The 72,089-nt window shown below is 29.8% G+C and overlaps 2 protein-coding genes across 2 annotated transcripts; both read right to left on the reverse strand.

Moving 5' to 3' along the window:
- Positions 1-796: 796 nt before the first annotated feature.
- On the reverse strand, positions 797-4,927 carry LOC130674365 (uncharacterized). Its single transcript, XM_057479673.1, has 2 exons — positions 4,324-4,927; positions 797-3,131 (listed from the first exon to the last, which is right to left on the reverse strand). The coding sequence occupies exons 1-2, from the start codon at positions 4,690-4,692 to the stop codon at positions 2,808-2,810; spliced, it is 693 nt and encodes a 230-aa protein (XP_057335656.1). The 5' UTR covers positions 4,693-4,927; the 3' UTR covers positions 797-2,807.
- Positions 4,928-9,413: 4,486 nt separating this feature from the next.
- Positions 9,414-56,650, reverse strand: LOC130674848 (putative uncharacterized protein DDB_G0292438). The gene is made up of 4 exons (XM_057480279.1): positions 56,273-56,650; positions 22,419-22,711; positions 18,602-18,862; positions 9,414-15,597 (listed from the first exon to the last, which is right to left on the reverse strand). The coding sequence occupies exons 1-4, from the start codon at positions 56,325-56,327 to the stop codon at positions 14,941-14,943; spliced, it is 1,266 nt and encodes a 421-aa protein (XP_057336262.1). The 5' UTR covers positions 56,328-56,650; the 3' UTR covers positions 9,414-14,940.
- Between the last annotated feature and the right edge of the window lie 15,439 nt (positions 56,651-72,089).

Below are 72,089 nucleotides of genomic sequence, written 5' to 3' on the forward strand. Positions count from 1 at the left end.
TGATAGCCTGATAATCAAGCTGACGGCAAGCTAATGACAACTTACCGCTGCAACTTGTCGCCGAGTTGATCGCAAAAATTTGCATTTCCATAAGTTGACGACAAGTGGGTGTCAACGTTTTGGGAAAGTTGCTAACAAAAGTTGACATTCCATTAGTTGATGGAAAGTTGACTTCCATGTTCCCAGCAAGTTGCCGACAGGTTACGCCAGTAGATTCCCTGATAGCCAGACTTTCTGATCAGAAAGTTGGTGTACATTAGTTACGAGCAACGTGACGACAACTTAACAACTCTCAGCTTATGTAACTGCACAAATTGTTATCAACTTTCCCAGAAAGTTGGCAACAATCTACTGCCGTAATCTGTCGTCGACTTTCTGGGAAAATTGAAGGCTACTTTGCGTCAACTGATGGGATGCCAATTTTTGCCAGCAACTTTCTCTGAAAGTTGCCATCAACTTATAGAAATGCCAATTTTTGCGGCCAACTTGGCAAAAGATTGCGGCAGTAGATTGTCACTAGTTTGCTGCCAACTTTGGTTATCAGAAATATCGCTTACTTTCCAAAAAAGCTGGTAACAACTTATAGTCAATAGTTACAAAGCCTGAAATCGTCGTCAACTTAATCGCAACTAATTGACATCAACTTTCTGACCAGAAAGTTTTGCTATCACGAAGAGTTCAGAAATGTAGGTATCTTCATACAATACTAAGATGACTAGGATTAAATTTCATGTTAACCAACTCATGGTGTATTAAAAACTTTTTTTATTTAATAATATTTTTTTTCTTATCTTTCATTATAAAAAGCAATAAATAATTATTTTCCACAGCAAATCAATACAATTAATAAATAAGTTATTTATAAATAATACTGTATAAATATTACATGAATTGGAATTGTCTTTAAATCATATTTACATTATTATAATATAAATTAATTAAGTTTTTTTTTCAACGCACTTAACAAAATTCACACTATTTGGTACTTAATGCTTGTCAATAAATATTAAAATTAATCTAACTAAATGACAATTTATAAAGATTCACTTGTCAAACCTACAATAAATAATACAATAAATTTTTTTTCATTATCACCCAAGGTATTAATTTGTTAGATAAAGAAATTCCGCTGAGCAAATACCACGAGCATATTCAAGTAAAAAGATTAGCCAAACAGTGTTCTCTCTCTCTCTCTTTTTTCTTTCTATATTTATAATACTACAGTGGAATTAGCTATCTTTAATAGTCAATGACTTCATATATTTTTACTTCTGTTTGCTATATAAATAAATAAATTAACGCAAATAATTAACATTGCACTTTTTTCACACCCACATCAATATAAATGTTTTTAAATATTCACTTTCATGCAAATTACCGAACGCACGTTCGAAAAATTTTTTTTTCATTTTCAAATTAAATCTATCCAGCAAAAATATAATTCAAATTTTGAAAAATTCGTTGCTCTTAATTTTAGGTTTTTTTTTTATAAAACTAAAAATGTTTTTTAAAATCATTGGCTTTAATTCTAACAGATTTATAATTTGCTTTTGTTCTGAGCTTCGATCCGTGTAGATCTTAAGAGATGTAAGTAATTAAAAAGCTTATGATTTAAATAATTTTTACTGGGTAGAATAATTTTTCATCCATTAAAATTAATGAGACAGTTCCTTAATCTTCGATTCGAAGTCATTATCTTAAAATCTAAATTATCTATTCGATATCTGATTGCTTTCTTTGTTTTAATATTAATTGTAATATATTGTCATTTTTTAAATTATTGTCATTACATGCATACTAGGGTAGCAATAATTTTTGATTTTCTTCTTTTTTTAATAAATGTGATTTGTAGAAACTAAAGACCTCTCCAAGTTTTAATTCATCAAAAATTTTTTAGAGATTGTTAAAGAATTTAAAAAATTATAAACATTAACAAACACCAATTTTTATTTTTCAAAATCTTTGGTTTTTTACCGGTTCAATCTTTTCTATGCAAGTTATAGAATAATATACTCAAATTTTAAATCAAAATATTAATATTCAAAGGTCATTAATATTTTTTAAATTTATTTTATTACATCGATTATCTATGGAATCACCTCAGAACAATTTTCTTTGGCGTTATCTATACAAGTAAATAAGTATCAACATGTATAGTCCGAAAATTTTTATATTATTCAACTGAAAAATTTGAAATTTCTAAGAATTTGATTTTAAAAATGCATAGCCGCCTTATCTAATAGTAAGTATTAATTTCTTTGAATTAAAATCATACTCCGTCAGAATTCCTTTTCAAAAATATTGAGTGACTCTTAAGAATTAATATTTTGACTTAAAATTTTAGTATTTTTCCATGCGATCTGCATCGAAAAGATTGAACTAGTAAGAAACCGAAGATATAAAAAAAAAGAAAAGGTTTTCGTTGATTTTCGAAAGCTTAAAAATTCTTGAGCGGCCTCTAGAAAATTGTTGATCGGTTTGAAACTTGGAGCAGACTCTTCAAACACTTTAAATTTACATTTTTTAAGTTAGCAACCCAGATAAAAATATTTGGCCAAGAATACGCCGAAAATTGTCCAATAAATCGAGTCAGAAATTTTTCTGGCTAATTAGTTTACAGCCTATGTACACTATCTGCGTCTTTTATCGGTTATTTTTCGGCCAAAAAAAAATTTTATTGTTATTTTGGCTTGAAATTTTTTTACCCGCAAAAAGAAGTCAAAAAAACATTACTAACCTTTCGCACACATTTTGCATTTAAAAAAAAACTAGTCATAAAAATAAATCATGAATATTTCCTAAGTATTCTAATCATTAAAAACATGTTTCCATGCATGTAAGTAATTTTTATATTTTAATAAAACTCCCCAATCTCGTACTAATCTTACTGTGTCATCAGTCGGATGTCTCTCTTCAACAGCTATAATATCGCTATTTATTCTTTCGGGTATCGATAAATCTTCAAAAATGACAATACCGCTTTCAACTTCACATAACATCAATCGTAGGTAAAATTTTGTTTTTGTTAATGCATCTCTAACTTTAAATGTCGGTTCATCTTCCAACATTTGATTTATTGCAATTGAAAATTTTTGTAGATCTTCGTGTAATTTTGGCAGGTGATTGATAATCTGAAACATAAACAAACAAATTACACTGATAAATATTTACTGAATGAAAATATTAAAAAAAAAAAAAAAGTATGTTGTGTTATCGGTCGACAATAAGTCTTGACAGGCAGCTGATTGCACAGTCATACGACCCGGCGAGTATGAGTTATTCAACTTAACCGTCTGGTCGTGTGTACGTTCAAAGTAAATCGTAGCTCTACTCGTATCGTACTGGCAAGAGCACGAGCGATGAAACTACGACCACCCAGTTCCTGCTTGCCTGGTACGTTATAATAATTACTGTCTCATTAAATTTTGTTATTTAACATTAATCAATTGTCAATTTGAGTTAACGATTTAAACGTTTATTATTATATTTTAATTTACATGTTATCTGACACTTTTTAATATACGATTAATAACATTGTTATTATTCTAGTTAATTTACTTATTCACTGTATAATATTACCACTTTATTATTATTATTATATAAATATTCATTACTATGATCAGGAGAGAGGAAGTTAATCCAATTTGAGTTATTACCATAAGGGGAGATTATTTACTTTACAGTTATACCATACAAATTAGATGATCATTATGATTTATTAATTGTGAAAAAAAAAATAATACGAAAATCAGTAAAATTTTTTTTTATTTAAAGAAAAAAAAAACTCAATTAGAAAAAATTTTTTTTTTCATGCATAAAATTGATTTTCAAAATTGAATGCTCAACTGTCAAAATTAGATAATAAATTAATAATTAGTCAGGTGTGATATTTCCAAAAAGCGGGACCGATTATGAGACAATTATGACATGATTAAATTATGATAACAATAAGTTACTAAAAATTCTCATAATTGTCAGTGATAACCAAATTTTGTTTTTCATATTTTTAGTATTTTAGTTCTGCGTTTATTTTTTTTTTTGAGCTCCGTTTAGTTTATTATAAAAAAAAAAAAAAAAAATTATCACGGCAGATAGACTTAAAGAAGCTAAATATTTATGGTAAACTAAATAAAAAATTTGGAAAAAGTATTCTAAACACTAGCTTTAGGGCTTTGATAGTTAATCAAATAATTGTTTGTTTTTGTCAATAGAGATTATCGATAAGAAGTGAATTTATACTTTTTTTACAAAGTATCCAAATAACTTTTCTTAAAATCCTTAACATTTATAAGGGTAGATTTTCATAATAAAAAATTTAATTACCGTTTGAGATGATTTCCCAGATAATTTTTTAACTATATGAACATCCTTTTTTCCTGGCAGCCAGTTCGGTAAATACTGATGCTCCGCAGGACCAAGTCTAACACGCTCATATAAAAATTCATAATCATGATGTAAATAATCCGCAAGTGCATTCTTATGTTGATTTATTATCCTTTCTAGACTCAATTCACCTTCTTCTTCATTTAAATTATTTATCTCACTATCCGGTGTCGGATCACCGCACGGTAGATGCCAAAACGGTCTTTGTGAATAAGAATGACGTTTGTGACGTTTGTGATGTACCGGAAGACCGGAAATGCCCAAGATCATCAGAGATAAGATGAAAATTTTATTGTATTCTTTAGACATTTTTTTTTTCTAGTTTTATTTTATATAATTAATTTTATTATAGAAAATTATCAGGTACACTGTCGGTGAACTTCGTAAATTATATGTACAAAAAAAAAGTGAATAAATAAATTAATAAACAAGCACTACGAGTTGATGGCGATCTTATACTGAGATTGTCGCACCCTTGTGCTTCCTCATTTATATATGCGATAGTGTAAACAATATCTTACGTACGTACGTAGACGTTCTTCGACGTCTCGTCATGAATGCCACCTCAACAGCGGAGGGAGGTGGATGTATTCTTAACATTAATAAAATGTGCCACGTCATACTCAAGTATCTATTTATTATAATATTAAGTAAATATAAGATTTATCTAGTTTAATCTTATTGCATTGGATTATTTTATTTATCATAATATTTAGTAAATAAAATGGCGAATGATACAAGTTCCTGCTTGAACGTGACTACTGTCATTCGTTTTTCTACGTCACCTTTTATCAGCCTTATCATGAAGTAACACTTGACGTCCACTTGAATGAAGTCAGTCATTACCTAAAATCTATCAACACACTTACATTTATAAAATTAACGATGACGTTATCATGAGTATTGTCTTGAGAATGTCCAGGTGATAACAATATACTAGACATCATCCCACAAATACCTGGGATTATCTATTAATCTTTGAGTATATTACTCAAATTTATGTAATAAGTTGATGAAATTAAACAATTCGTTATTTTTTTGTTGTTTAATTTAGAAAATTACGAATATATTTAAAGAGCATTAGTAATTTAATGACGCCTACTTGTGAATTTAAAAAAAAAAATTTTTTTCGCGGTGTTTGAAGAATAAATGATTTAATTTTTGCGATAGAGGGGATGTTTATTTTATGATTCAAATGGGAATACCATACCGTGATTTCCTATCTTTAGATCGATGAGCCAAATCAATCGAATTTCAAGTATTTTATTTTTATCAATTTGCTGCATTCAATTTCGAAGGTGGGATTTTTATGTATAAAATAGGTGATTTTTTATTTACTATCAGCAATAGATTACAAATGACAAATTATTGGGTTTTAATATATATTAACATGAGGAATGTCAATGCAACTGGTAAATTTTACATTTTTTTTTTTTACACTCATACGGTTTTTAATTTTGATGATTTACTTTAAAACCCTCAGTTATTTCAATTTTAAATTAATACAAATAATTAATTGATTGGAAATTTTTATTTGAAATTATTAAGGCGGGAAAAAATTTTTCTGATGAATGTAAGTCAGTTCATTTTAGTGAAAGGAAATGTTTATTTATTTTTTTTTACGTTGAAAATTTCTTAATTTTAAGTATTAGTCGGACTACTTTGCTTTACTAATGAGATTATAAATTCAAGTATATGTCGGCACTTATTTGGTGATATTTCGTGATTCTGAGTAATGATCATTTTGCCCAAATTGAAAACTATTAAATGCAAACATATACAAATATACAGAAAGAAAGAATTTCTTGAGCCGAGAAAAAATTTGCATTATGAAATGAAAAAAATAATTTTTCTTAAAACTAGAATAAATTTTCTAGCTCAAGAAATTTTCTCGAGCCTCAAAAATTTTCGTTTACAATTTTCAATGCGTAAAATTTCTTAGGGCAAGTACAAATTTCGTAGAAACTAGTAAAATCTTTTTGCGCCAAAAATCCTTTTTTTCTGTGTATAAAAATCACGTTCTTAGTGAACTTCATAGAAATTTAATTAGTGTATTTTTCATCATAGTATAATGTTGTCATAATATGTAATAAATAGTGAATTAAGTCTCACTAGGTTAAACCCAGGCCGGAAATGATTGACATTAAAGTGCCAGTTTAAAAATGGTGAGCATGTAAAATTTTTAAATTAATATACACTGAGAGAAAAAATGCATTTTAGAAATATTTAATTTTCTTATTAGAAGAAATGATGCTATTAGAAATTTACAATCTAATATATTTTTAGTGCAAAAGTATGAAGACGTCATTCAAAATCTTTTTCTTAATCGGAAAAATTTGTCTGATCTTTTTTTTTGGAGTAGTGTAAATAAGATTCAATTTTCTTCTGTCAAGAAAATCGTTCACCAACTTAGATAAGAAATTAAAAATGTCATAATTTTTATTGGCCTACTTAAGAGAACATTGTTTTTACAAATTTTTTTTTTTCTTTTCTCTTGAGTAAAAACCTACTTTTACTTGTCCCAAAAATTTTTTGCATTATGAATTGAAAACAAAAATTTTTCTTGCGCCACGAAATTATTTTCTTTTCTGTGTTCCTTGAAAATTACGAATTCCGATTCAATGTCGTGGTCAATAATCATTAATTAAAAATTTTAAACTGTTAATTGTGTCCTGATTTTTGAGCATACAAGTATAAAATTATTTCTTCTGATAGTAATCTCAATACGTGCCCGAATAAGGTAATCGTAATAATAAAATATCCGTATGAACGAATAACTAAAATTAGAAAAAATTTTTCCTCGTAAACCACACAAAATTTCCAGCTCTGTTCATAAACGTTATACACTTGTTTCCTTTTCTCAATATACGATATGATTTGCTCTCTACGTCATAGTCAAAGAATTAACAAACTCGTACGTAGTAAAAATTTATTTAAGCTCGATGATGCTGAGTCTGTAAGCATCACCAGCATTAGCATCAGCAGAATCATATATTTGCATTCCTTAAATACGCGTTTAAACGATAAACGTGAGTAGATATATCGATTGCACAGAGGGTGGTAACCACCTACTGACTACAGAGTAAACTATACATATAGAAGTGAGTAAACCTGCATTTCACCGTGTACTCCTGGTATACGAACGTGTCGTTTACGGGATTTTCAAGTCAATAGACATTGCAAATATATAAATAATATTTATTTTAATTTATCGAATAAAAATAATATTTAACTCAAAGTAAATACTTTTTTTTTATTTAAGTCCATCGGATCAGTTATATTGCTTTTTAAAAAATAATCTCTATGCTATTATTATGAATAAGAATATTTACATTTGGTTTATTTTTTTATTGATTGTTCATAAAAGAGAAGGTTTTATTATAGATGTTTAAATTAGTAGTTGGTATTACAAAACGATGCATAATTGGGAGTATGAGCTGTCACTTAATATTGTTATTATTTGTTGTTATTATTATTGTATGAATGATAACGGTCGTCATTAACGGCATTTCCGTAGGAGTTTATCATCTATCTACGTGACATATATCGCGCAGGTCTCTGACTCCAAACTCGTGTGGTATTGACAAAGTAAATAAACGTGTGTTGGAACTAATACTCGATATTTTATGGGTGCCTGGTACGTGCAATTTAATTTCGTTATTTGTTAACTCTAATCTCATATATGTATATATAATATATTTACATAATTTCGGTCTAATAGGAAAATGTCATGGTATGTAACACATGAAAAAATTGGGTACCAAATTCGACCCTTCAACTCAATTGTAAAATGTGCACTCGCTTAAATAAGATTTTCTATGTAAATAACAAGGGAAAATTTTTTTTAACTTTAAAGATATAAATCGTAAATAAATCAATAAATTGAAATGACTAAAGTATGTTGTTGTAGGAAATTAAATGGTTTACAAATAAGGTCTCATAATATTTTGGTAAGTCTACCTATACAATAGTATTAAAGCTTAAATTCTAATTTATGATAAGCTTCTCGTATTTCTTACTTTTCCAGAAAAACTATCAGTCTTATCACAAAATATCACAGGACCTTTCTTGTAGATCATTTTTTTTTTTTTTTGCAAGATGTTACCCGGGTCAAAAATAAAATTTGATTTAGACTTGGTTTACCAAGTCGAAATTTGGAGCTGTTTTTTATAAGACTAACTCGACTTTTTTTTTACGGAGATATGAAATACATTGAGTTTTCGCCTTGGTTTAGACTTAACTGGCTTACTTAGTCACGATATAAGATGAAAAAGTTGAAATCAAGTCGAAATTAACTTGGTTTAGACATTCGACTTAAATTATAAGGCGAAAAAGTCAAAACTACGGTGAAATAATTTTTATAAATTAAGGCAAAAGTAAGGTGAATAACTATCGTGCTCGAAGTAAAGACGAATAAGTTGAAACTAAGATCAAAAAATATGAATAAGTTGAAACTAAGATGAAAAAAGTTCAAAAAGTTTAAAAAAATTTAAGTCGAAAAAGTCGAGATGTTATCGAAAAATCGTTAGCAAATCGATAACTTCAAAAGAAAATAAGGTAAAGCGAGCCTGAATCAAGTTTTATTTTTGACCCGGGTATTCAATAATTTTTTAATTTCACAGTTCAAAGATTCAAAAATTCAAAAATTACAGATCTTACAAATTAATTATTTGGAACAAAAAACTGAAATATAAAAGTATCTTTTGAACGGTTAGATTTATCAATCCATCAAAAAATGCTATGAAAATCTATTCCATGGGATTTTCATCTGGATTCCTAAATGGATTTTTCTGATAGGGTAGTATAGTAATGGCTTGAAAATATAAATAAGATACAAAATAAATTTAATACAAAAAAACGTTTTTATTGTAAATGATTACACATATTTGAAAAAGTATAAATAAATAAAATACATGAAATGGTAACGGAATAAAATAAATAGCGCTTCAAAATTTAAAAGTAATTAATAATAGTAAATGATGTACAATTAAAATAATGATAATAATAATATGCCCAATGGAATACACACGTAATATTGTTGAGATTATTAAAATACATAATAAATAGTGATATTTAATTTACAATTGAGCACACTCATATATATATGGATTTTTTTTTATAAAATTAAACTTATCTAATAGTAGTTGAATATACTTATCAACTACATAATTATATTTTCCTTTTTAAATACTCCAATATGAGATTAAAAAGTAAGTAATTTTTGTTTTATTATCAAGCAATAAAAAATTTTTACTTACATAGTACAAAAATCTATGCAATACTAAAATAATTTTAAAAAATCATTATTATTATTTTTATAATTATTAGAGGAATTGTACACGGAGAGAAATTTATGGTAATCGTTCCTAGTACGTTTATGAAATATCATCCCATACCGTTATGGTAATGATTACTTGGAATTATGGGATATAGGCCCATACTTTCTGGAAAAAGTTCCCATAAGAATGGGAACAATTCCCATCATTATGGTAACAGTTCCCATATCGCATGTGAAAAAATTATGGTAATGATTACCATAATATGATAGTAACCATTACCATATATATAATAGTAACCCGTATGAAAATAACATATATGGTCAAAATATATGTAAAAATATATGATAAATATCAGAAAATATATGTGGTGAATTTAACTATATTTTCTGATATATATTTTTTTATATTAAAAAATATAATACTCATCATATACGAGTCCGTATATGTTTAGCATGTATAAAATATATATGTCAATCATGTACAAAAAATATATTTTTATCATATATGAAAATGTATATTTCTTTCATATATGGAAACTATATTTTTATCATACATAAAAATATATATATCTATCATTTACGAAAAATATATTCTGAACATATATAAAAACATATATTTATATTGTGTATGGAAAAGAAAACTTTCTTATTCATGTGACCAACTCCAATTAAATTAGATCTAAATTTTAATATACTCTATAAATTGCAGTTAAAATTTTCAAAATTAGTTAATTTGATGCGAACATGCATACCCATATACATATACAAACACCGAATAAAATATATGCTTAAATATAATAAAGAAAATATATGGTGCCATATATGATATAAATTATTTGCTACCATGTATTTCATTTCATATAAAAATTTTATATTTTTTAAATATAAAAGAAAATATATCAATACAATATATTATAAGGTGAATGTAAATGTATACATAGCTTAATATAAAAAACATATAAGTTACATATATGGAATACATCTATTTACTACTGTACATGGAAAGAACATTATGGGAAGTTTTGCTATGCATTATGGGAATGGTTCCCATAATAGTATGGGAATAGTACCTATACTACTATAGGGATGGTTCCCATATATTATGAGAACCATCCCCATAATAGTATGAGAATAGTTCCCATACCATTATGGGAATCATTCCCATAATAGTACGGGAATGGTTCCCATATTGCTATAGGAACTATTCCTATAATATTATGGGAACTATTCCCATGATGTTGTGGGAACCATCCCTATAATATCATAAAATTTTTTTTTTGCACAATAGTGTAGAAATTTCCCAAAATTTGAATTTTCTTGAATGTTTTGTGCTGACAAAAAATTCTTGTTAAAATTTTTAATGTTTTTTTGCCAAACACGATTTTTTTTTTCAATGTTTGAATTTTTGTTTTTATGTTTAATAATATTTCTGTGTATTGTAGAAATGATTACCACACTTCTTTAAATTAATTTTTTCATGATAATATGGGAACCATTCCCATAATATTATAGGAATGGTTCCTATAATAGTATGGGAACTATTCCCATAATATTATGGGAATGATTCCCATAATGGTATACGAACCATTCCAATTTCATTATGGGAATCATTCCCATAATATTATAGAAAGTATTCCTATAAATTATAGGAACCATTCCTATAATTATAGGAACCATTCCTATAAATTATAGGAACCATTCCTATAATTATAGGAACCATCCCTATAGTGTTATGGGTATCATTCCCATAATTATAGGAATAGTTCCTATAATTATGGTCGTAATTCCTATGATGGTATAGGAAAAAATTTCACAAAATTATGGGAACCGCTGCCATAATTTTCTTTCCGTGTATATAATTTTATATTAAATCGGCGAAAATCTCTATATGACTTTTTATAATATACAATATAATATATCATATATTTTTTTGTTGCAAACATATATGATTTTATATATTTTAACCATATATTGTTTTTTCATACGGGAACGGTTACCATAATATTATGGCAACGATTACTACAATATATATGGGTGCCGTTCCTACAATCAACATTTCAAAAAAACCGGTTACCATGCATTATGGGAACCATTACCATTATATATTATAATTGTTACCATAAATTTCATTCCGTGTAATCGAAAACGTAGAAATTCTGTAATTACGTATGCTAAAAATATCACAGTTAACAACTTTTAGCCCACGTGAATTATCCGTCGAGGAGCTATTAATAAATAATTTCTACGTTATATTTTCTTATTTATTTATTCAATAATATGAAAACTTGTTCAATAGAATAAAAACGGCGTCAAGACCTATGCAGACACTAATAACTAAAAATAATGATAATTTTATTTATTGCATCTTTATTTGCAAAACAATTTACAACTTCTATATCTACAAAATAAAGGAATGTGCACATTTTCGTATTTAATACTGCTTAAATAATTATCAAGTAGATTTTATAATACTGTTTTTTTTTTTTAAACAATAAATTCTTGATTTTAAAAAAATTGATTACGCGATCACAAAAGTTTAAAGAAGAATCCGTAGAAATTTTGAAAAAAATTCATTAAAATTCACTCGGAAATAAGTAAATAATAAATTGCAGTTACTAGTAAATATTACTCCGTTCAAATACAAATATTGTTGATATGTCAGAAATGACATCACTTCTTGACTTGAAGTAAATTATCATTTTGTATATAAAAACTTTTCCGGAACCCACACAGAAAAGAACATGTCGTAGTCCAATAATATTTTTTTACAATTCAAAAGTAAAGTCAAAATTTTGTTTGTTCAAGAAAAAAATTTCTTCGTCCAATAAAATTTTTTTTAACCGGACATTTTTTTTTCATGAACTAACATAATTTCGACTATTTTCTGAATTGCAAGAAATATTTTTAGGCCGATGTATTCTTTTCTTTTTGTGCTTGAGGATCTATTGAAATCCATGGGAATCCACAAGAACCTGTAGGAATTTATGCAAACTCATATCAAAATCCATAAGAGCATACAAATTCAAAGAAATTTATAAGAATCCAGAGGAATATAGAAGTAATGAATATAAAATTCATAAGAATCTATGGGAATCTATAGGAACATACGAATCCATAGAAATTCATGAAAATTCCTTGGAATTAAATACGAAATCCATATAGTATATAAGGAATTGAATACGAAATTCATAGAAATCCATAAGAATCCATGGAAACCATTAGCAATTTTGGGAATTCATCTCAAAATTGAGAATTTATCGGATCATATAAATTCGTGAAAATTTATAAGAATCTATAGGAAGCCATAGAAATATTCTCCATAAGACAATAAAAGTCTTCAGGAATTCCTACGAATGTTTTCCTTTCGATTTTCATCCAATTCAGCCATCATGAATTCCAATAAAAATCTATCTATTCTCATAAGAATCTAATTGAATTTAAATGTAGATTTCTATTAAAATTCCTATGGGAACCCGCCCGAAAGCACCACCCGGGTCAAAAAATTTGATCTGATTTTAGTCTAACTGGACTGTATTTGGACTACTTGGTCTGTTATTGAACTTCTATGAAAATTTTAATCTGTTTTTGATCTACCCGGACCGAAAAATTTAATCTGAACACTATTGAAATCTATTGAACGCAGACCAATGATTATAATAAAAAAGTCTGTTTTTTGTCTAAGCCCGATTTAAAACAGACTAAATATCATACGAAATTAAGTCTGATATTGGCCTGGATAATGACTAGTACGGATAAAAACAGATTAAATTCCTATATAAAATAAATACGATTTATAAACTTGAATTAAAGAAACAATATTTAATTTTATCATTTATTTTAAAACAGATCTGATTTTTTGACCCGGGCATCAAAACCGATTTAGAACTCTTTTCGCAAATCCATAAGAATTCTTATATAGGCTCTTTAGATAATATAATCATCCTCCCCTCTCCCCATGAAAATATACATATATACATAAATGCAAAAAATCTACTCAATGTGACATATATTGTTTTGCGCATACATATTTACACATATAGTAGGGTGCTTCGTTTCCGGCGAAAGTTTGTTTTTCGTTGCTCATTAAACAAAATATTATTCTTTATACTAAAACAAAAATTCTTGCCGAGTTTGAGCTCTTAATTTCAATCCTAAGTCCTTTCCATTTGACCAATTGTAATTTCTTTTTTTTTGATATTTTATTTTTCAAATTATTAAAATTATCACAACTCAGAAACTATGGACTGTAGCAACTTTACTCATAAGACTTTTTTTGAAGGGAATAAAATTTCCTATAAAATTCCCGTAAACATTTTTAGTGTACTTCCATTGGTTTACGTTCTGCAAGCCGATAAACGTCAATTTTATATGAAAAATTACTTCCGCAACGGACACAAGTAAAACAGCTTGAATATCAGCTAAGTTACTATAAGCACTCTTGAAAAACACTAAGTTGCCTACAAATTGCGACAAACGGTGCTTTGATATCATAAAATGCAACTGGGTATTAGAAACTTAAAAAAAAGTAATTTAATTTACGCGTATTTTAAGTGGGAAATCTTTGAAATCAAATGGAAAGTACTTAGGATTGAAATTAAGAGTTCAAACTTGGCAAGAATTTCTGATTCAGCATAAAGAATGATATTTTGCTTGATGAGCAACGAAAAACAAACTTTCGCGGGAAACGAAGCTCCCTAATATACCGCAATTTATGTTGACTTATACGTCGGCATAAACGATTACATAAATGTTGCCCCATTTAAGTAAAAATTTATGGGAAATTTGTTCCACACGTTTTTTTTTTTTTGGCGCCCAGCTATAAATATTTATGCACATGTGCCATCTACTTGTCACATTTCTACGTGCTGATGCCGGAAAGTGTCGAAAAATTTCATGCATTCCTATAATGTTTCTTACTGAATTTTCATAAATCCTATTAGAATTCCATGGGTAATTCAAAGTTATCAACACATATTTTTTTTTCATTTATTCCGACAGAGTCTAATAGATTTCCAACCAGATTCAGATCGACGCATAAAATTTTTCCTACGGATTCCTATAGATTCTCATACTTTTGCCCACTACGGTAGAAATTTATATTCCATCGATGCCCATAATGTTTTAGCCCAATATTATACATGGATTTTCATATGAATCTTTTTGATAGTGTAGTTAAAAAAAAAGGAAAAAAGACATTATTAAATAAATCAAAAAAAAAAAAAATTGATGACAATGAAATAAATAATTTATGAGTAATTTGCGATCCTATTTATAAAACGTTATTGTCTATTTTTTTTTCTTCTATTTTTAGCCATTCGTCGTCTGACGCCTCGTCTACGTGAATGAATAACTTCGCCATTACCACCTACGATAATTTCATTATTTCTAACTACAACACCTTCGTTATGATTAGATCTATTACTATTACTATTATTATTATGATTATGATTATGATTATTATTATTATTATGATTATGATTATGATTATCATGATTATTATTATTATTATGATTATTATCATTATTATTATTATTATTATAACTATTATCATAATTGTTAATATAAGTACTGTTATTATTACTATCAATATTATCATTATTAATATTTTCATTTTTTTTCTTCTTAACTTGAGCTAATCTTTTAGGCTTTAATCGTTTCGTTTTTTTCGGATTTTTTTGTTTTGCTCGATAAAGAAGCGGTTTCACGGCATCCGGATCACAAGTACCAGGACCAATAGCTGTCGCATTACGAAGCGCCCGTGTCCAATCATTGAGAAATGCTTGATAAAGTCGTAGAACACCCCAGTCTTGTATTAGCATAAGAGTGAGATCACCTTCTGTGGCCCAATCAGATTCTGATGTAACTATTTCTGTTTTATGAATTTCTGGTAATTGTAATCCTAAATTTAAAATTGCTGTTTCTACTTCACACAGCATCTGGAAATAACAGATTTTCAAAACTTAGTAATCTGGTAATATTGTAATGAAAGAAGATCGTTTTGAGTAAAACAGCAAAATACCAATGAAAGTAAAAAATTTTTGTAATTCTACATTATATAAATAATTTTAAAAAAGAAATTTTTTTTGATCCATGATTATTGACACCCGGGTCAAAAATAAAACTTGATTCAGGCTCGCTTCGCCTTATTTTCTTTTGAAGTTATCGATTTGCTGACGATTTTTTGATAAGATCTCGACTTTTTCGACATAAATTTAATTTTTTTCAACTTTTTGAACTTTTTTCATCTTAGTTTCAACTTATTCGTCTTTACTTTGAGCACGATAGTCATTCACATTACTTTTGACTTGTTAAACCAAGTCGAAAAAAAGTCATTTATTCGCCTTACTTTCGCCTTAATATATAAAAATTATTTCACCTTAGTTCTGACTTTTTCGACTTATAATTTAAGTCGAATAAGTCTACATCAAGTCAGTTTCGACTTGATTTAGACTTTTTCGCCTTACATTTTAAGTCGAATAAGTCTAAACCAAGTGAATTTCGACTTGATCTTGACTTTTTCGTCTTAAGATTTAAGTCGAATAAGTTTAAACCAAGTAAATTTCGACTTGATTTCAACTTTCTCGTCTTAAATCGTGACTAAGTAAGCCAGTTAAGTCTAAACCAAGGCGAAAACTTAATATATTTCATACCTCCGTAAAAAAGTCGAGTTTATCTTGTGAAAAACGGCTCCAAATTTCGACTTGGTAAACCAAGTCTAAATCAAGTTTTATTTTTGACCCGGGCAGCCTTTTAAAAAAGATAGTTAGTCATTCAAAACAGTACGATCGTTTTGAAATTTCGACCAGAAAAAAATTTTTTTCGTTTTTATTATCTGTTATTTTATTACAATACAGCCAAAATTTTACGAGGGTGAAATGAATTTAAAAAAATTAAAAACTGTTTATTTTATTTTATTATTTTTTAAATTTTTAAAATGAATTTTTTAAAACTATCAGCCATGGCTCGAATATTAAGGTTTAATATCTGTTAATTTTAACACAGAATTGAAAGTTTTTTTCTTTTTTTTTTTTAATACAAACACTTCTTTTATGTATTGAGGGAAAAAAAATTGAATTCAAGTAATTTTTTTTTCTTGTGTCCGTAAATACTCAAAACAAGTAACTATTTTCTTACATAAAAATTTTTAAAAAGGACTTTTAAGGTTCAAATCGATTCTTAAGAATATTAACGTATAGTCTAGCAAATAATTACGACCGTGTTTACTTAATAATTTCAATATTTCATGTATGACATTAAAAAAAATAAAAAGTTTTACATAATAGATATTCTTGATTCAAACATTTGTTCTTATTATTATTTGAACAATTATTATTACACTAAAAATCACCATACTGTGATTGACAATTAGTCTTCTGTGTTTATTAAGGTGTGCCATTTTGAGGCGACTTTTTTTTTCAACAAAAAAACAGGCTGAAAACTTGAGGGAAGGTGAGAAAAGAAGCCTGTTAAAAGCGAAGCTCTTGATATTGATATTTAGAGGTGCCTATTTCTAATTTTCCATTTCTCATTTAAATAACATAGGAAAAAAATTAAAAATTTTTTTTCATTTTTCTAGCTTGACATTCGTACCTCATATAAATAAGTCCATAGCACATTCTTGTAGAGAATTTAACGCTCTACAAAAAAGGTCTCTTATCATTTTTTGATAAATCCATCCATTCGAAAGTTATTGGAACTGGAACTCAAATCTATAATAATTTTCCAGATCTTTTTACTTTTCCAGCAAAACTGTCAGACTTATCATAAAATGTCATAAGATCTTTTTTATAGACAATTATATTCCCTACGAATTATTTTTCATGAAGTTTTTTGAAATTCCACATTGTTTTGTAGTTATTTTCATTTTAATGCCAAGCTCGTAAAAATAATTGTCTTCTAACCTATTCTAAGAACTTAAGATTGAAATGAAAATAACTACAAAACAATGCGGAATTTCGAAAAACTTCATGAAAAATAATTCGTAGGGAATATAATTGTCTATAAAAAAGATCTTATGACATTTTTTGATAAGTCTGATAGTTTTGCTGGAAAAGTAAAAAAATCTGGAAAATTATTATAGATTTGAGTTCCAGCTCCAATAACTTTTGAATGGATGGATTTTTTAAAAAAATGATAAGAGACTTTTTTTGTAGATCGTTAAATTCTCTACAAGAACGTGCTATGGACTTATTTATATGAGGTACTAATGCCAAGCTAGAAAAATGAAAAAAAATTTTTAATTTTTTTCCCATGTCATTTAAATGAGAAATGGAAAATTAGAAATAGGCACCTCTAAATATTAATATCAAGAGCTTCGCTTTTAACAGGCTTCTTTCCTCACCTTCCATCGAGTTTTCAGCCTGCTTTTTTTTTTGAAGAAAAAAGTCACCTCAAAATGGCACACCCTAGTGTTTATGTGAAAATTGGTGATTCAAATCTCAATATTTATTTGAAATAATTTTTCAGTCGACGGACGAAATTCTTTTCAAGTTCTGTTTTTGCTCAATATTTCTTATAAGTTTAAATTATTTTATAAACTAAAATATTCGGGCCTTTTTTCCGTGTAAAAAAAAAGTTCATTCTAAAAATGATCCAAAATGTTCATAACCGGGAACTTCCTAATTTTAATCAATTCCGAACTTTTAAGTTATCATTTTTGTAAAAAAAAAATTTCGACTGATTACTTTTTGAGGCGTGTTTTTATGTATTTTTTAAGCAGAAATAATTTGATTTGGAATTGTTGCTGGCTTCAAGAACATTAAAAAAACAAAGACTTTAAAACCAATTATAAACTTTTTTTTACTAGTCTATAAATTGAGAATTTTTTTCTCTATGATTTCTATGAAGTTCCAAAAATGATCAAGCCAATGTTCTGAATTGTCTCAAATTTGAAAGTCTATTGTTATGCGTCCCTAAGAAATATATGAAAAAATAACTTACTCGATGAACTTCATTTTGCATTTGACTAATAATTTCATTCCTCTTATTCATCGTGTACTCGACATTGATATTTGACTTGAGACGAAAACTCTTCAACAAATGAAATGTTATGGCAAATCGTTGAAGCGCGTCGTGAAGTTGTGGCAATCCGCGTTCTGCTTTTTTGCTCTTTTCTTTGCACCAAAGTTCATTGTAATACCATTCAAGCTGGTTCTTTGGCAACCAGCCCATGTGGTATTGTCCCTTCAATACTTTATATACCTGTAAAAAAAAAACTGATTTTATTTTTTCATAAAACAAAAAATTAAAAAACAAATAAAAACGGAAATCCAAAGAGATTCAATTGTTTCAGCTGACAGGAATATTGTGGGAAGTAGTAGAATACTACCTACTAACCAACCTACGAGTACGAAGCGTCTTCTATGTCCAACTATCATATTATTTCATTTACTTTACCAAAGCTATGGTTTATTACTATCATTGTTGATATTATTTTTTTTTTTTTTTTTTTTATTTTTTTTTCATATTGAAAGGCGGCAGAAAAATTTAGTTTTCTGAAACCATCAGGTGTGGCACTAATCTTGACAAAAAAATAATAAACGGTAATGGATATGCGTGGAAAATTATGAAGCAAAGCAGAAAAATACTGTATTATTATTCCACTATAACTGCTTACGATAATAATGTTTTTAAAATATGAATGATAGACATAACAATCTCGACTGTCATTATATGAATATATATTATTATAACAAACTCATTTTACTATCTCATTCAAAAGCATATTCTCAAATTTTTTTGTAAATAAAAAAAATTCCCATAAAAATTATTGGATCATGTTCAAAATATTTGAGAAATAGGAGTAGATTATAATTATCTAAATTTATTTCTCACTGAAAAATCCAAATAATTTAGCTATATTAACTCTTAAATTATACACTTCTGTTGAATAAAGTGTGTGTTATTGAAGTGAGATTTTGACGGTAGCGTGAAAAAATGACAAATACTTTGAGAGTTTTCAAAATTTTTCTTTGAATAAAGTCTTGAACATATTTCGTACCTATTCAAAAGAGCTTCGAGTTGATGATCATGGATTTTCAGATTTTTATTAAAAAAACAAGAAGAAAATAAAATTTAAAAAAATACTTGAAAAAAAAAAAACTTTTTCATTTAAAGAAAAGATATGAGGGTTTTACGTCATAAATGGACTTTCAAATAGTTTTGGTCCTGACAGTAGATTTTATAACGAAAAATTTTAGTCTGAGGGGTGAACCGTGAATCGTTCGAGAAAATAAGCTGAACTCTCTAAAACTAAATTAGTGAAAAACCAATAATTACTTGTGAATATTCACTAATCTAAATTGTCCAAAGTATACGACTATGAATTAGTGACTATTCACTTTTTGAATTAGTAACAAAAACAACATATAGAATTAGTGAAAATTTCACTGATTGAATTAGTCAAAAATGTACTAATTCACTTGTTGACGAGGATTTATTTGGAAAAATATTGTATCGTTGCTAATAATATTGTATCAAAATATTATTATTATTATGATTATTATTTGTAATTGATTATAAAATTTTTTTAGCAACTTGATCGACTAAATTAACAATTAAAATTACTTTCATATGGTAAATATTTATATCATAATTATAATTCATAACCTGAATCTATTGTCAATTATGGTTTTGATTAAGGTTCGGTAAAAAAAGTTGGAGTAAAAATATAAAGCTATTAAAGAATAACAAGATGTATTATTTAGCAACTAAATTAGGTTTTATTTAATTAACTTACTTGAATTAATACTGTTTAGTTGTATTTAAAAATTATCGTAATTAATTTTGCCCTGAATTTGATAATTCAATGATAGAATCAAAAGTCCTTAAGCGAGGCGCCACTAGTAATCATTGTAGAATCCGGGGAATCACTAATGAATTAGTGAATCTAATTCAAAATCTCTAATTTTGTAGTGAATTTTAAGATCACTATTTCAATTAGTGAAATTTTCACTTATTTAGTTTTAGAGAGAATGTCTTAATTTCCTGTAAATAGCTCGACTAATCCTATTCCCAGCGGAAAAATTTAAAAAAATTGATAGAAAATGGTTTGGGGTCAAAATAGTATCGGTTATCACTTCAAAATTCTTAGTTACTGTTTCTAGATAAAGGTAAGACAAATTTCATTAGCAAAGACTTAGGGGTTACTTTTTAAATTTTTATTAAAAAAAAAAGGTCCGAATTCTTTCATCAAAAATTGGAAAAAGCTAAGTCTGAAATAAAGTGGGCCATTAATAAAGAAAAAAAAACAGTTGTTCGCTTGAATTTATGGTACTTGATCTATGACAATTCAAGTCATAACTCAAATAACAAACACTTAAGAAAAAAAAATTTGCTCAGGATCATCTTGCCCTTACTTTTTTACAACCCGTAACTAAGATATGAAAAAATATACGTGTAACTGAAACTCAAATATCATATTTTTTTACAGCTGTCATTAAATATTCATTTATCACCTAAAATTAAGTGAAATTGACTGCAAACATTTAAACTCAAATTTTCTAGCAGATCCCATTTTGCCTCACATTCGGATTTTTCACTAATAACTGGGTCATATTGATATCGAATACTCATTTGGAGAAGAAAAAGCCAGAACTAGCGATAATAACTCATACACGGAAAGAATTTTTTGATAAAAATTACTCTGTCATTTCGAGTAATCCTGGGCCGTTGCAAAAAATTAGTATTTTTTGTTTTAAATTTAATATTTTTTGTTTAAATAATAACGTTGCTAGACTATGTTTTACTCTACTACTGAGTTATTTTTTAAAAGTCTTATATTTAATCGATTATTGTGAATATCTCATCTTAATCTATTCATTTTTACTCCATGCGATTAATTTTTACTCCCCAATATACCATTCTTTTAAACCCATTAACTTTTTGATGAAAAACTGCTAATAACTCAAATAAATTTTCTTATCTATGGAAGTAATTTTTACTATAAACTGCAGGGTAATATTTCAGTAGTCTCCGTTAATCTTCGGTTAATATCGGCTTCAATTAAATGTCTTTTATTTTGCTCGCGACAACTTACATGTTACGCACACAAACGTAGGCTTGGAAAAAAAGACGATCTCTTCATCTCTCTATAACTTAATATTTATCCGTCGCCAAGGACCTTCCAGTTTGAGCGACGCTAAATAAATAAATAAAAAAAAAAAAAACTTAATATTTATTTCAAAATTCAAAAAAAATTTGTATCTTTTCTTTTTTAACACAATAAGAGTAATTTTTATTTTTTATTATTTTTCAAAATATTTATTTTAAGTCGTATTCTAAAGCAATTAGATGATTTTAGGATTTTTTATGAAGACTTCAGCCTATTAATTGTAATTTTTATTGTAATTCAATATAAATTTTATAAATTGGATCATCAACTTTTTATCATAACCTACGAGTAAAAATTAAATTAGAGAGAATTTATTTAGACAGCCGCTAGGTGTAATTTTTACTCGTAATTGTGAGTAAAAATTAATCTGATTGATTTTTAGTCACTGAAAGAGTAAAATTTCGTAATTCGAAAGTAAAAAGTCGTAATGGCCCAAGATTACTCGATGTAGTGTAATTTTTAGAATAAATAACATGGCAATATTCATACGAAAATTCTTTCCGTGTACTTCTCGACATATTATGCTTATAGGACCCACCCCCCAACCCTTATTATTGCCTATTTTTTACCACTTTATCATAAAGTTACGATCCATTGAAGGAAACTGAAGTATTTAAAGAAGTAAAAAGACAATATTTTAATTACCTTTGAATAAATTTCATGTACGACTTTGAGATCTTTCCGAAAATGATTTTGAGCAACACGCAGCTGTATTCGTACTTTCTTTAATGCCCGATGAACACTATGTCTTTGTGGTGGTCGTTTTAAAGATGCAGCCAGTGGTGTACCGCAAGGTTGCTCCCACGTCTCCATAATATTAATACTAGGATCGGAAACAATCCCGAAGTTGTAAGATGGTGCCGCAGTGACTGCTGTTGTAAAACTTGAGCTCAGAAAAAATGCAAGACTCGTTAGTGTGGCCGTTTGTGCAAGCGAATCTATAAATTAATAAATTAAATCCATTAATTATTTACACTAATTACTGTATTTATTATTATAATTATTTGAATAACTTATGTACAAACAGAGAAAGCAACTGATTATATTTATTGATGATGATGATTTTTCATGAGTATTTAAATAGACTCTTCCGACTTTCACACCCAAGTACAACAACAAATGGACAGGTTACATATCGTGCAAAGTTCTGAGTGCACCCACGCATTAAGCAGCAACACTTACCACCACATTTTATCGTATAGTATAGTGTTCAATGTGCTGGCCCGCCAACGCAGTAGGAAATAGGTTGCAAATCGAAGAATCACGATTTATTGTACAATTAAATTTCTCACAAACGTGACTTCTTCCTTTCATCGTTTCTTATTTCTTCAGTATTTTATTTCATTTTATTATTTTTTCATTCTTATTATATAAATTTACTTATAACATTATATACTTATATACTCTAATTTTATTTTTTATTAATAACTTATCGCTTCCTTTTAATGGACAAGTATACTCTTTGCGGAAATAATAAATTTCCCGTACGGGTTTCGTGTCAATTTATTTAAATTTAATGTGGGTGCGAGTAAGACTAATAACAATAATTAATATCTTATTTAGATAATTTATTGGTTATAAATTATAATGATCAAGCACAGGGCAGGTCACAACAAGGTCGGCGAAGGCTTTGAAAAGTAAACTCTCTTATGCTTTCAATCATATTTAATATTTTGTATTATTTTTTACCGTAAAGTGAAACTTACTGTTAGTTTTGAGAATTATTTTAGAGGAAAATCAGTAGGAGTGATAGAGGGTAGGGGGGGGGGGGTATAACGAGTCGGTGGAAGAACTTTCCAGTTTTTTAACGGAATTATTTGAATAGTTTATCAATAATTGTGGATATCGATGAATAACAATAATCATGGTCGATTTGCTAATTTTTTCAAATTTTTTTTAAATTTATGTACACTGCTCATGATCGGTACAAAGAAGTGTGGGGAAAAGTGAGACACCGTGGTTAAGAAAATTTTTTTTTTTGTAGATTTTCATATTGAGTCTCTAAAGGAAGTGAGGGTAAGTCGACCAAAAAAAATTTTTCCGTGCTTACTATAAAAATAAAAGAAGTAAAATAGTAGTGCGCGAATGAAGGGGTGTTACACCCCCTCATTACACTATGACACAATTTTTAAAAAATGTAGGAGGACGGTAGGGTGAAATGAGACATCACTTTCTAACAACTCAAAATTACTTCATTGTAAATGTTTATCTGTAGGCTTGGGAAAAAATGTAGGATGAGTTGGTTACCGGAAATAGTAAGGCCATTTTAAAATTGACTGAAAAAAATTATTTAGGTTATTTTATTATGAATCAGCAATAAAGCTGACGTCAGAATAAAATGAACTTTAAAAAAAACTTTGTTGTTGTTTATAAATGGTATCTCATTTTACCCCACTCTACCCTTTCTTTTCAATGTAATTATAACTAATTAAAGCAGAAAAGATATTGAAGAAAGTATATCTTGATACATAAACGAGGATTTTTTTTTCTCAGTCCTTTTTTTTTGCATATTGTTATTATGATTGGCTCAACATAGCGTGTCTTCTTAAGTGTTAGGTATAGTATTTGGAGTTAGTTAGAAAATAAATTGTAGGTCGTCCGACTTAAAGAATAATAATTATAATTACAGTTATGTTTACATGTATGGTAAATCTTACTATTCAGTAAGTATGAGTCACTTCAATATTGTATCATATTTTATTACACTGCGAAAAATAATTCGCAGCAACAAATAAAAATTACTCGATTTAAGTAAATATTTTATTATTATAGTGGCAATGACATATTTTTTGAATCAAGTAAATTATCGTTTCTCCTTAGATAAATTTACTTGAATTAAATAAATAATGCATTTGATGTAACACGTAATTTCTCAATTTAAAGACTTGTTCATTAAGATAATGATTTTAAATTAACGAATCATTTATTTCTGTGGAAATATTTTTTCTATTTATTTTAGCTTATTAATTAATCGAGAACTTACTTCGCATCCTTAATAGTAGAATACAACAGAGAACTAATATCTAGCTATAATATTTATTGTCTTGACGCAATGTTCTAAGAGCTCAGGGTTTAACTAGTTTCTAAGTGTATGGTTGAAAAAATGTCTTATATGTATGGTTGATTAATGTAACAGAGCTTACTTGGTGACCAGTTACTTTCAAATGCTTGCCCCTTTTGAGTATACACGCATTACGTACATCCTAATCTACTCCCCAAAACGACACCCTTGATCGAAAAATATTACCAAGTGATGACCGGGGGTGGACGTTAGCCAGAGGTAAGTTCAAAGAATTTGCCACATTCTCATGTGATGTCTAACTCCAACGACTACGAGTCTATGCCTCTGTGAGCTAAAAACTTCTTCCATCTCAAGAAATAAAGAGACTTTAACAACAGTTCCCTGTACTGGTGAATAAGCCGCTTCAAGATGAACGGGTAAGTCTCGACCTCACCTTAAGGCGTAATAATATTATTATCTCAAAATAAGTCCTCTCCATTAATATCGATTTGCCGTTGTGAACTACCTAGTATCCCCTTGTCCCGTTGCCGGACAATAAACTACTTTTCCAAGCTTTTAGGCACTTTGATTTCTTTAGCTAAAACAAATACGGCGCCCCGTTAGGGAGTTTTTTTTATATACGTAATATAAGCTTCGTCGTATCGATAACACCCATAGTACTAATCATTCATTATAATGTATAATATTAAGAAAAATCTATCTATCGGTTGACCCTGTGGGCCACCCCTAAAACTTCCCGCTATTTCCGAGCTCCGTGAGCTCGAAAACATTGTTGTGAATAAATTTTCGAGCTCTTCGAGCTCGAAAATACTTATGTGTGCCGTTCTTTTCGGAAATAACCGTTTTTTACAATTCCTTTCTCCCGCGATATCTCTCGAACAAATTAACCGACTGAGATGGCTAAGGTGGTAATCGACGCGTTTTATTAAGTTCTAAAGCTGATTAGATTTTGGAGTTGATCGTTCAAGTCATTTCTGAGAAATCAATAAAAAACTAAAAAAAAAAAAATTTTTTTCTTTCGTAACTCGCCAATATTTTCGAGTCTACTTGATCAAATGATCTGAAATTTTCAGGAAAGTTGGTGGCCAACAAGCTCTTTCGATTGCCACCTTAACCATCCGAATTGGTTCATTAGTTAAAAAGTTACAAAGAGTTTACACACACACACACACACACACACACACACACACACACACACACACACACACACACACACACACACACACACACACACACACACACACACACACACACACACACACACACACACACACACACACACACACACACACACATCCACTGAGACATCATTCTGAAAATAGTCAGAATAGCTTCCTAGGACCTCAAAACGTCGACATCTGATGAAAACTCGATTTTCAAAAATCGGACCGAAAACAATGACTTCCCGAATTTTTCGAAAATCATCGATTTTCTTAGCGGGAAGTTAAAAAATAATAATAATAGTTGTACTATTCATGATATTTCACTTTTTATTTTTAACGTTTGTGAACACTGATGTATTGAAATTAATAAATAGTAATTTACTGTACAAAATTTACATGTTTATATTTTAAAATGACTAATTTTTTGTATGTATAATGAGCTATGAATGCCAGCGTTTCCCCAGTTTTTTTAAAGTGGTTATTTTTTTTAATTTAATGGTTTTATTTTAATTTTCATGAATATTTTACAAAATATTCTGATTTAACCTAATAAATTTTACTATGCAGTTGGTATAAATTTCTTGGATAAAATTTAATTTGTCGCTTTGTCAAAATTGTAATGCACCTTGTAAATTCTGTTCGATGTATTTTAAAAATTTCTACGGTATCGGTAATTTGTACAATAATTCTATACACGGAGAGAATTTAATGATACTATCTACAGTACAAAATTTTAAATTTTAACTATCTAAAATTTTAGTAACATTTTTCAGTGGTTCTTATAATTAGTTTTACTATTAAAAATGATAACAGTAACAAATGATGTTGGTGACTATTACTTTCGAAAATGGTTATTCTAACTATTAAAGATTGTATTTGTTACAACCAAAGATGATAACTGTTACCATTCAAAGTTGTAAAAATTCTTAATTAAGAATGTGTGTGTGGAACCACCATCATTTTCACCATCATGTGTTTGGAAAAGTAATCAACGTAATATCAATTTAAAATGATGCACTGTCTTCTTCAAATTATTTGGATGCAAAATCTTCAAAACTAGATATTAAACATATTTGATTGTAATTCATTGTGATATTAAACAAATATTTGCAATGTCGCCATGAAAAACTTTAGAAAAAATATCGAAATAAGCGAATTTTGACAAAGCTTAAAACATCAAAATTGTATGATGACCTTTTTTCACTTGACCATTTCGGGTCATTATAATTTTTACTGATCATAATAATAAATATCCATAAATAAAATAATTTATTAAAAAAGAGATAATGGTTGGATCTTGACTGGCAGTTAAAGTCACTGGTTGGCGTTGGGATGTCATGGGTACTCTAGACAGATTAGCGGTCGCACGTATTCACATTTGCATTTTGTCTGATGCTCACAGAACTAATACCGTCTAGTATATATAAGAGAGAGTAAATATTTTACGGTATAAGCCCGCACCTATAAAACGGCGTCAAAGCATTTTAAAGTTATTCAGGGTTGCTGTTTGCTGCTGTATGCACACATTTGCTGCCGCTACTAGCTCTGTTATTATTTATTCTTTCTTCGTTCACTTAAATTCACGCATGATTCTACATTTGATCTCTTCTATATCCTATACTCACGTGCATTTTGAGTTCTTATTTTATATTTCTCCAGATCATCATATTATACACTATAGAAATTTTTAAACACTGAAAAGAGCCAGTAGTGCTGCGTGTTCATCGAACAGCCACTGCTATTACAAATTAACCGAGACGTATGCTGCCGTCCACACTCGGTCTATTCCTGATATATCTGTTTAACACCATATACATTCACAAGCATATGATTTTCTGTTACATCATTTAATATCGACCTGACCTCAATAAAATAAATTGCAGCAACAATAGTTTTAAAATTAATTTAGTGTACTAAGAAAGCATGAAAAATTGTCGACAAAATCTATTCAATATGGATTCCTCTTCAAACGAATTAGTGAAAATCACGTGACAATCACTATTTGGCAGTAAATAGTCACTTATTGCCAGTGAAAAGTATACCGGTATTTGAATTAGTGACATACTTTTCACTAGTAAACAGTGAATAGTCACTATTTTCACTGTTTTAAATTTAAGAGAGTAGAGAAGCTCCGAGTCGATATTCAATATAGAAAAAAAAAAAATGCACATGGTTTTGAGGTATAAAATTCATTTGGGGATCTGTGAAAAAGTTGGAAAGTATAAAAATCAAGAAAACATTCGAAGATCGTGTGGGAGGTTCGAGACTGAAAAACTATTTAATACTTAATTAATTTAATTCCACGGTGGCTTTGTGCTATTTCACCACCGTGGTTCCACGGTGTATCCACCGCGTAATCACAGTGGAAACACCGTGTATACACAGTGGTCAAGCCACCGCGTAATCGCAGTGGTAAAATGGAACAAACCCACCGTGATTCAAATTTGCGAGGGGCTGACAGAAATTCGGATTGTGAATGGGACTACAACGGACCGCGACGATAGCTATCCAGAACGCTTCCTTCACGATTAGCGCATCACGATCCATTAGATTGTTTCAATGACAATATTTTTTTTCTACCTGTATTACTAGACAACTGGACCTTATTATTTGTTGATAATTCATTAGCATGTGTTTATATTATTTAAATCACTAAACGGAAAAAAATAAATAGTAAATGCAACATGATGCAGTCTTGGTTAATAAACATGATGAAATCATGTTGCATCCACATGATTTGTCATGTTTCGGCTACATGACAATCATGTTGCGGTAGCATGAGAAAAATCATGTGGCAGCAACATGATTTTCATGTAGCCTTAATACACGGAAAAAAATTAATCGTGAATGCAACATGATGCAGTCTTGGTAAATAAACATGATGAAATCATGTTGCATTCACATGATTTGTCATGTTTCGGCTACATGATAGTCATGTTGCGGTAACATGAGAAAATCATGTTGCATTCACATGATTTGTCATGTTTCGGCTACATGATTATCATGTGAATGCAACATGACAAATCATGTGAATGCAACATGATTTTTCTCATGTTACCGCAACATGATTATCATGTGAATGCAACATGACAAATCATGTGAATGCCACATGATTTTCTCATGTTACCGCAACATGATTATCATGTAGCCGAAACATGACAAATCATGTGAATGCCACATGATTTTCTCATGTTACCGCAACATGATTATCATGTAGCCGAAACATGACAAATCATGTGAATGCAACATGATTTCATCATGTTTATTTACCAAGACTGCATCATGTTGCATTCACGATTAATTTTTTTCCGTGTAGTATAAAATTAAGCTGCAACAACTAAATATTTATGCTTCAGAAAAATTATTTATTATCAAGCAACAATCAAGCAAAATATCGATTTTTTGAAAATCCTGACTACCCCTAACCCCTTAAGCAAAAATATCATTTACAAATGATTTAATTTGATAATTTACTCTAATTTTCATCTGCAATATTATAAATCCGAAAAAATCTAGTTGCTTGATAATAAATAATTTTTCTGAAGCATAAATATTTAGTTGTTGCAGCTTAATTTTATGCTATTAAGGCTACATGAAAATCATGTTGCTGCCATATGATTTTTCTCATGCTACCGCAACATGATTGTCATGTAGCCGAAACATGACAAATCATGTGGATGCAACATGATTTCATCATGTTTATTTACCAAGACTGCATCATGTTGCATTTACTATTTATTTTTTTCCGTGTAACAATAAGTACTGTGGTGTAGTATAGCCCATCTTGCCTTTCGTTCGCTTATATTGATTGAATCTTTGAAATTGTAATTACATTGTATCGTAATATATATAAATGAATGATGTCATCCATTCTGACGCCACCTAAGGAATTCATATGCGCTAGTAGAACAACTTATATTACAAGTATCTTTTACATTACATTATACAGCGGGAGTGCGTTAAGTTTAATAGAATGAATATATCGACAACGACACTACCATCATATAATCTGTGGAATGTATTTATAAGTACAAGCGCAACCGTTAACTCGTTCAATGTCATGCATAAGATGTAATGTACGGCTGTATATTATATCTACACCACAAGCTACTTTAAAAACTTTATAATACTATTATATACGCATAATCATGGCTTCATGATGTAAATAAATACTTATGGAGTGTATACATAATCCAATTTACTCACGCATGTGTACACATTTCTTAACATTATATACTTCATCGTCGTTTTGTTGTTACACTATATCTCTTGATTTTACAAATATTTTACCTGATTAATTCGACAGTAAATATTATGATTATTTACCACATTAAGAAGCAATGGAAATTGATTTCAATTCATCTTATACCGAATACATAAAATTGAAACAGAAGCTATTATCTCTATTACTTGACGAAAAAACAAACTACACGGAGAGAAATGTCAAGTAAATATGCCTATGCAGCACACGGGAAAAATAGGTGCTGCAACAGGATTTTTCCAGTGGAATAAATAGGATAAAGAACAAGTTTCATGTACTAATTTTTTTGTCCGTATAGTGAAATTTCCAAATTTGAAAAAAATTTCAATTTAAAAAAAAAATCAACTTCGAAAACAAATTTTTATTTTTCCCAAACTTTGAATTTTCTTTCGAATTTGGAAATTTCAATATACGGACAAAAAAATTAGTACATGAAACTTGTTCCTTATCCTATTTATTCCACAGGAAAAATCCTGTTGCTGCAACAGTATTTTGTCCTGCTGCTCTCACAGGATTTATCCTGTTGCTGACACGTGAAAATCCTGTTGCTGCAACAGGATTTTGTCTTGTTGCTCCCACAGGATGTGTCCTGTTGCTGTAACATGCAAATCCTGTCGCTGCAACAGGATTTTATCCTGTTGCTCCTACCAGACTGCGTCCTGTTGCAGCGCCTATTTTTTTTCTGTGCATAGTAATAATTACATTACTCTATAGTTTGTATAAGCAGCCCCATAGGTGCAACGTGACACAAACTATAGAGTAATGTAATTATTACTATGCTGCATAGGCATATTTACTTGACATTTCTCTCCGTGTAAAATGGTTTTCTTCAAAACAATTTTCAGAAATCCTATAATCACAGAAGTAATTAATTTTTGGTCCTATTAGCAGAGCAGAGCATCAAACAAATTTTTTTATTCTAATCCTTGCAAATCATCAGGTCCAATAGGATTATATACAACGTAATCTTGTCATGGTTACACTATATAAAGTAAAGTATAGATGACGTGGGTATTTTGATGGAACTATGGTCTAAAATAAATTATTAAGTCTAAATAATTCGTAAGACTAAAATTTTTTTTCGTGAACATCATTTAGATAAGGTTGTGATTATTTTATGATCGTGTTCCCAAAATTACGTGTACTTATGTACGCGTGTGAGAAGTTATAGTTCGTTAGCATGTTTAAAAAATATTTTTTTCTAACATGCAAATAATAAATTACAATAAAACAATAAGAGCTCTGGAGAAGGCTAGTTAACACAGTTGATAAAAATTAGTTTAAATTGGAAAAATTGGATAAATAAATATTTATTTTCTTACATTAAGTGTAACATAAATATTATTTATTATTCGAATGATCGTTTTTCATAACGCGCCTGAAGAAGTATAACTTCGAAAAATCGATTTCAAAGTCCATTTTTCGACAATCAGAGTAGTTAAGTGCGTTTCTATAATAGCATTATTTTAGTGTGACTGTACGTGGAGAAATTTTGAGTTGCAGTGCACGGACAGAAAAACATAATAATTTTTCCAATTTTACTTAGAAGAAATTCCCTTGGTGACATATCAAATTTTACTTCATCAACGTGGGAAATCTTACTAGGGAAAAATGAGAATATAACCATATTTTATAGGAACTTTACCCATATATTATAGGAATGTCTTCCATATTGCCATTGGAAAAATTTCCATGTAGACATGGAAAAATTCCACTGTCAACATTGCTGAAATTCTTTTTTTACACGGGTATTTTTACTATGTCAGTATAGGAATTTTTTCCATGTTACCGGAGTAATTTCTTCTATATTGACATGGGAATTTTTCCCATGTTGACATGGAAAAAATTCCTCTGTTAACATAGTAAATATTCCTATGTTGACATAGTAGAAAATATCTATGTTGGCATGGGAAAAAATTCCATGTCAAAATAGGAAAAATTGTTTTGTTGCATGGGAAAAGTTCACAAGAAGCTAAAACCACTGAAATACCAAATATTTTAGTCATTTTTGTCATTTAGGCCTTAAAGCGATGAAATAGGGATGTGTGAAAGTTTTAAGATTTACGAAAATAGAATTTCAAAGTTTCCGAAGAAATTTTGTGTAATTTAATTAAAATTTTTTTGTAACACCTACCAACGAACAAATGTTTTTATAAATTCGATTAATATAAACGAGTACGTAAAAATCAATTATATCGTGTTTCCGACAGTATATCATCAGTTCAATTAATTAATTTTGATTTACTTAATAAATTACGTAAAAAAAACATCAGCTTACAAATCTTTCATTTTTACATACATGGGAATTTCTACTTTGTTAACATGGAAATAATTTCCATGTTCATAGGAAATTTTCCCATGTTGACATTGAAGAATTTCCTATGTCATTAAAGGAATTTTTTCAATGTCCACATGGGAATTTTTTCCATGTTAACGTTGGAATTGTTCCTATCTTACATAGTTATTTTTCCAGTGTTGATATAGGACAATTTACACTGTAATATAGAAATAATTCTTATGTAACACAGCAAAATTTACCATGTGACATAGTTACAATTCACATGTTGACATAGTATAATTTACAATGCCAATAAAAAAATTTTCCCCAAGTCAAATTGGAAAAATTCCCATTTTTTTCTCTCCGTGTACAAAGCTTCAACACAATCGTATTTTGAAGCATTGAGATCGGCGTTTGACCTGTGCAGCAACAATTTAGTTACTGTGACTACTCATTTTTTTCTGAGCACGAATGCTTGTACTTTCATTTAGCCGTGAAAAAAAAAACAACTGATAACTACAGACACTGAAGTATCTAACATGACTGCGTTCTAGTTTTATCTAATAATATTTACAACAACTATTCTTATGAATTCCAATTGCGTTTCCTGGAATGATGAATTGTATTCGACTAAACTTTCTAACTACTTTGTCAGCGGTAAACTCAACTCTATTTGTTATCCTAACAAACACATGCGTTATCATAAATAATTCGACTTTGTTGCAATAACCCCGAGCTGCTCTAAACTTTAATTTGGCTTGAATAATCAGAGCGCCTAAAGGCTCGGAGAGTAGAAAATCATCAGGGATTGAACAAGTGGATAGCTTGTTCGCAACTTGGATATTAAAAATGGAGGAAACCCTGTTAAGGGTATTGAGGAGAAGTTGTGTCTCACCATTTATCTCTAAGCAACCTAATCACCAGGGATGCCCGCAACGCGTATATGCCTAAAAGGACGTGGAAACGGTCTCCCTTAAAACGGAGGTGGACTTCGGTCCCGTTATATTAATTAAATTTCATTGCAATAATAGAATATTTCATAACTCTGTTTTTTTGTTCTGATGACTACACGGAAAGAAAATTATGGGAAGTTTTGCTATGCATTATGGGAATGGTTCCCATAATGGCATGAGAATAGTACCTATATTACTATAGGGATGGTTCCCATATATTATGGGAACCATCCCCATAATAGTATGAGAATAGTTCCCATACCATTATGGGAATGGTTCCCATAATGATGTGGAAATGGTTCCCATCCCATTATGGGAACTATTCCCATATCATTATGGGAATGGTTACCATATTGGTATAGGAACTATTCCTATAATATTATGAGAACTATTCCCATAATGTTATGAGAACCATCCCTACAATATCATAAAATTTTTTTTTTGCACAATAGTGTAGAAATTTCCCAAAATTTGAATTTTCTTGAATGTTTTGTGCTGACAAAAAATTCTTGTTAAAAATTTTAATGTTTTTTGCCAAATACGATTTTTTTTTTCAATGTTTGAATTTTTGTTTTCATGTTTAATAATATTTCTGTGTATTGTAGAAGTGATTACCACACTTCTTTAAATTAATTTTTTCATGATAATATGGGAACCATTCCCATAATATTATAGGAATGATTCCTATAATAGTATGGGAACTATTCCAATAATATTATGGGAATGATTCCCATAATGGTATACGAACCATTCCAATTGCATTATGGCAATCATTCCCATAATATTATGGGAATAATTCCCATACTATTATAGGAACCATTCCCATAATATTATGGGAATGGTTCCTATAATAGTATGGGAACTATTCCAATAATATTATGGGAATGATTCCCATAATGGTATACGAACCATTCCAATTGCATTATGGCAATCATTCCCATAATATTATGGGAATAGTTCCCATACTATTATAGGAACCATTCCCATAATATTATGGGAATGGTTCCTATAATTTATGGGAACGGTTCCTATAATTTATAGGAACCATTCCCATAAATTATAGGAATGATTCCCATAATATTATAGAAAGTATTCCTATAAATTATAGGAATCATATCTATAATTATAGGAACCATTCCTATAGTGTTATGGGTATCATTCCCATAATTATAGAAACTATTCCTATAATTATGGGAAACATTCCTATAATTATAGGAACTGCTCCCATAATTTATGGTCGTAATTCCTATGATGGTATAGGAAAAAATTTCACAAAATTATGGGAACCGCTGCCATAATTTTCTAACCGTGTAAACTCTTTTTTTCGGATTATTAATCTGTATCTTAAGTCTTAAGCAAGTCTAGATGCACGGAAAAAAAGAATCGTGACCACCACGATACAGTCTTCTGACTGCCACGATACTTGCTTGGCTATTTAGAGGTTAATGCGACTAGCGAAACCCCATGTGAAAAAAAAATCCCTGAAGAATTCCGGAGGTACTTCTCGTAAAGACGTTTCTGCTCATAAGACATTCTGGAACAAAATTCGGTACTTTTACAGAACTAAGAATTTCATGAGGACATATGATAGTACTGTATCAAAACTGCTCTGGAACATTTTACAATAGTGCGGATAACGCTGGTTCATAAAATATTATAATAGATCTTACAAGTTCATCAGTAAAACTTCACATGGACCATTATTTCATACTAATGAACTCTTTTCTTTTTAGATAGAACTTTATATTTACTACATTGACATAATGATCGTCAAAGTTGTTAAATGAACAGGTTGCTGACACGAGACATATTCTTAAGATAATAAAAATATAATTTGAGACAACAAATTACAGTGAGCAAATAAAATTTCTTGTGATGAGGGATTTCAGTATTTAAAATAAAAAAATTATCAAGTCAATAACGAGCCAACTCGAACAAATGGTAAGTGGTGAGTGGGATATTTACAACAGGGGAGACACTCGTTGCATGTATAATTTAACTAGTGTCGAGTGTAGATGAGTAAGATGTAGTGAATGAATATCATCAAGCTATCTTAATAGCAACAGGCGGTTGTACCTTTTATGATTTTTAACACGTCACCCCTTTCTCTTTCTCATCATCATGAGGAACTCTCTTAACGGATATAACGACAATAAAAAAGTTAACATCCAGCAATAAAACTCTGGAGAATATACCTGTCGTCGCCTCATCTTAACATTTACTGAATTTATTGCCTATCTTAATATTGACTAATTTCGTTTTGTTCATTTTTTTTTTTTTTTTTTTTTTAAATTCATAAAGAAGAAAGTAGCAAAGTCCATTGGACTGCAATGAGTTTTGAATTGGAAAATTTTTACTGCTTAAAATAATCAATGAACTCGCATAAAATAATTAAAATCTACGATGATCTAAATTCAGCATGGCTAGGATAATTATCATTTATATCCCGATTAGTACAATTTGTAAGATTATTAATTTTACTTCGTAACATTTTAGAAGTATTACTGAAAATATTGTAATAAAAAAATTGAGTATTCTAAAAATTATAATATCAAATGAAATTTTGTTGAGGTATTGCAGTTTTTAAAACATCGATAATGTGAATTGCTACTTAGCGGGTAAAAATTACTATTTGCCATTGTAACTATATTAATACGTGAGATATAATATCGAGTGTATTGTATTTTATTTATATTTGGCATATACCTCGAGATATTGAAATGGTACTTGTAGCTGAGTGGTTAGCATGCTCGCGCTCGAACTGGAATATTCGCAAGGCATAGGTTCGAATCCCACAGTCGTCAAAAAAAAAAAAAATGGTGAATTTTGAATCGACAGTTGAGATACATATACATATACACATACATTGCAATGATACACACACATATACATATACATATATATATATATATATATATATATATATATATATATATATATATATATATATATATATATATATATATATATATATATATATATATATATATATATATATATATATATATATATATATATATATATATATATATATATATTAGGGTGCTTCATTTCGGAGTCAGATTTTTTTTTCAAGCGCATGTGGAAAAAACCATAGTTCAACACAAAAGAAAAATTTTTGCGGAAGAAAAAAAAAATCTATGTCGATTACAGACCTAGCTCATTGAAAAATTCGATTTTCCTATTTGAATAACATGGGAAAAATTTTATTTTTAGCTTCGAGTATTGTTAACTCATTAAACAAATCAATAGATCAAAAAACTAATACTTATTTTTGTAGGAAATTGAACGCTCTACAAAAAAGGTCTCTTATGATTTTTCGATAAATCTATCTATTCGAAAGTTATCAGAGCTCGAAGTAAAGTTGGAGACCTTTTTACTTTTCTGGTGAAACTATCAGACTTATCACAAAATGTTACAGTATCTTTTTTGTTGCCAATTTTATTCTCTACAAATTATTATCAGTAAAGTTTTTTTCAAATTCCGCATTGTTTTCTAGTTATTTTCATTCCAATGTCGAGCTCTTGAAATCGATCAGAACCACTTTTTTAAGAGCTTGAAATTAAAATGAAAATAACTAGAAAACAATGCGGAATTTGGAAAAGCTTTACTGACAATAATTTGTAGAGAATAAAATTGGCAACAAAAAAAAACCTTATAACAGTTTGTAAGAAGTCTGATAGTTTCACCGGAAAAGTAAAACGATCTCCAACTTTACTTCGAGCTCTAACAACTTTGAAACAGATGGATTTATCGAAAAATGATAAGAGACCTTTTTTGTAGAGCGTTCAATTTCCTACAAAAATATGTATTAGTCTATTTGATCTATTAATTTGTTAATGAGGTTAAAAATACTTAAAGCTAAAAATAAAAAATTTCCCATGTTATTTAAATGGGAAAATCGAATTTTTCAATGAGCTAGATCTGTAATCGACATAGAATTTTTTTTCATCCGCGAAAAATTTTTTTTTGTTAAAAAATTTATTATTACCCGCAAGGAAACAATTTCTACAATCTGGATTAGTAAAAATTCAATAGCAGCCTCAGTGAAAGTTTTATTGTAAAATAGATTTTGAACTAAATCAAATAGTAAAATTTATTGAATGCTTTTGTATTGTACTCTAAAACTTAAAAAGTAATTTTACTTATAATTTAGTGATTTATAAGATGAAGCGATTATAATTTTTACTTATTTAAAGGAATATTTCTATATTATTGGACCGTTTCTTGTTTGCCTCGGCGAAATAGTAATTTTTATTCGAAAAATAACAAATATTATCAGATTTATTTCTCCGTCTGCCCACTAAATCGCATGGGTATGGAATTTGTTTGCTTCGGCTGGCAGAACAAACATTGAAACTCGCAATTTCAATGCAAGTGATACAAAAATAATATCATGATATGGCTAATATGAAAGTTAAAATCTAATTTAGAGTGCATAAGCTAGTCATTTCTTGCAGTGGTTTAAATTTAAAAAATAGCATAAAAAAATTCCCAGTTTTTCGAACATCTATATGACCATTAAAGGTTAAATAATATTATAAACAATAAAAGTAAAAAATAAAAAGTTGCTCCCTGCTCATTTTATCTCATTAGTCTACGAAAATTTTTTATCTGTACCACTTTACGCAAGAAATAAAAAGAACGTATGCCTACTCTGATACTATGAGATATTACTGTACAAACTCCGATCATTGATCCGGCTTGTGTACAAGCTACAATCGCAGTGAATCAAAGTTGTCGGTGGTCAGGCACGATTCCAAGGCTACTCCACCCACGATCTTATTGATGGACACGCTATAGAATATTATTCTTTTGATGATGCTTCAATTTAACAAGAGCTAATATATATTTATATATACATATATTTATATATGTATATATATTTGACTGTGTCAAATATATATGTATATATATTTGACTGTGTCAAATAAAATCATTATTTTTTGTTTTCGCTCCCATATGAAAATTCTGTTTTATGAAACATAAGTAAAATTGGATACGAATTTGAGCCCTCCAAGTCAATTAAAAAATGCACGCTCGCTTGAATAAGATTTTTCATTTAAATAACATGAGAAACATTTTTTTTTTTCAATTTGAAATTCTATAACTTGTAAACGTATCAGTAAATTGAAATGACCATGACATTTTTTTGTAGAAAATTGAATGCTTTAGAAAAAAAGTTTTAAAATTTTTTGATAAATCGAACCGATCAAAAGTAATTTAAGCTTAAATTTAAATTCATGGTAAGTTCCTCGTTTTTTAAATAATTTTTCAATCTCACAGTTCAAAAATTAAAAAATTTAAGGTTTTAGAAATTAATCGTTTAGGAAAAAAACTGAAATTTTCATAAAAAAGTAACTTTTGAACAGATAGATTTATTAAAAAATTATAAGAGATCTTTTTTGTAAAGCATTCGATCCTCTACGAAAAATAGTTTTGGTCGTTTTTATTTCACGATCCGTTTACGAGTTATAAAACCTCAAAGTTAAAAAAAAAAGGTTTCCGAAGTTATTTTAATTGAAAATCTTGTTTGAGCAAACACGCGGTTTGAAATTGTGACAAAAGGCCCAACTAGCTACCAATTTTTTTTTTATGATACATTCAACATAATTTTTGAATGAGACAGTCTAGCAAATATAAATATATACATATGAGTCATTAATCAATATTAAAAGATTTTTCTGCCCTCCGGCCGGAAAGTGGCAACTTCGGGGCCGCTGCCCTGAACGAAGTTGAAACTTTCCGGCTCTGTCGAGCAGAAAAATAGTAAACGGAAAGAAAATTATGGGTACAATTCCTATACCATTATGGGAACCATTCCCATAATGGAATGGGAATAGTTCCTATACCAATATGGGAACCAATCCCATAATATTATGGGAACCATTCCAATATCATTATGGGAACCATTACCATAATGGTATGAGGACTGTTCCCATACTATTATGGGAACTATTCCCATGATGTTATGGGAACCATTCCCATAATATCATAAAATTTTATTTTGCAAAATAGTGTAGAAATTTCCCTTATGATATGGAGAAATTCAAATGAAGCTTCTTCGACGCTAAATTTGTTAAAAATTTCGATGTTTTTGCCGATTACAAATTTTTTTTCAATGTTTGCGTTTTTGTTTTATATTTGATAATATTTCTGTGTATTGTAAAAGTGATTAACACACTTTTCTTTAAATTAATTTTCTCATGATAGTATGGGAACCATTCCCATAATATTATAGGAATGGTTCCTATAATAGTATAGGAACTATTCCCATATTCCCATATATAGGTATAGTTCTCATACTATTATAGGAATCATTCCTACAATGTTATGGGAATGGTTCCTATATATTATGGGAATAATTCCCATAATATTATAGAAAGTATTCCTATAAATTATAGGAACCATTCCTATAATTAGAGGAACAATTCCCATAACGTTATGGGTATCATTCCCATAATTATAGGAACTATTCCTATAATTATGGAAAATATTCCTATAATTATAGGAACTGCTCCCATAATTTATGGTCGTAATTCCTGTGATGGTATAGGAAAAAATTTCACAAAATTATGGGAACATTTTCCATAATTTTCTTTCCGTGTATACGCACCTTGGCCAATAATAAAGAAAGCCTCAAACCACATGTTTGTCAGCCTCCGCCAACAATTACATGTGATCTGAGATTTTTCTTGTTTTACTGGCCTAGGCATGTAATATACTATTAAACTAAAAAATTTCTATTTAGACAGAAATATAAATTCGAAACAGAGTAATGAAAAAAAAAAAAAATAATAAAAAATAACGTGTGTAAAATACCGGTGTGTTGACAAGGAACTCAGTGTGATGAGATGATATCCATGTGTTTAATTATATACGGTGACACGGTCATTGTAATATAATTACTATACAGTAGAAAATGATGTGAGTAGAATAATCGACGATGACCATGACGACAAATGAGTAGAGTTAAGATCGTAAAGCTTATATATATGTATAGCCTTACTATGAGCCGTGTAATTTAAACCTTGCCTCACTTTCTATACTCACAGAGCTTATTATTACCACCCGCACTCTATAATACCTATATACTTTAAGAGTTTTCAGTTTGTATTACGGTATTTTGTCAAAGTTGTCGTCAGACAAATATATCATTAACTCATTCCTTCAAGACATTTAATTCTCTCTCTCTCTCTCTTTTTTATTTATTTATATTTTTTTTAATATGTACCACACACATATTATATTTAGTCGTTTCATTCCAATAAGATTACCAGTAATCATTTTAACAGATGACGCATTGCCGATATTATATTTATTATGATATTATTATTATAAAATAGATATGTATCAAGATATATTATACCTCGAGTATTAAATGAATTAGTGGATAAGATAAAGATAGAGGTATATATATTTATGTGTAAAAAAGCGAGGGTGGTCACCATATCATGTCATTCATGATTTTCTTAACTTATAATCAGTCACTCAAATATATAATATACGTTGTTAATCGATTAATAGCGTATGCCCTGGCTCATGTAGAATATAGGTTACGCCTCCTGGACTCGAAGGACGAGATGTGTGGGCACGTGGAGAAACAGACTTACATTTATTATGTGTCATCTGTCGCCGTCATTATCATTGTATATACAATAATTATTTTGTCGAATATTATTATTGTTTATGGTATTTTATTATTATTTAATTTTTTATTATTCAATTGTAATTTTCTCATGTGTGTGATGTATGCGGCTTTCAATGTCGGTATAATATTTTCATTTCACGCTAGAGTGGGTGTATGTCTCATAACAACGAATTAAGCCCGGACGGTGAACCCAAGACCGCAAATATATTTTTTATGTCTTGTTTTTTTTAAGCGTTGTTTTAATTAAAAATATGACGAATTTTGCATATTTTTATGTTTTTTTCTCATCATTTTTTTTGGTTTTTAACGGACCGCATTCTTTTTCTTATAGTGTCAAACTGGAAAAGTTGCTATTTTCTTTAACAAAAAAAGAGGTGAGGGGGGGGGGGGAAGGTTTACTGAAATTAAAAATAATTACAATTATGAGAAAAAAATAGAATAAGTGAAAAAAAAAAAATCAATTAGACACATGTTCCTCAGGAAGTCCGTTTTACCTCCTTATCTTTCTTATCTTAGTAATCACGACAATTTTCCGTTAATAAATGATTCAGTTGATTTCCAAGTTTTTAGTATAAACATTTTTTCAATTGGCCAATGAGTAATGAATTTACATTTCCGCTTCAGACGATTGTTTTTCACAAATTTATCACAAGTTGTTTTTTGTAACTTTATCTGATACGATTTCAATTATAATTTTAAAAGTGTCATCCGGTATTCTATCCGGAATAAACAGGTAGATTTCTTATTCTAATTCAAAAATTAAATTTCAAATTGATTGAGGAATTAAATTCCAAAACATTTTGGATGAAAGAAGCTAGCAGTGGTTACTAGAATTTTTAGGACAATGTCAAGTTTATGAGATGGCAATCGACACGTTTTATTGAGACTTAGAGTTGATTACATTTTGGAATTGATTAATCTGGTCGTTATTGAGAAATTTAAAAAAAACTAAAAAAAAAATTTTTTGTAATTCTTTTGACAACGGTTTCTCTTGAACGAATGAACGGATTTTGATGGTTTAGGTGGCATTTGACGCGCTTTAAAGTTTTAAAGTTGATTAGATTATAGGATCAATCCATTGAGCACATTACAAGTTATAAAAAAAAAACATTTTTAATTTTTCACGGCTTGTAGGAATTAATAAGCCACGTCGAATGCTACCTTGGAGATCGAAATCGGTTCATCCGTTCAAAAGTTACAGAATATTTACATTATACATACATGCGTACGTACGTACACAGAAAAAACAGATATCTTGAGTCAAGAAAATATTTTTGAAGACAAACGTTTTCGGGAACCAAGTCAAGATTTTCTTGAGCCAAGAGAATTCGTCTTGGTTGGAGAAGATTTCTACTTTATCTGAGAAAATTTAGGTCTCCAAAAAAATTTTCTTGAATCAAGAATATTTACCTTCAGTCAAGAATTTTTTTTTTGTGTGTACGTACACACATACACATACTCGGGCATCATCTTGAAATTAGTCAGAATAACTTCCTAGAACGTCGAAACGTCAAGATCTGTTTGAAATTCAGTTTTCGAAAATCGGACCGAAACCAATAACTTCCCGAATTTTTGAAAATTTACAATTTTCTTAGCGGGAAGTTAAAAAAATAGTGATGGATTAGTTAAAAATTAAGTAACTAATTTTTTTGAATCCTTAAAAAAGTCACTAGGTCATTTTTGCTCTAAATTTTTTTTTTACCTATAGTAGTCAAAGTCTTATGAGAGATTTCTTAGCTGATGCGTGCAAACGATACCAAAGTGTAAAGCGAGAAGATTTTTGCCTTAGAGCTGTTTGACTCCTCCCTCACGCTCTTTTTCTCGGTGGTTCTTCATATCTCCTGCTGGGTTAGAGGATTCACGGCGAAACTTTACTTTTTCTTTAAACTTAAACTTCTTTTTTATTCTTTTATTATTTTTTTCGTCCTTTCTTTTTATTTTTTTGGGTTTATTCTTTAATATTTACCGTCAAGATTGTTTTATTTCTTTTTTTAAGAACAAGCCAAAATCATACACGTGTCATGGTGGTTGGATACTAACAAGAGCACGCACGTAGAAAATTATGTTTTAAAATGTAAAATACAAAAAAATGCATATGAAAAAAATTATAATTGGATTATTTATTTTTATCTATTTTTTTATTTTTTGTATAAATTTAATCAACACGGGTTATTTCTTCAAGCTGATTAGTTAGTCATCTCTTTTGCTGATAAAATCATTCTGATGGAAACGAAGAGAATGTATAAAAAATAATAAATAAAACAAAAATATGACGAGACTATTTAATAATTAAAAAAATGAAAAAAGTAAAATAAATAAATTAAAATTGAAACCTTTTGTTTGTCATGCAGTCTCGAGTGTAGGTTTGATAATCTGATCGAGACCCAATGTCAAGTTTGTATATTTGAATTGTATAAATTTACAAGTGTGTTTTGACTTTTATTTTGATGTGGATGACAGTCGAGCAACATGAGACCAAACAACTCATTAAATATTTTTAATAATAACATAAAAATATTGTTTTTCTGAACTGTAATCGAAAAAAATTGTTTTATTTATATTAAAGTAAAAATGGAATAATAGTATCTTAGACAACTAGTGCTATCGAGTATCATACCCGATGTAACTTGTTGTTTACGATATTTTATACATGGAAAGAAATGTATGACATTTATCACCATACTCTTATACATTATCGTATTGAGTACCATCCCGAGTCCAAAAACAAATTCTAGTTTAGTCATCAAAAGCCTCAATGCCTTTGATGTTTTATTTCGCGCCCAGAAAGTAACTCTGTTTTAGTATTCAAAATCCTCAATGAGAACTATGAGGTATCAATGCGAATAATTCGACGATTTTAAATTATAAGTAAGACCTCAAAATCCTCAACGAATGAAAAGTTATGATTCGGACTTTGAAAAATTTAATATAGGAAAGGGAGCCCGCATGAAAAAATTTTATATGTGAAAACATATATGATAGAATATATGAATATTATAATGTGATATATTGTACAATATATAAAATAATATTTATATTTTTGCCGTATTAATATATGATAATATATTGAAAAAAAATATATTGCTAGAATATATTATCAATATATTTATCAATATATGAATTTTTATGTATGTTTTACATATATATTTTAATATATCTTTTTTATATTGATATATTATATTGAAAGTAGTATATTAATTAATATATAGTATTTTTTATATTTTTTACATGTGTTTTCCAATATATTGTAAAATATATGGCACTTTTTTTACTTTTCTTAGGTTATTGCCAGTAAATATAAGGTCAATGAAAAGAAGGAGAAAAAATAATAAATTTGACTTTTTTTTGTGGAATTGTGTAGAAATTGAAAAAGTATATTAAAAAATAAAATTTTCAATATATTGCGAAAAATATAAGTTTTGATATACTGGAAAAATATAATTCCAATATACCGCGAACCATATATTTAATCATATGAATTCTTTCATATATAATCAATTATATATAGACCATATACCACTAATTATATGAGTCAAAATATATGGATATATATATCAAGTTTATTATATTATACTTATAAATTATATATATACTATCCATATATGATAAGAATATATTGAGCATTATATGAGATAATATATATAGAAAAATACAAAACATTATATACAAGTAAATATATTATGATAAATATATAATCCAATATATGTAAAAAACATATATTTTTCAATATAGATATTTTTGCCGCTAAATATTTATCACATATTTATCATATATTTTTTTATATACTTTTAACAATATATATAGCTTTTCCGTGCGGGAGAGAATACGTCAAATGAGACTTTTTGAGGTTCAAATGCGGATAAAATTATTCCTTTATGTTTTGAGTATTTTGAGGCTCTAATACAGACTACGTTATTCCAGTTTAGTCCTCAAAGTGGTAAAATTGATCGTAACTACTACTTTTAGGAGTAAACTAGGATAACTTTCTTTATTGTTGTCAATCTTAAAATTCTAAATTGATCCTCAAAAACCTTATTGAGAATTTGGAGACTTACATCCGAATTTGTTTTTTGACTCAGGATAAGTATGGCGTGTAGCACCATACTCATGGCGTTATGTGCTATAAAGCATATATAATAGAAAACGCCGCAAGTATGGTGCTATACGCCATACTTATGGTACTCAATGCAATAGTATATAAGAGTATGGTGATAAATGCCATACATTTTATGCCATTTATTTCCGTGTATACTGAATGCTTAAACTTGAAACGTTGTTAAAGTCCTAATGTCGCGTCATGCAGTCGCCAATATTATGATAATTTGTTGTTGTAATAATTAATATTTACATATTTATTTATTCAATTATTAAAAATTGCGAGTTGAATATAACTTCATTAACACAAAAAAAAAAAATCATTTCCACAATCAATTGTTTTATTAATTAGCAAACATAGTCACTATTCTTACGGAAAAAAACTAATGAAGATTGATGAATACTATTAAAAATCCATAAGTGTTAATAAGTATTTATTAGTGACTATCGGTAGTGATTGATTAGTACTGATGTTTCATTAGTGATCGTTAGTAGTCCGATTAGTGAGTCTACGTCACTATTGAAAGTTATATCAGTATCCATCACGTTTCAAATAAAAAAAAACTCTAAAACATTTAAAATAATCTTAACTATCGAGTCCACGGTGTTGTCAGAGTACTAAAAGCTTCAACTGATACGCAGAAGGATCCAAGTTCGAGTCCCAGTAATGAAGAATAATTTTTCATCGATAAATAAATTAATAAAGATCAATTAATCAGTACAAGTAGTAATCAGAAGTATATATGATTGGGTCTAATGTTTTTATATCGGGTTACACCATCGATACTATGGAATAAGTGCCACACGCTTATGACACTAAAAATACTGAGAATATGTACTAAGAATACCACACGCATAAATTACACTAAGCCAAGTATTGACACTAAACGCATTAATGACACTAAATCATTAGTGCCCAAAAATACTTGACTACTATAGTTTTTCAATAGTGTTCATCAATATTTTTCCATAAGGCTAGATATAACCGAATACAAAGTCTAATATATATTTTATGTCGTTTAAAACCAAGCCCGGTAAAAAATGATCAGACCTGATTAGACATGAACAGGCATGAGTCTTCAGGCCTGATCAGACATGAAAAATGACCATGCCTGACCAGGCATGTTTAAGTCTAATCAGGTATGTTCATGTCTGTTCATGCCCATCCGGGTAAAAAATTATAGATAAAAAATGACCCTAGAAAATTATATATAATTGTGTATAACTTATTATATATACAATTATATATAATTATTTCTATAAAAATAAAAAAAAATTCGGGCGTGTGCAGGATTTGAACCGTGGACCTCGCGCTCAAAAGTTTATCCCGCTACCCGTTGACCTAAGAGATTGACTTGAATTTTAAGTTGACTTGAAAATTTTATATCTAATTTATTAATTATTGATTTATAGTTATACGAAATAATATACAAGTTATATATAATCATAACTACGTTAGCTATATATAATTATAACTAAGTTAGTTATATTTAATTCTAACTAAGATTTTAAATCCCATATATCAGGCTGGATCAGACATGATCAGGCCTAAACGTATTTAACGCTTCAGACATGGACAGGCCTGATCATGTCTAATTTCAGACCTGATCATACATGAACAGGCATGATCAGGTCTAATTTCAGCCCTAATCATACATGAGCAGGTATGGTCAGGTCTGATCATTTTTTCCCGGGCTAGGTTATAAACCTAAGGTGACGTATGATGATGGACTACACTACAGTCGTTTGCCATTACATTTAAGGTGCATGTGCAATCTAGAGAATTTTAGTAGTGGATGTAGCTTTGAGTAGCTCCGAGTTTACCCCAGTATTCTATCTAGAACATTGGGATAACTCGGATTGTAGAATAAAAATATTTCACGCACATTTTTGTGAAATTTTGAGTATAGAGGATGCACTAGTGCTTTAAGAAAACTTAAACATTGGATCCGATCAACCAGAAACGATCAGTATTTAATAATAAAGTTTATTTTTTGATCTTTTACTAGCATCATCGATCTTCGAAAGTAATTTAATTTTTTATGAAATTAATAAATTAAGTCGTTAGCAGTTTGAATCTTATTTCCGGTTTGTACGAATCTTATATAAATATATATATAAATTAATTTAAAAATATTTATGATTTTTTAACTCAAAAATTTTAATGGCAGTCATTCATTCTTATAATTGATACCTCCGCCTTTCCCTCTTTCCTTTACTCGTAATCAAAGATCCGATAAAGAGCTTTTTTATCATTAAAAAAAAGGTTTTGGAAGATAACTTTATAAAGTTATAGAAACCTATAGGTTTTTGTTAACTGTACAATTGTCTTACGTTTGGTAAAAGCAGACACAAGTACCAGAGTAAGGTTTCATTTGCAGTTGTAACCTATCGTTTATTATATTGTGTGAACGCTCAAATGGAATTGTACCCTTAATACCCTTATTCAACTGTGTTTTGAGCCTCGATAGCCGAATGTATGCATATATCTTATCAGATAAAGAGGGTAAATCAACACTTTAAATTTCGACCTGTGTAATAGCAATCGATCATAACTATCTGTTTCATCAGTACTGATTTCATGTCACATATAGTGATGATTAATCCAAATTTCGCGACTAATAAAATCACGTACTTGAAACATTAGCTATAGTTCAGTAGGAGGATACAGGAGAAGAAAATTATGGGAAGTTTTGCTATGCATTATGGAAATAGTTCCCATCATAATATGGGAATTGTACCCATACTACTATAGGGATGGTTCCCATATATTTTGGGAACCATCCCTATAATAGTATGAGTACAATTCCTATACCATTATGAGAATCATTTCCATAATGGTATGGGAATAGTTCCTATACCAATATGGGAACTGTTCCCATACTATTATGGGAACTATTCCCATAATGGTATGGAAACTATTCCTATAATATTATGGGAAAAGTTCCCATAATATTATGGGAACCATTTCCATAATATCATAAAATTTTTTTTGCAAAATAGTGTAGAAATTTCCCTCATGATATGGAGAGATTCATATGAAGCTTCTTCGACGCTAAATTTGTTAAAAAAAAAAAAACAGTTTTGTTAAAAATTTTAATGTTTTTGCCGAATACAAATTTTTTTTTTAATGTTTGAGTTTTTGTTTTTATATTTGATAATATTTCTGTGTATTGTAAAAGTGATTACCACACTTTTCTTTAAATTAATTTTTTCAGGATAGTATGGGAACCATTCCCATAATATTATAGAAATGGTTCCTATAATAGTATGGGAACTATTTCCATAATATTATGGGAATGATTCCCATAATGGTATAGGAACTATTCCTTTACCATTATGGGAACCATTTCTATAATGTTATGGGAATGGTTCCTATAATTTATGGGAATAGTTCCAATATATTATGGGAATGATTCCCATATTATTATAGAAAGTATTCCTATAAATTATAGGGACCATTCCTATAATTAGAGGAACCATTCCTATAACGTTATGGGTATCATTCCCATAATTATAGGATCTATTCCTATAACTATGGGAAAAATTCCTATAATTATAGGAACTGCTCCCATAATTTGTGGTCGTAATTCCTATGATGGTATAGGAAAAAATTTCACAAAATTATGGGAACATTTTCCATAATTTTCTTTCCGTGTAAATTCACTCTACAAAAAGTCAGATTTTTTTTAAGATTCGTTTATATTTTGTATTCAAGAACTGTAATAGATGTTTCTTATTTTCAGTGTCAAAGCACTTCCGCTCTCGTCATCGTCTCAGAAAAATAGAGCTAAGAGTATGATTTCATCATAAATTTCCTTACCAAATTACTTTAGTCTGAAAGAGTTCATCATCAATTTCATTGAAAACTTAAAATTCTGCATTTTGTTTTTCAAGCATTATCTATGATAAGGGATAAGTCATGACACATGGAAGAGTGTAAAATTTTGCAATGGGTTATTTTGACGTCAATTAAAAAAAAAAATTACGTATTTGTCAAATTAATTTTCTGTGTATTTTTGTAACTGTTGGTGATAAAAATAAAGCTAATGTTTAATTATCGCATAACTACTCTAAATAAGTGTATAGGTATGTACTATTGAGTAAAAATTATTAACTATGCAAAAAATGTGAAAGAAGTAAAAAAAAGCCAATTTTATCATTTTTTTTTAAGGTAAATAAAAAAAATCACGATTGGTAAATTTACGACGGATAGTTAAAAATATTGAATCTTTGATTGAAAAAAGAGAGAAAAAACTGAGTTTAGGATTAAATTAGAGTTTCTATTCAAAAAATTTTTTATTAAAGTATGAGAAGTTATTTCGAGTACATAAAAATGAAAATAAACAAAAGTGATCACGGTTAAAATTGTTTAACAGAAAATACGCCGAAAATTCTACACGCGGAAAAAAAAGTGCTAATACTTGCCATCTTAAAAAAGTAACTATTCCATCTTTACATTTTATTGATTCTCATTCTTTTACTCTCTAAAAATGAATTAGTGTAAAGAAGTGAATATTCACTAATTCAAAGTGCAAATCGAACTACCAATTCCAAAAAGTGGTTCGATTGGCACTCAGAATTAGTGAGTATTCACTTATTTCACTTATTCATGTATAGAGAGTATGTTAACTTTTCCTATCGGAGATGATATCCATTCTTATCCGTGATGATAATCATTACTATCTCAGAAGGCAACATTGAAAAATTTTTCAGACACGGAAAGAAAATTATGGCAGCGTTTCCCATAATTTTGTGAAATTTTTTCCTATACCATCATAGGAATTACGACCAGAAATTATGGGAGCGGTTCCTATAATTATAGGAATGTTCCCCATAATTATAGGAATAGTTCCTATAATTATGGGAATGATACCCATAACACGATAGGAATGGTTCCTATAATTTATAGGAATACTTTCTATAATATTATGGGAATCATTCCTATAATTTATGGGAATGGTTCCTATAATTTATAGGAATACTTTCTATAATATTATGGGAATCATTCCTATAATTTATGGGAATGGTTCCTATAATTTATAGGAACGATTCCCATAAATTATGGGAATGGTTCCTATAATAGAATGGGAACTATTCCCATAATATTATGGGAATGATTCCCATAATGCAATTGGAATGGTTCGTATGCCATTATGGGAATCATTCCCATAATATTATAAGAATAGTTCCCATACTATTATAGGAACCATTCCTATAATATTATGGGAATCGTTCCCATATTATCATGAAAAAATTAATTTAGAGAAGTGTGGTAATCACTTCTACAATACACAGAAATATTATTAAACATGAAAACAAAAATTCAAACATTGAAAAAAAAAATCGTATTTGGCAAAAAACATTAAAATTTTTAACAAGAATTTTTTGTCAGCACAAAACATTCAAGAAAATTCAAATTTTGGGAAATTTCTACACTATTGTGCAAAAAAATAATTTTATGATATTATAGGGATGGTTCCCATAACGTTATGGGAATAGTTCCCATAATATTATAGGAATAGTTCCTATACCAATATGGAAACTATTCCCATAATAGTATGGGAATGATTCCCATACCATTATGGGAATCATTCCCATAATGCATAGCAAAAGTTCCCATAATTTTCTTTCCGTGCATAAGAAATATTACTGTCTAGATGGTAACTATTACTATCGGCAACAGTAATTACTACTATACGAGAAACGGATAGGTAACATAAAAACATGACAATGATTATCACATACAGATAGTAATCATTTCCTATTGCAAGATGGTGATAGCACTTTTTTTAAGCGTGTAAATTTGGCTGAAAACACGCCGAAACGATTGACTTTCATTCAATGAGGCCTAAATTTTGTCGAAATCTCGCTGAAGCCGTAGAATGTTATCGGAAGAAGCCAAAGGTTATATAGCCGAAATTTCATTATTCTTAATAAATAGGCCGAACATTTACCTAGAAGTTGAGTCGCCAAATTTTCAGCTTAATTATCGGCCCTTTTTCAGCCTAGTGTTCACTACCTGGCCCTTTTTTCGGCTACTTGGTCTCGGGCCTAATGATTTTTCAGACTGAATCTCTTATATAATTCAAACTGCTACGATTGAGCAAAATTATTATTTATCTATCATGTGAAAAATCCTTAGGGCGATAAGATCTTAGGAAATTTTATGCTCTATACAAAATTCTGATAATAACTATTTTCAATTTCCAATCAATTTATGAAGAGACATACAAAGAAAACCAATTTTGAGCCTCATTTTATAAAGATGATGATGCAAACGAAATAATTGGCTGATAAAATCTATGGATTTCTGTGCAACTCTTTAAACTTAACACATCACAACTTGAAACTACTATCCCATTTGTCAGGTTAAGCTTCTTCTACCGTAGTACTGGAATACTGCCGGATGAATTTAATACTGTAAAATTGATTGAGCAGATCGGTGGTTCCTCGAAACGAAAATATTTACATCATCGAATTTTTTATTTGTGCTGACCGTGCAGCTTATAACTTTGCTTCTTGTAATGTACTCGATTAAACTTATTCAGTTTAAGATACTTGCATATTCTTTTACATTGGGAGTAATCTATTCTTTTCGATAAAAAAATATCAACAATAAGTTAAAGCGATTAAGTTACGTGACTAGTAATCATAAAAATTATTTATTAAATAATTTCTGATCATCATATTCTATATGAGTCTATCAGGGGAGAGTAGGGTGAAATGTGATATTATTTTTTATGCGTGGGGCAAAATGAGACACTATTTTTTAACAGAAAAAAATTATATTTTGTAAATGTTGATAATCACAGGAGTAGGGGGGGGGGGGGGACAAAACGGGGTACTTAAGGAGAAATTCGAAGTGAATGGAAAAATTTTTAGCTGCCGTTAAAAAAAATTCATGTTTTGTTGGTAAAGTGGGGTACCCGCTAATAAAGATGAAAAAAATAATTTCTGGAAGTTAATTAAATTAAATCTTCTTATAAGAAATTTATATGAAGGAAAACTACATTTCATATCATTACTAGATGCAGAGAAAAAAAAAATTTTTCATAGTTTTTATCATTAATCAAGTCAGTTTTCAACTGACACTTTCGATTTTTGAAAAAGTTTACAAAAGTGATTTTTGAATGCTTGAAAAAATCTAGAAAACGAACTTTTTTTATAAAATTTTAGGGGTACCCTGCCGCTGCCCCGCATTCCTTTATATTCTATATAAAAATTATGCTATAAGTTGGTCATTCAGAAGCTATTTGACAGTTTTCTAATCTTAATTAAAACAAAATTTATGCATGCACTGTAAAAATTCGCGGAGTAAATGCGGATTAAATCCGGAGTGAATGCGGAGTGAATGAATTTTTAATTATTCACTCCCCTCGGAGTGAAATTCACTCCGCAGGGGAGTTTTCGAGGAGTAGATAATTTTTTATTAATTTAATCCCTCCGGAGTGAAATTCACTCCGGAGCGGAGTTTTAAAAATATTATTTATAAAATATAACTCCACATAATAAAATCGAAGTAAAAATTCGCGTATTACATTATTGATCAGCTGATATGCACACACATACACACATACATATTTAGGCACACACGCGCACTCGCACACACACGCACGTACACATTTGCACACACGCACACATTCGAACACACGCGCAAATTTGCACACACGCACAAATTTTCACACATGCACACATTTGCACACACGCACACAAACACCTGCACACACCCAAACACACACATGCACGCAAACACACACTCGCACACACACACACACACGCACACACACACACACACACACACACACACACACACACACACACACACACACACACACACACACACACACACACACACACACACACACACATCGTTTAGCAGTTTCATATAAATTAATATAAATTTATTTAAGTATTAAAACTTCGGACCGGAGTGAATTGGGAGTGAAATAAAATCCGCGTCACTCCGAGATCACTCCGCTAAAAAAAAACTCCCAATTCACTCCGAATGCGGAGTGATTTTTTTAAAACTCCGGAACTCCGAGTGGCGGAGTGAATCCGGAGTGAATTCGAATTTTATTTCACTCCCAATTCACTCCGGATTTTTTACAGTGTGTAGAGAAATTAAAAATATATTTAATATCAATACTTATGTCGCAGCTGATAATAATAGAATATAGTTTTTTTTATTTATGTAAAAATATAAAACAATTAAACAAATCTGTCAAATATATTTGACGCTCAAGTCCCATTTATGCCGAAATGTAATTATGCGACTTCGATAATCAATTCCTTCAAACCCGAAACTACTATCGTTTTTTTTTTATAATCAAGATCCCGAAATTTTTTTTCAAGTCAAAATTTTTATATATCTACAAAAGTCGTGATAAAAATAAATAGAGTTAAATAGAATTTCGGATTCAGATCTTAGATATAAATTAATTTTTCCGATCAAATTTCAGTCTCTCGAAAATAAATTTAAGACTTCGGGCTACTTGATAATTTTTTATTTTCTTGCTTTGATCAAATAGATCAGCACTGATCTACATATATCTAAATAGTTACAAAATTATATTAACATAAACCTGCGTAGAATGCGATATTTAATGCTCCGTCAATCAAAATAATGTTTGCCCAAGTCGTAGCATAAAGATTTATGAGCAAATAATTTATCAAACGTTCCTAGAGACACAATTTATCACAACCCAATTTTTCATTCCTGTCATAAGTTTATGCGTTTAAATACATGATCGAAAAATTGCATGGAAATAAGATTACTATTAATCGTTCAACGACAACAGACTTGTAACTTAATTTAAATCTCCTATTTGACAACTTATTTTATCACAAGACCAACTTGTCTATATGTATCTTAACTCTCGCAAGATAAATAAGTATGTCTCAAATAGAGAAGCAGACGATAGCATCAGAAATACTCGCAATGTACGAAAACGAGTGCGACAAATACATTTGAAATAAATCGAATATATAAATATACACAATTACGTAATAATGATGTCAAAGTAAAATATATTAGAGCTATTAGAAGTTGGATAGTTGATTTAAAAATTTTGAACTGAAAAAAAAAAATAAATATAATAAAACAAGTGCTCCGATAATTATTTTTGATAAGGTCAGAAAAAATATATATTCCGAAGAAATAGTATATATGCGACATATCTTTAGTAATGTCGTAGATATGTTATATTTCCGGCACATATATTCCCGAGTATATATTTTCTGGTGTAAGACGTCATGTAAGTTTTTGAATTATTTAAAAAAAACTGAATGGTTCGTGAATTTTTGAATTATTCAAAAAATCTGCAGTATTAGTAAATTATTATACTTAATTTTTTATTCTCCTTCAAAATGTGAGTAATAATTTTATGTTCGAAGTTTGATCCGCGTATTCAAAGTCCAATCGAATAATTTGAAAGCTTACGAATACTTCGATCTTTGTGAATGATTCAAAATCTTACAAATAATTTTAAAATAGTCAAATTCGTCAAATAATTCTTAAACTCATAAATTATCCGATTTGAATTTCGAATCAAATCGTAACATTTGTCTAGAACACTATTCGCACATCGACAATATATTGATATAAATTAAAAGATCTAATGTATGAAAGAATTATATCTGCATCGATCTAAAATCTTTATAGTCCTAAATTATTTTTTCGCATATCTAATTACTTCTTAAAAAAACAATTGCACTGAGCCGGCAAACTTATGAAACATCAAAAAGTCAATTTCACAGAATTTTATTAAAATCAAACAGAAATATCCTCAGTCTAGATTAGAAATCATAATAATTTTCAGAATTTTCGAAATCACTAAAAACAGCAAAAAAATGTTTTCATCTCTCAATTCCTTGCATGTCATACTCCAATAATTTTACCTAAAGATTTATACTGTCCATTTTTTTCTCCACTAAAAATTTTTTCACTCCAAATCCATAAAAAAAAAAAAAATTCATTAACTTTTAATTCAATAAATTTTTCAACTGTTCATTTTACCCAACATTCTTATATATATCTTGACTTTGTAACTTTACTAGTAATCTCTACTTGACAACCATAATATATACACAGGATAATATAAAATACGAAGGACCCTTGATGTGACAGTGTCTACTCCCTCGTGCAAATAATCTTGTGTATCTAAAACCAACAACTAGTGTCACACCAACATCAACTTCAACCCATTAAAAAAAAAAAAAAAAAAAAATACCCTATTCTTCACGACTCCACAACAATTCATTTATACACAAAAAAATTTATCCGCCTAAATTTAAAAAATAAATTTACTTAAAATATCAAATAGCTGTCTGATTATAAAGTTAGCTTTGTTCTTTATATTTATTTAGTATTTAATATATGAAGATTAAACAATGATATCTCATCGGCGGTGGTGGCGCACGACGTGTGAAACAATCGATAATTAAAATAAACAAAAAAAAAAGTGTATATATGATAATAATAAACATCGATAAGAGATTAGTAAGCAAATATTTATATAATTAATATATAAATAGAAAGTGGCATGCATCCCAGATGATAAATTTAAATACCCGTGTAAAAAAAATTGTATTCATAATGAATTTAGATCTAAATTTCATTACCAAACTCAGATCGTGACACAAATATGTCGTATGATGAATTCGCCCCAACAACTGTAGTTACGTCAAAATTACGAATTAATCAAATTTTTATCAAAATGACATGATGCTTATTTTAAATACGTGATAAATTCTCTTTCCAGTCGATACTGACTTGTTAGACTAAAAGAAGTTTCTAAAGTTTTTGAATTTAAAAAATTGACTATATGCTAAGTATAGTAAAAATTCGGTCAAATTCCTCTAAATGTCAGTCGAAATCTTTTTCAAATTCGTAATAAAATACTTTTAGAATCACGGATTTACGAGATGAAAAGTTGTCAGAACAAATTTAAGATAAACGTCATATTTGTGTTACGATCTGAGTATCGATCTAAATTCATTAAAAAAAAATATCTTTTTTACACGAATATTAGTTTGAGTAAATGTAATGATAATATAAATAAGCAATGTACACACACCGACTTAGTGTGGCAAGGGTGATAGCACCGGCCACTAGGACCCCGTAGATCATCGCTTCCTCTTTCTCCTATTGGAGGATATCCGTCTTCTCCCAATACAATTTCTTCTTATCATCCACTTACTCACTTCCGTTTACATTTAAAAAGTATTTCATTTATTGTAAATAAATATAATTCACGATTTTTCGGTAAACTAGTCATCGAAAAAAAAAAAAACTTAAAAAAAATCACCCTGGAATTTTGAAAGTAAAAAAAAATTTTTTTACTTGAAAAAAAAAAAAAAACTGTCAGCACCTAGGAGTCTGTGCGACTTGGCGATCTTATAGTGACTGAGTAGTCCCGTGATCCAACTCCCAGTTACTCAGTTTGCGGACTCACTACTCACTCACTCACTGATGCCTGAGTCCCACCTCCTCTTTTTCTCCATCTTACCTCGGCTCACTATATACCAGCACAATAGTGACTATACTACACCACACTACACATCAACCAGTTACCTTTTTCCCCTCTCCATTGCCAATACCGACCACCCTCACGCGTGTGGGGGATACTGTCTCGAGCCCTGGGCCCAGCAATTTCATTACACGTATCATTAAATGTATTGCTGCATCTATATTTTTTTCAAAAACGCGTTGTCCTATATATTTTTTTATATTTTTAAATTATTTAACATTGAGGACTGTTGAGTAAAATTAACATGTTAAAATTTATTGAATTTAATTTAAATAGAGAAAATTAATAAAATTGATAATTTTTTTTGTTTTCTGATTAAGAAACTGACATAATCTAATTAAATTAGCACTCAAATATTTATTTATTGCACTGAAAAAATTAGGAATATGAATCGTTGAAGATGATCTATTATTTATGAATAAAAAAATCGATAAATCCGTTGAGCTGCGGGCCAGCGTTAAAACTTCTCGTTGTTTTCAAGATCTTTAATAACATTGGTGTTTTTAAACTCGAAAACTGTACGTTTTATATTGAGCTTGAAAAATTGAAGACATCGAAATACTTGATAAACAAGAGTTCTTAAAATTTTTATTTACGATTATGTTGAAAAAATCAATGTTTTCAGACAGAAATCAATGTCAATGATAAAAATAATTTCAATGACTTTCGAAAAAGATCAGAGCATTAATAGATATAGGATCCGAGAAAAATGTATGAAAAGGTGTGTTTTCGATTTTTTTGTGGTTAATATTATTTAAACTACAGAACGAATTGCATTGCATTATGTGATGATCGAGAAAGACCCTGACGACGAAAAGTTAGTATGATTTTGAACACATTTTAGTACATTACATTGTGATGTATCCGGGAAAAATGACATAAATTGTTATTTTTATAATTTTTTGTCATCAATATCTTTTGAACCAATCAACAGATCTTGATGTTCGATATGGCAATCGGTGTTTCATTGAGTTTTAAAGCTGATAAAATTTTAATTATGATTGATTCCATCGTTTTCAAAGATATACGCGAAAAACTGTTTTTCGTCATTTTTTTCTCCGACTATATCTTTCGAACGAATTATCCGATTAAGATGGTTGAGGCGGCAATATTTAACCACACGGAAAATGTGATTTTGACGTGATTTCGATAATAATTTGAATAAACAACATCACATTTCTAAAATTTAACTATTTAAAGATGATATAAACTTTGGATTACCCTCTTTCACCCCATAGTAATTGATATACGATAAGCTGAAAGGCTAAAAACCCTTAACCGGTTAACCACTGGTATATTTGCCCTATGACTAAAGTAATTTTTCTATAAATTCGCCCGGGTCAAAATAAAACTTGATTTAGACATGGTTTACTAAGTCGAAATTTGGAGCCGTTTTTCACAAGACAAACTCGACTTTTTTTACGGAGGTATGAAATATATTAAGTTTTCGCCTTGGTTTAGACTTAACTGGCTTACTTAGTCACGATTTAAGACGAAAAAGTTGAAATCAAGTCGAAATTGACTTGGTTTAGACTTATTCGACTTAAAATTTAAGGCGAAAAAGTCTAAATCAAGTCGAAACTGACTTGATGTAGACTTATTCGACTAAAATTATAAGTCGAAAAAGTCAGAACTAAGGTGAAATAATTTTTATATATTAAGGCGAAAGTAAGGCAAATAAATGACTTTTTTTCGACTTGGTTTAGCAAGTCAAAAGTAATGTGAATGACTATCGTGCTCAACGTAAAGACGAATAAGTTGAAATTAAGATGAAAAAAGATCAAAAAGTTGAAAAAATTTAAATTTAAGTCGACAAAGTCGAGATCTTATCAAAAAATCGTCGGCAAATCGGTAACTTCAAAAGAAAATAAGGCGAAGCGAGCCTGAATCAAGTTTTATTTTTGACCCAGGTCTTTATGTAAAAAATACCATAAAATTCTCTGCGTGTACTTTCTTAGCAAGTCAAAATCAAGATATTATTTTGATTTGGATATTTGTAAAAATATCAGTACGTTTTTAACTTCCCTCTAAGAAAAATCGGCCCTCAGTAGTTCGGATAGTCGACTTCACCCTTGTCTGAAATCATCTCATTTCATTCCTTGTTGTTCTCGATTGTTGTTCTCGATGCCTTGTTTTCCACCGTACCTACAATCCTTAACTTCAATATTTCATGCACTTATTTACTATTCGAAAGATCGACAAGAATATGGTAACTTTGCAGTATTCAGAACCTCGATTCAAGAACTAGAGGCATTAGAGAATACCGGCCTGGAAATTAATTTATCAGGTAGAGAAAAAAAGAAAATATATTTCAAACTCGGCTTAATTTTAGGTGATAATCTGGGTTTACATTCTATTCTTGGTTTTGTGGAAAATTTGAATTCATTTTACTCGTGCCGATTTTGTAAAATGGACGTTGTTCTACGTTCGCTGGCAACGTTAGAAGATAATAGATTATCACGTGATAAAAATTCGAATGAAACTGATGTAAATTTAAAAGATCCAAAGTCTACGGGTATTAAGGAAAAATTTATTTTTAATGGTTCACCTGATTTTCATGTTCTAGATAATGTCGTAGTTGATATTATGCATGATTTTATTGAAGGTATTATGCACCGAGATAGGTTTAATATCTTAGATTACTACATTAACATAGCGAAGCTCTTTTCTCTAATTGAACTGTCTACTCGGGCAAAGTGACACGATTTTGTGAATTTGATGATAAGAATAAGCCACCTGAAATCTTGCCCAATTATTTAAAAAATGGATCACTAAAATTGTCAGCTGGTGAAATGTTAACATTTGTTCGTCATTTTGGTATGATTATGGGAGATTTAATACCAGGTGATGATATTGTTTACAGAATTTATTTCATCCTACTACAAATTTTTTATATAATGTTAGCACGAACGGTTCATAAAAATTGCCGAGGATTATTGAGAACCTTACACGGAAAAAAAAAATTAGGCGCTGCAACAGGATTTTCATGTTACAGCAACAGGACAAAATCCTGTTGCAGCAACAAGATTGTTCCTGTGGAATAGAGAAAATAAGGAACAAGTTTCACGTACCAATTTTTTTTGTCAGTATAGTAAAATTTAAAAATTTAAAAAAAAATTCAGTTTAAAAAAAATACTAATTTTAAAAGTGGAATTTTTCCCGAACTTAATTTTTCTCAAATTTTGAATTTTCACTATATCGACAAAAAAAATTGGTACATAAAACTTGTTCCTTATTTTATTGATTTCACGCAAAATCCAGTTGCTGCAACAGGATTTTGTCCTGTTGCTCTCACAGGATTTGTCCTGTTGCTGTAACATGAAAATCCTGTTACTACAACAGGATTTCGTCCAGTTGCAGCGCCTATTTTTTCCGTGTATATGTTTAGATGCAAAATGACGGTAAAAAATTTTTTATAAAATAATTTTCTGGGCAAAATCAAAGTGGTGTGGGAACCGTCATTAAATTAAAAGATTGATCGTTGGTCAATTTTTCACTGATCAAATGACGTCGATTGTCTGACAGTTGTCCAGACGATTTCTCTGCCTTGCATCATTACTTTAAACACATGTAGTTTTGGAGTGAAATTGTTTCATTTGGACTGGCTGCAGACATTGAAACTCTGAGCAAAGATGCCGGTAATATGGAAAAAAATATGTAACGTAGAACAGAAACCGAAATTACGCAGCAAAGAGACTAATAAGACCTGATGCATAACATCTTTCCACTAAATTACCGACCACTTTAATAATGGCCTTCTTTTAATGCCGGAAAGTAATGAAATGAACAAAATATGTTTCTTAATAAAATTATTGGCAGGAAACTAATAAAAGTACTGACAATGATATTCCGTATTAATTGATTATCATATAATTGAAGTATTAATAAATAAAACCTGCCAAGATAACAAGCTGATAAGATTTTGAAACTGATTAGATTAGTAGATTATGAATCATTCAAACATTGAACTCCAAATAACTTACAAAGCTTCAGAGTTGACTATAATTGAAAATGATCTAATCATTTCCCTAGTAAAAATCAAATAAGGCACTGGGTCGCATCTCGCTAGCATCGCTAGAATCAATGCTAACGGTAGATGACAAACGAGGTGGTCCTCATTTGTTTTTACTAGGGTTGATTCTCAAGTAATTTAGGATAAAAAAATAAATTATTTAACATAAACGAAGTCTCTCCTTTTTGTCTCTATTACTCTCGAGTGATCGAACAGTACCACCCTGGTTGCACTTGCCCAGTAATAAAAACTTTTTTCACGTTTTTCTTATGAACAAATAAAAATTTTCGATAAAATAAAATCTGAAAAACGGTTCCTGTGGGCGAACTCCGATGTTTTCGAGCTCGAAAACGTTATGATTGATAAACTTTTGTGGTCTTGGAGCTCGAGAAACGGCTGGAGCAAAAATATATACATTTCGCTGAAAAAAAGTACTTTTTGTCAGATGCTATCATTGAATTAAATCGACCAATTTGAACGTGCTTTGCGGCAATCAAGAACTTGTTGAGACTAAGAATCGATCAAACTTAAAAACAAATCAGTCCAGCAATTTACGAGCTATGCAACAAAAACTTACAATTTTTATTTTTCGTATAACTTGTAAGCTACTCGACCGACCGACTCCATAATCTAATCAGTTCCAAATCTTAGTGAGCCCTTTCGATTACTGCCAAGTACGTTCAAATCGATTTAAATCGTAGTAACCCAAATCGTCGAGATTTGATGAAAACTCAATTTTCGAAAATCCTATGCAGGAACTGCCAGAGTTGAACGACGGGGCCCAGCACTGGGTAACCTAGCCTTGGCCATCTAATTGCAAGCCAGACTTGGGCCAAGACTGACTAACCTTGCCTTGGCAATTCGATGGCAACCCAGGCTTGGACCAAGACTGGGTGCCCCTGCCTTGGCCGTCCAATGGCAACCCAGACTTGGGCCAAGGTAGAATTACCCAAGTTTGGCTATACCTATGGTTTAATAAGTAGATCATATAAATGTTTCAGTTCATCGTTAGTAGGTTCGTCCAGTAGCTACCGTTCGGGCCCAGCAATCAGAAGGATGGCAGTTCGCGCCCGGAGCCAAGCAGAATTTTCACCGAGTTTTTTTCACATCATTTACCTCCTTTAGATAGTTTAAACGTTAATGATCATGAATTCTACACAGTTAATAATAATAAAATTTTTTTTTAATTAAATTTATTCGTTTTCTCGAGGCATGGGCAAGGTCTGGCAAAAAAGTCAGGGCCAGGTCTAGCAACCAGGTCTGGCCCAATGTTATCATTCCAGAGTCCTACCAAGGCTGGCGTACAAGCTTGGGCCAAGGTTTTACATACTTGGGCCAAGCCTGGGCCCGTCGTACTTTCCTCTCTGGGTTCTTTTTGTAGATAAGAATTCTAAAAACGGTAACTGAACATTTTATATGAAACACATTTTTATTTTATTTCAGAAATGATATCCCATTTCGCCCAGATGACTATTTAAAATATAGTGCTTTATTTTATCCCCAATTCTCTTATTCAAAAATGGCTTCACGAATTGTTTTCTGATGAGGCTGGACTTGACTATCTGACGGGAAGGGGAGGGTTGACATCATTCGAATCAAGTAATGAAAATGGATTTTTTATAATCTTATAAGATAATTAACACTATTACGAAAAATTTCGTTTTTCACTTCTATTGCACTGTAAAAAGAGCGGTGGACTAATTTTAACTCCGCCCGGTATTAAAATGAAATTACAACGGTGTAGGAGTCGTAATTCGGCGGTGTTAAACCGGTGTAAAAGCGGAGTAAACTGCGTCCGCTTGGAGTATTAACTTTAAAGATTATAAAACACAAAAAATGTCAGTTCTTTATGAAAATTAATCTAAAATATCATTTATTACACTGATAAAAAAATTGACTTCATTCAAGATCAAAAATCTTGAACCAAGAATATCATTTAGAAGAAAATGATATTCTTGAGTCAAGAGAAAAAATTCTTGAGCCAAGAAATTATTCTTGGTTCAAGTAAATTTCTCTTGGCTCAAGAATTTTTTCTCTTGACTCAAGAATATCATTTTCTTCAAAATGATATTCTTGGTTCAAGATTTTCGCTCTTGAATCAAGTCAAATTTTTTATCAGTGTAACAAGTATAGTGAACGAGTATGAAAAAATATTCACAGAGTAAAATATTTTAACACCGGTAAAGAATATCTACACCGGCGGCGGTGTTATTTTGACACGTCTAGAATATTTACACCGGCGGTGGCGTTATTTTCACACCGCTTTCGGTGTTGAAATTTAACACCTACACCGCTTGGACACCCCGGTGATTTTTTACAGTGTAGGTATTGTTACTAAATAAACTGTATTCATAAATTTCGAATCAGAAAATAATAAAAACATTATTTTAATAATCCGTACATTTATTAAAATCATATTAACATGTTAATATGCATATAACTAATCTTTCTTTCTTAAAAAAATAGAAAATACATTAGGAAAAATGAAAAAAATAATTAATAAATTAAATTTTTTATTTTCTTTCTATTATTTATAGTTTATTTTTTTCATATTTATCAACGCCTGCAAAAGGTGGAGAATGTCAATATATACAGTAATAAGAGATTTATTAATATTATTGACAGTTATATTAGACGTACATAAAAATATATAATATCTCTTAACTGTTTGCATTTTCTTTAAATGCAAATATTAACTAGTTCCCATATTTAAATTAACGCGATAACATATAAAATTATCGAACATTCATTGCAATATTATAAAATATCTCACAAGATATGTAGGTTATAGGATGAAAAATGAAGAATTGTAATTTACATAAATAAAATATATATACAAAAAAAAAAAAAAAAATAAAAAAAAAAAAAAATAAGAAAACAAATTTCAATCACAAGTGAAACCGCGTTGGATTAACATAATGACTAAGCCGTAGAACTATGAATGAACTTGGTATAGTATATACAACTATACAATACAGAGAGTAGTGTACTTATTTAAATAAAAACTGTATGGCACGTGGGCGTACGCCACGTACGTCAGCCAATCATTTAAATGCCGCTGAGGTAACACATGCAGGCATCGCGTACAACTCACACTCGTCGTATATATCGTTTAACTTATATATTAAATTAGACTTATTTAATTACTATTTATCTTCGGCATATAATCAATTGTTAATTGAGTTTATACTCATATATGTACTATCATATATAAATTGATAATATGACGTGAATTTTATCAAGATAATAAACGAGGTTGCATTGACATTTTTTTGTTTTTTGTTATTCATTTCGTACAATTGTGTTATTAATGTAGGAATAAAAAAACGATAAGAAGTGATGAGGTGGTCCTTGGCGCCAACTAACCTGCTTCAATCTGATGGTGTTGATATAATATTATTCACTCACTTTCAGTTAATCTTATATATATATATATATATATAACATTATTTAATGCGGGTTATATCATACTACTCGAGATATAAATCAGGCAATCTATTTAAAAATGATGATGTATATATAAACTTCCGCTGGATAACAAACAATTATATTGTCAACAAATTATTTCCACTTGATATTAAAATGAAGAAAAATACATATTAAAAAATGTTATTTGGCAAATAAACAAAAAAGTAATTTTACCAAAATTAATTAAATATTTACAATATTAACGTTGTTTGAAATAATTAAGTCATACACTGTAAAAAATCCGGAGTGAATCTGGAGTGAATTCGGAGTGAAATTGAATCCGAATTCACTCCGCATTCACTCCGCGACTCGGAGTTCCGGAGTTTTGAAAAAAATCACTCCGCATGCGGAGTGATTTGGGAGTTTTTTTTTAGCGGAGTGATTGTGGAATGCCGCGAATTTTATTTCACTCCCAATTCACTCCGGACCGGAGTGTTAATACTTAAATAAATTTATACTAATTTATATTAAACTGCTAAACAATTTGTGTGTGTGTGTGTGTGTGTGTGTGTGTGTGTGTGTGTGTGTGTGTGCGAGTGTGTTTTTGCGTGCATGTGTGAGTTTGGGTGTGTGCAGGTGTTTGTGTTTGTGTGTGCAAATGTGTGCATGTGTGGAAATTCGTGTGTTGTGCAAATGTGTGCGTGTGTGCAAATTTGTGCGTGTGTGCAAATGTGTGCGTGTGTGCGAATTTGTGCGTGTGTGCAAATGTGTGCGTGTGTGCAAATGTGTGCGAAGTGAATAATTAAAAATTCATTCACTCCGCATTCACTCCGCAATCACTCCGGATTTAATCCGCATTTACTCCGCGAATTTTTTACAGTGTAACAAAAATTTAGTTTAATTTTAAGAATCATAAAAAAATTTAATGAAACAGTTGTGAGAAATAGTTAAAAGATAATTTATAAGATTGTCACCCAACTTTGGCATACATTAAAAGAAATACAATTAATCTTTTTGTTAAAAATTTAATCAAGAATCAAGTCATTGAAATTCATACTTAGTCGTCCACAGAAAAAAAGGATTTTTCGGCAGAAGAAATTTTTGCGCCATTAATTGAAGACAAAAATTTTCTTAGGACTAGAAAAAATTTCTTGGTGAAAGAATTTTTTTCTCGCGCCAAGAAAATTTTCGTTTTCGATTTATGATGCAAAAGTTTCTTGGGGCGAGTATAGTAATTACACACCTAAGGCAGTAAAGTTATAAATGTCTCGGATCACATGTAATTGTTGGCTGAGGCGAAGCCGAGGTCAACAAACATGTGATCTGGGGCTTTCTTACCCACACGGAAAAAAATGAACTATAGAAATTGAGAACGACAAGTAATATAATGATAAAGTGATCAGTAAAAATTATCATTCTAAACAATAATTTTTTTGTTTATGATTAAAATGTGAATAATTACAGGATAAGTATGAAAATTTATTGTCGATGCAAAAAAAATTACTATTTGAACTTTAAAAATCGTAACTGATACTTAGAAAATTGACGAAACGTATTATAAAATTTATTATTTAAAATGTTAAAATTCCCGTTATTGACATCCGGGTTTCGGGTTATAATTTCAAACACTAATTTTTAACGTTTATTTTTTTCCGTGCAGGTGGGAATTGCCAATGATGACAATTGGCCGAGCCTTGAATAGTGACCACTGGGCCAAGCCTGAGCCGAGGCTTGGTCCAATAGTGTGATATCTTTAAACCAAACCTTGGGAACTTACCACTGGGCGAAGCCTGAGCCGATGCTTACACTAATGGTGCAATTACATGTCACATGTATTATTTTTAATCAAGCCTTGAAAGTTTGTCATCAGGCCAAGTCATCAAGCTTGAGACGAGTTTCTCAAGGCTCATTTAAGCTTTATCAAAATATTGAACTCAGCCTATGGCCAATAAATCATAGAATAATATTCGCTGTAATGAAAGTAGTAGAACAATTCAATAACTAATTATAATTAACAGACAGTATACAATACTACAGTAATAACATTTTTTTTTTGGTAATCTGAGATTTTATCCTGTAAATTTATCGACTTGTAGTTTTCAGGATTTTAACAACTCAATTAATTAAGTTTTGATTTCTGCACCCCACCTTACGTTAAGTATTTTTAAATTATTTATATTTTAAGAATCAATATTTTTCAAACAAACCCGTCAAGAAAATTATAGTTTTTTTCGAAAAATTTTTAATTTTTTTTATTCAGCAGTACATAAATTAAAAAAAAAATGGTAAAAACCGTTTTTGAGATATGTAGAAAACTATGCGTTTTTTAAATTCTTGGTAGACCTTCAGCATGTTAATTATGCACTTTTGGATTGTTAATATCTCGTTTTACAATCGGTGAAAAAATTTCGTTTTATTTATTTATTTTTTTTTATTTTCATGAAATATTAGACATTTTTGTTAATCTCATGATTTAATTTCATCGTATTCCTAAGAAAATTCGTTTTGCGAGTGAGCTACCTTAAAATCATGAGCATCAATTTTTTTACTATCCCAATTTTAAATAGCCACCATTTTTGCCGATTTTACTTACCTGCGAACTCGATTATGGTTAAGATATCAAAATTTTGAGAAGTCTCAAAAATTTCTTGAGAAAACACTCGGCACATATTTTTAATTTCCTCAAGCCTTTTTGATTACTGTTCGAATGATTCATTAAGATACTATCATAAACTAAAATTTTATTAAACGCCCACACACTTGCACGAATTGACATCCACTTGAAAGTAGTAGGCAATAATATTTAAAACTTTAGTACTTACATAGTAGGTTAATTTTCTTGAATTTCGCATATGAGATTAAAAGTGCTCAATTTTTTGTTATTCTTTATTTTAAATATCTTGAAATTTTGAAATAAAATAAATTTTTTTTGCAACTTTGTTCAAGACAATCTATTTTTTCCTCAATAACAATATTTTTTTTTAAATGTTGCGGCCCCTATGGTTTTATTTTATTTTATATTCCCAAAAAGAAATTTAAACTCGAATAAGTAAAAAAAAAACAAAAATTTAATTTAACATCATAATATTCATCAAAGCATCTGATAGATTAGCCGTGTCGATATGTATCTCATATCACGCACATCAGGATTAATTAGAAAGTTAATTAATTAATTTGGTTACTGACGCCTCCTCTGGGCTTTGTTATGTTTACCTCACTCTATCTTTCTTATATGAAGTAGGTGGGGTGGATCAATTAAACCTTGAGGCAAATGAACGAGTCGAAAAAAAATATGATCGAATTAAATTTACACTTCAACATGTAAACCCATGACTCGTTAAAAGCTTACAATGAGATTCATTATGATTATTTGTCACTGAAAAATTTAAGTCCTCACATAAACGTGGATGAGAATGTTCTAATTCTCAAAAGAATATTTAATGTACTGAAAATAAATAAAATCTGAAGACTGATTGACCCTGTGGACCTGCCCCACAACTTCCCGTTGTTTTCGAGCTCCTTGAACTCGAAAATATCATTGTGAATACGTTTTCAAGCTCTTCGAACGCGAAAATAATGATCAGTACATTTATTTTCTTAAGCTGTATGAATTCAAAAAAACCTGTAGTGGTCGAAAGAGACTATAAAAGATAGACTCGGTTTAATTTTAGGTACATTTGAAAATCAATATAGTGAGTTATCCAGGAAAAATGAAGACAACTGTTATTTTTTTAATACATATTTCATTACCGATATCTTTAGAACTAACAGACTGATTTTGATATTTGAGATGGCGTTTGATGCAGCTTTTTAGTCTGTACGTTAATAATTTTTTTAAAGTAATCAATAAATCGTTTTTGATTTTATTCGAAAAAAATATTTTTCTTAAATTTTTTGGTTAACGATGTCTCTTGAATAAATCATCCAATTTTGATGCTTGAGGTAACATTCGGCGCGACTTATAAAGTTTCAGAGCTGATTATATTTTGGAATCAATCCATCGAGATAGTTAGAAGTTATTTGAAAAAAGCATTTTTTCAAAAATTTTATATTTCAAATAACTCCGAACATACTGTACTAATTTAGCTGAATTCTTTGCAGATTGTAGGAATTAATACGCCGCTTCGAATACCACCTCAATGATGCCGTTGGTCTCATTCGATTATTCAAACTGCAAGTATACGAAACTTGAAAAACACCCCTTTCGAGTCTGAACTTTGAGGGATGGTTTCACCCTCTAGATATGTTTTTTCCCAGCTAAAAAAATACGTGTTTCTTAGATTTCGACGGAGAATAACATATCTCAGTTTCATCGAAATCGGAGAGGGACACTTGGGATACCTTCCTTGTAACAAAGTTGATATCCTTCTTATAAGTGAAACTAAATTCATTCCTAAAGATGCGTGTTTTATAAACGAGTATAAAGTTTACAGAAAAGGTCGTGATAGTAACAAAAGGCGCAGGAATGTACTTATTATGATTAAAAATAAAATTAAGCAAGCACAAATTGTAATTGAAACAGCGCTATACCCATGGTTTAAAGTAGATCAGATGAAAGTTTCGGTTCAATATTTCTAGGTTCGTCCAGTTGCTACTATTCAAACCCAGCAGTCAGAAAGACGGCAGTTCGCGCCCAGAGCCCAGCATAATTTTCACCAGGTTTTTTTCACGTCATTTACCTCACTTAAATAGCATAAACGTTAATGATCACAAACTCTATTAGGTTAATGATAATAAAATTTATTTTGAATTAAATTTGTTTGTTTTTTCGATGTATGGGCCAGGTCTGGTAAGCAAGTGTGGGTCAGGGCTGGCAACCAGGCTTGGCACGGTGTTATCTGGTGTTATCATTTCAGACTTCTACCAAGGCTGGGCCAAGGCTGGCTTACAAGCTTGGTCCAGAGTTCTACATAGTTGAACCAAGCCTAAGTCAAGCCTGGGCCCGTCAGACTTTCCTCCCTGGGTTATGCAGCATATTTGAGAACTTGAAATCTTAATATGATGAAGATTGCATTGCTCCTGATTGGGCATATTGAACGATTTGTTTTTTAATTATTGGACCTCAGATCAAAAACGTAAAAACTGAAAATGAAAAAATCTTCGATAAACTATTTTGAATTACAAGTTAATAAAATTATTACGTAGCATTAAAATTCACAATTTTTCGTTTCCTTGTCAATTCTTAATAAATAATAAGTGAGATTCAATTTTAATGGTTGTTGATTTGTTAGTATTAGATATAATAAACAATTATTCGTTTTAATAATAACTATATTCTTCTATTAATACTAATTAAAAGTTAAAAAGAACGATTTTAATAATTGAAAAAAATAAATGTATTTAAATTTTGCGTGCCTGAGTAACAAAGTCAAATCATAGTAATTGAAAAAGTGAAAATCTGAAATCTGAATTTTCAGATACAGATCTGGTAAAAAATGGTATGCACACCACGGAGGAAGGTAGGACGTCCCAATCCGCGTGATTACCACCCTCACCTTCGACTCGGGTAGGCAATTATATACGCGGGTTAAAACGTCATACTTTTCTCCCTAGGTGTGTAGTACACTATCAATGTGATTGTCAACAAGGATGGATCGAATGATTATGTGTTGACTTACTATCCAAGGATTTGTTACCTAAGGTAGACATTTAATTAAAGCTTACGTATTTTTCCAATGGAAACCTGATAATCTTAGAATAATACTAACGAAACGTCGTATTCTGAATAAATGAATTAATAACACACAATCTCGCTCTATAAACTTTGATTTACATACTTATATATAATACTAATCAAGACCTGAATTTGCAATTATTAATTAACAGTATTATATAAAAAAATAATGTATTTCAATACTTGAGGTAAGAAATCCAATAGCCGATGAGGAAAACTAGTATTCGTTTACTCATGACTTTGTATATCTATATTTATTACATATCGACTTATAAATAAACGGAGCAATCCATCCAAACAAAGTTCTATTAGTTGTGATATTTTTAATTAATTATTGTATTTAACGATATGGTCCTAATTATTGTACAACTGTTGTAGATAAAAAATCTGTCTATCGGTTGACCCTGCGGGCCAGCCCCAAAACTTCCCGCTCGAAGAGCTCGAAAATACTTTAGTGTGCCATTGTTTAAAAAAAAAACCGATTTTAGCATTTCTTTCTCCCACGATATCTCAGCAATGAATTGACCGATATTGATGGTTGCGGCGGCAATCGGCGTATTTTATTGAGTTCTAGAGCTGATAAAATTTTGAAATTGTTTGGTTCAGTTGTTTCGAAGATATTCGCAAAAAACTGTTTTTTACCATTTCTTTCTCCCGCGATAACTCTCGAACGAATTATCTGATTTTGATGATTGAGGCGGCAATCGACGTGTTTTATTGAGTTCTAGAGCTGATTAGATTTTGAAGTTGATCGTATAAGTCGTTTCTGAGAAATCAATAAAAAACTAAAATAAAAAAAAATTTTTAATTCTTATTCTTTGTATAACTTGTAATTTACATGACCGATTTACCCCAAAATCTAATCAAGACTAAGTTTTGGTGAGCTCTTTCGATCGCCACCAAGTACGTTCAAATCGGTTCATCCGTTCCAAAGATATCGTCGGACAAAAAAAAGTTTACACACACACACACACACACACACACGCACGGACGTCCACCCAGGAATAGTCAGAATAGTTTCCTAGGACCTCAAAACGTCGACATCTGATGAAAACTCGATTTTCGAAAATCGGACCGAAACCAATAACTTCCCTTTTTTGAAAATTTGCAATTTTTTTAGCGGGAAGTTAAAAAGATTCGATAATCGTTTTAATATAATTACGGGATAATAAATCATTTATTGAAAATGTGTATTTTTATTTCCATTACTGTTTTAGTTCAATTGTTTTGATTCAACGGACCCCCACTAGTGTTTAATGGCATCTTTATTCGGGTCAGTTGAATCACTTGATGCAGCTGAGTAATGTTTGTTTGTTAAACGAGATTTATTTAGCGATCAATTTACTTCTTAGAAGACATGAAGAGATTAGCAAACTACAATTTCATTAGTATCAAAGTTTTCAATTTATTTATAATTCTATCTACCAAAAAAAAAAAAAAATTCGGCTCAATTGACTGCTTAATTCTATACCTCGGGCCTTACTTTTTATATACTCTTTCTAAACGTTTTTATATGAGCACACTTTGTGTGTAATCATTTATGTCACATTGGCGCCTTGGGTTAAGCAAACTAAGTATTCAATTGTTCACCCTCATCTACTTCATTGAATAGACTTACCTCCTGTGGTGGGTAAACCTATCGCTCGATTTCCTTTGAAAAAAAAAAAAAAAAATTCCGGTCAACGCAAAATTAATATTTTAACGCTGATGTAGTTTAATAATATTGTGTTATTTTAGTTTATCAAAGGTTTTAATAAAAAAAATTTATTATATATTATAAAATTTTACTGTTGATAAAGAGAAAATGCGTGCGAAATTTGTTGTGGCTGGCGTCGCATCCAGGGTGTCGGTTTATTCTCAAACGTGTCCCTTATCTGATGGCGGTCAAAAGAGGCATGAAAGAATATAGTATATAAAAAAAAAAAAAAAAAAAAAAAAATATGAAATGCTAAATAAAAATGAGTAAAGAAAAGAAACTGAATAAAGAGGAGTGAGAGTAGAAAAGTTGGATAGGAGAGGACATATGTGTTGATGTTGGTGTGTAAGACGCCGTCGGCGCGATCGCGTTGTCAAACTCTATCCTGAGTAAATCCCAGGTTGGGTATCCCGCGGCGCCGACGAGACCCCCGCTATTGTAAGAAGCAAACTACAGCACACTCTATACATTCCCGAGAAACTATTGGTCCTCTATCCGCTTTGCTATAACTTATTAATATTTTTTTTTTACGAAGGAACGTCACCTACTTTGCTGAAATATTGTGTGTGTGA

The sequence above is a fragment of the Microplitis mediator genome, chromosome 9, assembly GCF_029852145.1.
Source record: "Microplitis mediator isolate UGA2020A chromosome 9, iyMicMedi2.1, whole genome shotgun sequence".
Taxonomy (NCBI): Eukaryota; Metazoa; Arthropoda; class Insecta; order Hymenoptera; family Braconidae; genus Microplitis; species Microplitis mediator.

Bases quoted from the DNA above. Each gene is read 5' to 3' on its own strand.
- LOC130674365 (XM_057479673.1), bottom strand. From the start codon at position 4,692: ATGTCTAAAGAATACAATAAAATTTTCATCTTATCTCTGATGATCTTG. The intron at 3,132-4,323 runs GTAATTAAATTT...TTTATGTTTCAG, and splicing joins CTGGGAAATCATCTCAAACG to ATTATCAATCACCTGCCAAA.
- LOC130674848 (XM_057480279.1), bottom strand. From the start codon at position 56,327: ATGATCTACGGGGTCCTAGTGGCCGGTGCTATCACCCTTGCCACACTA. The intron at 18,863-22,418 runs GTAATTAAAATA...TTTTTTTTACAG, and splicing joins TACATGAAATTTATTCAAAG to GTATATAAAGTATTGAAGGG. The intron at 15,598-18,601 runs GTAAGTTATTTT...TGTTATTTCCAG, and splicing joins TGCAAAATGAAGTTCATCGA to ATGCTGTGTGAAGTAGAAAC.